The sequence below is a fragment of the Salmo salar genome, chromosome ssa20 (assembly GCF_905237065.1).
Source record: "Salmo salar chromosome ssa20, Ssal_v3.1, whole genome shotgun sequence".
NCBI classification, from domain to species: Eukaryota; Metazoa; Chordata; class Actinopteri; order Salmoniformes; family Salmonidae; genus Salmo; species Salmo salar.
The window spans coordinates 96,655,020-96,727,108 of record NC_059461.1 but is presented as its reverse complement, the minus strand read 5'-3'; the positions used below and the strand labels follow the sequence as shown (position 1 = coordinate 96,727,108).

The 72,089-nt window shown below is 43.1% G+C and overlaps 1 protein-coding gene across 12 annotated transcripts; it reads right to left on the bottom strand.

The window, feature by feature from the left end:
* Positions 1–16,248: 16,248 nt before the first annotated feature.
* Positions 16,249–47,065, bottom strand: LOC106572628 (serine/threonine-protein phosphatase 5). 12 transcript variants are annotated; one of them, XR_006761078.1, is made up of 15 exons: positions 46,680–47,065; positions 41,560–41,801; positions 37,384–37,531; positions 37,015–37,136; positions 34,986–35,051; positions 34,749–34,847; positions 34,550–34,655; positions 25,494–25,636; positions 21,161–21,248; positions 21,035–21,075; positions 20,719–20,897; positions 20,373–20,454; positions 18,423–19,773; positions 18,347–18,362; positions 16,249–18,305 (listed from the first exon to the last, which is right to left on the bottom strand). XR_006761078.1 is itself a non-coding variant. In XM_045704183.1 (13 exons), the coding sequence occupies exons 1-13, from the start codon at positions 46,783–46,785 to the stop codon at positions 19,711–19,713; spliced, it is 1,485 nt and encodes a 494-aa protein (XP_045560139.1). In that variant the 5' UTR covers positions 46,786–47,065; the 3' UTR covers positions 16,249–19,710. The 12 variants fall into 12 exon arrangements, 1 of the variants encoding a protein (XP_045560139.1); XR_006761080.1 differs by having other exon boundaries at positions 18,347–18,422; positions 18,620–19,773; XR_006761081.1 differs by having other exon boundaries at positions 18,347–18,422; positions 18,795–19,773.
* Positions 47,066–72,089: the final 25,024 nt, after the last annotated feature.

The following is a 72,089-nucleotide window of genomic DNA, read 5'->3' as shown; positions in this document are numbered from 1 at the left end:
CCATACATTCTCAACCGTGACCAAATGACACACAAAGACATGGGTGAATTTCAAATAAATGTTCTTTATTTATCAGTGAATCATGGGTTGATTTGTCCCTCAATTAGTGACCGCGCTCGGCTGGCGTTACGAGGCAAATCATGGTACCGGTAGTACCGTGCCTGCGTTTCCAGAGAATGACACATATGGTCAGCCACAGTTCCCCGGTCTGTAACCGAGCCTTGATTAAAGTTCAATGTAGCAACGCTTCGTCGAATTGTACCGAAGGTGACTTTACTTCCAATGCCAAACTCTGCAAATATCTGGCCCACATACTCACAGAGATTGCCGTACGGTTGACCGCAGGACGTGAAAAAGAAGAGTGTTGTGTCTGAGGTGATTCCACTCAGATTAGGCCTGATCTGATGGAATCGTTTAAGCCAAGTGTATTCCTGCTCAGATAGAACAACTCTGCACTCACCGAAGCTATAGTTCGTTTTGTGGCTTGAAATGCACATCTGATAACCCCCACTTTCCGGGGTTACTTCAGTAAATTCCCTCTCACTGAAGGTGGTGACTGGGGATCGTCGAGTGCCATTAAAGATGGCCAACCGGCTGGACATGAGAGCCGCAAACCTACGTCTATCAGCGCAGGTGGCTCGGACCTCCAGCCTACTGAGAACCGAAGGAATAGCTTGATTACTTAGCTCAACAAACCGGCTTAACTCTGCAGCGCTGAGCACCTCGTCCCTGCACCGTTTGTGGAATTTTGCCCTGTGTGTTGCCTGGCTCTGCCGCGAATCCCTGTCCATCTTTCCCACGCAGAGTAACAACTTTCGAATTCCACTGGCTTTAGCCTGCAGACCTTTTGGCCGGAACTGAATAAGATAATTCAGGAAACTTCGAACATCAGCTCGGTACATTTTTAACGTGGATGGTGCCAAACAACGGTCTTCACATTCACCATACCACTCATACACACGTCTGTAGTTATCCAGAGAACACAGTCCTTCATCGGCCTTGCCCTCTGACATATAGCGGAGGAATTGTCGTACTCTGGATAGACTGGTGCGACTATTGTCAATTCGTTTAACTGAAGGGTTTTTACCAATAGCAAAGTGTTCATATTCAGTCAAAATTCCATTCCTCCAACCTTCAATTCTGGAGGACACACCGCCGCCTTCATCACTCTCGCTCTCCGTGGAAGTCACCATGACGCAGCCTTGCTCCCTCGGTTCCGAGCATGGTTCACCACCGATCTGACTGGTTGACTGCACCGGCGCAGTCGCCGCCGCCTGCTCACTCTCGTCCCACAGCTGCTGATCCACCACCGCGGACTGCTCACCCTTGTCTACCAGCTGCTGCTCCACGGACAACTCACTTTCAACACACTGGAAATACCCAGGGTTCTCCCAGGGCTCCAGCTGCGGTGCAACACCGTTGTTAGGCTGCATACACTGCCATGATTCGGGCTGCTGTCTCTCAGTTGAACGCCGGCTAGATTGCATAGCACGCTTCCATTCTGTAGTAGCAGGCTTAAGTGCATGGACAGACTTGAAATGTCGGTCTATCCGCACGATATTCCGCTTGGAACAAAGCCCACAATCACGTTTTAGTCTGCTGTTCATAGCTTCTCTCTCCTGCGTGCGTGTATGTCTCTTTGTTTGCTCCACCAAACAACAACCTAACCCTAATACTCCCTTATAATCCTAACCTTAACCTTTTGTATCCCTTTATGTAACCTTTATATCCCCTTAGCTCTAACCTTAACCTTATACCCCTTATCTAACCCTAACCCTTATACCTGCTTATCTAACCCTAACCTTGATACCCCCTTACCTACCCAAACCTTTACATCCCCTTATCTAACCCTCAGTTTACCCTTTATATTTCTTTATTAAACCTTTACATCCCCTTAGTTCTAACCTTAACCCTTATACCTTCTTATCTAACCCTAACCCTTATACCCCCTTATCTAACTTTCATACCCCCTCATCTAATCCTAACCCTTATACCCTCTTGACCCTTATATCACCCCGTTTGGCCCTAACTCTTGGAGCTGGTGTGCCGAACTTCAACCCCTGTATGTCTATGACCATCCTAATTTCAGGCTGGTGGTCTTGACCTTGGGTTTTGGCTTCTATCCCTTAGGGATTGCATCTTGGGTTGCAAACCTAGGTTTTATCTTCCGGGTAATCTGTTTATAAATATTTTTTCTTTTCCTTCTTCCCCCCCCCTCTTTTTTCTTTTTTCCCTCCCCTGTTCTTAATTAAGGTATTTTATACTAGGTTTTTACCATTTATTTAAAGTTTTGCCTGTGCCAGTGCATATCAGATTCGTCTGTTTTTTTTCAAACCTAACCTAGCCCGCGCCTGGCATTTTATACATTATTTTGGTATTTAAAAACTTCTTAGACCTGATTATTTCAGTGTGTTTGTTGTCTTAATTCGTTTGGAGTAGCCCACAACGACTGAACACTTACCCCAATTGGGACTGTTGATTGGAGGAGAATGAGCAGATGGATGGAGGACCAAGTAATTGACATGTTTTGGGAAGGATGGTCCCGCCCCCTTAAAGCTTCCCAGACTAACACAGGTGTCAGTGACTGCTCATTAACTGGTTTGTTGAGCAGGGCACAATGATGGAACATTAACCCTGATTAGGACTGTGGATTGGAGGAGAATGGGAAGATTGACGCAGGACTGGGCAAAACACATGTCTTGGGAGGTATGGATCCGCCCTCTCAGCTCCCTATATCAACACAGATGTAAGCGTTTACTCATTACCTCTGATGAAAGCGATCTAGCTGAAACGTCAGGTCTTTGTTTGTTTCTTGTTTTTAACTTTTTGAGGGTTCCCTTATTGGGTTCTTAAAGCCGTTTTAATTCCTTTTTGGACTGAAGGATTCTTTTAGAATTGTTTTGGAACCCTTTTTAAACCCCCCCCTTTTTTTGGTTGACTGACTGTTTGAATGCAATTTTAACTCCATTGATTTTAGCATACGAAAGCATCTTGGACTAAACTCACTCAAGAGGAAGCTCCAACGAGAACAGGAGGCTTGGAAAGAGACTAAGGTGAAAGAGTTTTTTTTCTTACCTCTAAATATGGCTGCTTTAAATGGAGAGAATCGTTCCGGTCAGTGAACCATTACCAAAGAATTCTTTGGTAGGAAAATATTGAGGGACCTTCATGATTTTAAAATGTTTTTATGTTTTGTCTTTTAAAATGTTGTGATTTGTATTTTTTTCCCCCCCTTTTCTTCCCCCCCCCCCCCTTTTGTTTTGCTTTTGCTTTGTTTTTAACCTTTAAAAACGATTGTGGTATGGTAGAGACTTAGTTGGGGGAATATAGTGTATTATAGTTTTTTTCCCCCCCTCCCCTTCCTTTCTGGGTAGGAGAAAACGATGTTTCCCAGGAGAAATCGGTCTGAGCCCTTGGTAAAGCCGATGGCCCTGGGGGGGAATATACCTACTTTAGGCTCAGATGGCCCCAAAACCTCCCTGGATCTTAAACTAACGAAACAGTATTTCAAATTGTTGCAGGCCATTCACCATGCAGAGATTCTAGCAGAATTACAGATTAAAAGGTCTTTCCCGCCTGGCATGATGAAGCAGGTGGTGAGACTTACGGCTTTTATCAAACCTTCCTCACCCAATCCCACCGTTTTGGAGCTGGTAAGAGAGAATACGGACCACTGGATGGACACTAATATGTGCATCTTAGTGGACCACTATGATTCAGTTCTGGCAGCAGGGCTACAGGAGGTGGGGAGATTTGATATTAACTGCTTTGATCGAGCTGTTGCTTGGGCAAGGGTAAGATATAGACGTAAGTTTACCGAGTCCTCAGTGGCAACATTACAGGCTATGCTCCCAAAGGCAAATGCTAGCGAGGTAGTAGGCCCAGGCAAATTGACTATGGAGGCCTTTCCGCCCTTGTCGGGTGTCCTGTCTCCAGCCCCCAGTAATGTGGTAGGAGTGGGAAATGGTAGTGGAGCAAGTGGCTTAGTTAAGGGTGGGGTAAAAAATAGACTAAAGAGGAGAAACTCTAGGATGCCCCCAAGTATACCAGCCTTAGAGCTGGATTTAGGTCCCCGGGGGGGGAAAACCATCTCGGTTATGGCTGAAACATATTCCCCTAAACCCCAAGTATTGGCGGGAGATCAATTGTCAATAGGGCTGGCTCCAGGGGGGGTGGAGATTGGGAAACACACACAGGTGAGGCAGGCTCTTGTTAATGGCCCTGAGAGGGTATTATATAGCAATGTTGTGGTAAAATGTAGTAATACTATTGCCTCTTTGTCTGACTCTGGCCAGGAGGGACCTGGAGTTGGAGGGGAGCGGGACCCGTGTGAGGTTGCGATTGGGAACCGAGAGGGGGAGGAACAGATGATGATAAGTGACGACAAAACGGAATTTTTCCTGAATACGTCCTTGTCTGAGCCCCCAGGGCGGTCCCAATTTACCGCCGCTCCGGTTTCCCCGCTGCCACTCTCCTCGGGGACTTCTCCTCTTGGCCGAGGTAAGAGTAAAATAGTGGGACTCATATCGGCCGCAGCCTACCCAGGGGTTTCTTCCTCTTCCTCCTCCATCCCAGTGATTAATTTACCTGTTAGGAGGCCGGGATCAATTAGCCTTGAGCCAGTTAGACACCCAAATTCTACCAGGAAAATTTTGGAATGGGAACTTACAATTAGAAAACCAATTGTTATAATTGGAGACTCCAATATTTCACGGATACCTGGGTTTACCGATTCTAGAGTGCAAGCAGATAGCTTCCCTGGCGCTACGTTCCACCATCTAAAAGGAGTAGTAGAAAAACTAGAACAACATCCAACAGTGGAGAAGGTGGTGTTATCAGGAGGGCTAAACAACTGCCTGTTGAAACAGCTGGCGTTGACCTCCTGGAAGCAACTACAACAACTGCTGAAAGTGGCAGAAAGTAAATTTCCTAATGCTACACTCTATGTGCCTATTATTAACTACTCAGATAGATTGGAAAAACAGCAACAGTCACTCTTGGATCAACTTAATCGAAAGATTTTAGAGCAATGTAATTACTTACCTGAGATCAGTAAACTTAGGTTTCACACATTGCCACGGGACCCAGTAGATTGGACACCGGAAACAGGAAATACCATCTTAAACTTTTGGTTGGATAATTTAAACATGTAAGGGGAGAACAGTGCTTTGATACAGCTCCATATTCAAATATTACTAATCTCTCACACTCATATATGCTTTCTGAGATAGAAAGAAATGTATTGGAACGGGGATTGTCTTTTATCCCCACTCCCGGAATTTTAGACCGGATGGAGCTTCGTAGGGACCTACACACATATCATAGAAGGCTGAAATTGTTGGATCATTTTAATTATGATACTGACATTCCTTTTGTACCGTTTACAGATCCCTCAGTTTGGGAACCCAGAATACAATCAATATCTCAATCCATCCAAACATTGATTAGGAAGGATCTCGAGGCATTTAGGTGCTTCCGACCTGGGCAGGTAACTGGGGGCAATATGACGGTATTGGAGTCAGAAACCATCAAATTGTTGGGGTCAAACCGGAATATAGTTATTAAGCCGGCAGATAAAGGATCACAGATTGTAATCATGGATAGAGTACAGTACTTATTGGAGGCTAATAGACAACTGAATAACCCAAAAAATTATGTCGCATTAGATCACTCTATTCAATCTGAGACCAAAAACATGATTAAGATGATATTGTTGGAATTGCTTGAAAAAAAGTGTATTATTCCAAAGCAATATACCTATCTTCTGGGCCCAGATGTACCAAGACCGCGACAATTCTATCTCCTCCCAAAAATCCATAAACCTTTGGAAGAGTGGTCGGTGCCATTTCAGATCCCGAGTGGACGCCCAATTGTTAGTGACTGTGGATCGGAATCATACCGAATTGCTGAATATATTGATTATTTCATCAATCCACTATCACAGAAGCATGCTTCCTATGTAAAAGACACATGATTTTGTTGGTAAACTTAAAGGTCTTGAACTACCATTGGGGGCGTTCTTATTTTCAATAGACATCAACTCACTATATACAAATATTGATACCCCTTTGGGACTGCGGGCAGTTAAACGGGCCTTTGATAGGTTTCCTGACCCTCAGCGCCTGGATAAAGAAATCTTAGAGTTGCTGGAGTTGAGTTTATTGAGGAATGATTTTAATTTTAATGATAAGTTTTACCTTCAGATCCATGGAACGGCCATGGGGAAGAAGTTTGCTCCAGCCTTTGCCAACCTATATATGTGTTTTTGGGAAGAGACAGTGTTTGTGAAGTGTCAGACCCTTCCCTCTTTGTATCTTAGGTATTTGGATGACATCTTTGGGATTTGGGTGAATTCTATGAGGGAGTTTGAGTGTTTCTTGGAATCCCTAAATACACATCATCCTGCAATTACAATATCCCACAATATACAAAGAGAAAAACTAGAGTTTTTAGACACTCAGGTTTTCTTTGTACCTTCGGAGGGGCAGACTAAATCATTGGCTACTAAAGTCTTCTTTAAGGAGACAGATAGGCATGCTTTGCTACATAAGGCAAGTTATCATCCAAAACATACCTTTAGAGGGATAATTAAATCCCAGTTGATCCGGTTCAACAGAATTTGTACATTGGGTGAGCATGTGGAGGAGGCAACAACCATTCTCCTTGGAGCTTTGGGGCCACGGGGATATTCAAAACGTTTCCTTAGGGAGATAAAAGCAGAGGTAGGAAAATTATTTGGAAGGGAAGAGGGTTACAACAAAACAGCAGAAACACATAATCTGATACCATTTGTTGCTACATACTCTGGGAGTCTGGGTGGACTTAGCAGGATGTTGAGGTCTAACTTCCGGGAAGCGCAACAAGCGGTGGAGGGGCTGTTGAATTGTAGAATAATCTCAGCATATAGGAAAAATAAAAACCTTGGGGATAAATTAGTCCACTCTGCCTTCCGGCAGAAAGAGGTACCTAACAAATTGGAAAAATACCTGGAGAGACCAAAATATATTACTAATGCCTTCTCGGGTTTGGGGTTTCCTATAAGACAGAGAATCGAATTGTCAACGACAAACTTGATTTATGTAATCAAGTGCAAATTGTGCCAAAAAATGTATATAGGGGAAACCAAGAATGCACTACAGGCTAGACTAAAACAACACCTATACAATATGGCAAAAGGTAATAAGAGCACGGGGTTGTATTTACATTTTAGCCTTCATGCCAGTGATAATTTGAAAATCTTTGGTCTGGAGACAAACGGGGGCTGGTCTAGGAAACAACGACAGGGGATGGAAAGAATTTGGATTGGGCGCCTCCAAACAATAGATCCCAAGTTTAAAGCACTTGCATATTTAGTGGGGTATGTTTGTTTATCTATTTATTTATTTATTTATTTATCAAAGCACTTATTTTTATATGTACGTCTTCTTTTTTTTATTGTTTATTTATGATTTACGTTTATTTTTATATGTTTTTTTAACATTTATGATGATATTTATTGTATGTACATTAATTTTCTGCATCTTTTAGTGTGGCGTGGTTTTATTTGACTTTCTTTGGTATATATTTTTTGAGCACTTATCTTAATTCAATAGCACTTATTTTTACACTCAGTGTGGGACGTCGATCCGTCTATTGTGGTCTTGCCTTTGTGTAGTAGCACTTATTATTGCCCTGTATCGGTACTTTTTATTTGTGTGTTTGTCGGGCGGTTCCCCACTCCTGAAATTCTACTCCTCGAAATCCTGATTCCCTATCCTAGACCCTTATATTCAACCCTAATTCTAAAATCCTAATTATCTACCCTAATTTATAGATCCTCATGCCTAACCTTAACCCCTAGACCCTAGATCTAAACCTGATTCTTGGATTGATCCTAACTTTAACCCCAACCCCTGGTTATTAGGTCCCAACCCTTATTTTTCCATTTTCACCTCAATCTCTGCACCTTTCTTACCTAACCCCTACCCGAACCCTCATATCCCTTTATCTAATCCTCATACCCCTCTAGTTCTGATCTTAACCTTTATATCCCCTTATCTAACCCTAACCTTTACACCTGCTTACCTAATCCTAACCTTGATACCCCGTTATCTAACCCTAACCCTTATACTCCCTTATAATCCTAACCTTAACCTTTTGTATCCCTTTATGTAACCTTTATATCCCCTTAGCTCTAACCTTAACCTTATACCCCTTATCTAACCCTAACCCTTATACCTGCTTATCTAACCCTAACCTTGATACCCCCTTACCTACCCTAACCTTTACATCCCCTTATCTAACCCTCAGTTTACCCTTTATATTTCTTTATTAAACCTTTACATCCCCTTAGTTCTAACCTTAACCCTTATACCCTTTTATCTAACCTTAACCTTTATACCTTCTTATCTAACCCTAACCCTTATACCCCCTTATCTAACTTTCATACCCCCTCATCTAATTCTAACCCTTATACCCTCTTGACCCTTATATCACCCCGTTTGGCCCTAACTCTTGGAGCTGGTGTGCCGAACTTCAACCCCTGTATGTCTATGACCATCCTAATTTCAGGCTGGTGGTCTTGACCTTGGGTTTTGGCTTCTATCCCTTAGGGATTGCATCTTGGGTTGCAAACCTAGGTTTTATCTTCCGGGTAATCTGTTTATAAATATTTTTCTTTTCCTTCTCCCCCCCTCTTTTTTTCTTTTTCCCTCCCCTGTTCTTAATTAAGGTATTTTATACTAGGTTTTTACCATTTATTTAAAGTTTTGCCTGTGCCAGTGCATATCAGATTCGTCTGTTTTTTTTCAAACCTAACCTAACCCTAACCCTAACCTTCCTAGAACAACAAACTTGGACATTGACCCCCTCCGGAACCACAATCCTGTTTCCTCCTCTTGTTCCCCTTCCGAGCAGCAGACAATTCTCATCCCCCTAGTTACTACATTCTCACATAGGATCAGACCGTTACATCAGGCGTTCAAACACCATTTTTCCATCACCCAACAGGCACACACCCCCCTCCAGCCGTATAGAAGAATCTCAGCATTTAGGAGGAACAAGAGTCTCCAAGACATCCTCATCCAAGCTAAATACAGTACCAAGCCCCCACAACCACCCAAACCCTACACGGCCCACTTCAGACAAAGAAAATTCATTTCAAACTCATACAGCAAGACCTCCACTCCAGTTTTAGACTCCATTTCACTCTACACTCCAAATGTCATATATATAATCACGTGCACATTTATCAAAAAACACTACATTGGGGAAACCCAGTATACAATAGAAAATAGACTTAAACAACATCTATACAATATCAAACGGGCCCATCTACATACAGAACTAGTCACTAATTTCCAGGATCACCCCGTCACCTACCTTTAATATATCAGGATTACAGTCGTGTTCTGGGTGGACCAGTGGGCGGCGAAAGGCAGTGGAACGTAGGTGGATAAGAGACCTACAAACAATTACACCCAGCGGTCTGAATGAGCGGTTTTAACGGATCAGATAGGATCCATGGAAAGGGACAGCACTTGTTTACAGGGTTCTCAAGGAGCTGGAAGAAGGATGCACCATAAAACAAAAAACACAATAAATAAAGTTTGTGTGGTTTTTCTTATATTCAACAGGTGCATGCTTATTTATAATAGTTTTATTCCTTTTGTTTGTATGTATTTGAATTTGTTTTTACAACTCAGCACTTGACCATATAGCACTTTTATAGATAAATGGGCTTATAACTGTGCATATGTACTAATAAAGCATCTATCCCCTGATCCCTTGTATATTTTAACACCTTAGTCCCTTCATGGTCCTAGATAACCACTCAGACTATCATTTTTAGAAGCAATATTAACCTACTTACGTTTTGTAAAGGTTTTTAGGAGTCAATCTAGTGGATTTTAACAGTAGAATTTATTCAGATTGGAGGGGTACACAGCAATAGGCCTGCGCACCACAAGACAAATCAGTCTCTTTTTAACCCTGCTTCAATTTAAAACCCAACCTTACCCCTAACCCCTAACCCTAACCCCTACCCTAACCTTAACCATCCCTTAACCCGACGGACGGACGGTTCTAAGCCCAACCAACGCAACCCAGGGCACTTCTACCAGTGGGCAACCATGAGGTCTACAACTTTGGCCGGGTGCGCCCGGACCCCTCTGGCCAGCGCGTCAATGCTGTGGAGTGCACCCATTCCCTTTCCCCCCCTTCGGCTTCCACGTGTCAGAGATGGAAGTGGATCAACCGACTCAAAACTAGAAACCAAACCAATAGCCCGTCACCGTGGCATTGCTGGCCGCTGGGTCTGGACGCATCAAGCCATTGACCTTCTACCCTGGAATTTTATCCGGGATGTTATTACAATTTTATAACTTTTTTATCTTTTTAGATAATTTAATCTGGCCTTTTTATAGGGGTGTATTTTCATCCTTATTTAGGAATGATGGGTTGGTGAAAAAGGTTCAAATTAGTTATTAGGTTTATCATATAAAACATATCTTAGGCAACTTAAAATTCACTCCATATGGACTCCTCAGGATATCACTTCTGGAATCTTCAAAAACCTCTACTTTTTTAACCTGGAAATCTACTACAACGGACGACACTTCTAGATCCACTCACTCTCAAGCTTTCACCACTCCCAATTTTTTGGAAACAGATCCTTATTTTTCACCAAGGATCCATGATTCAACCACCATATACTGTTTTCTCAACGGATTTTGGAAGAAAATATCACTGGATACAGCGCAAAAAGTTTTTCCGGATCCGTACTTCCTATTCCTCAATGTGGACTTCAACACAGCAAAATGGGACACTCAACCGCAATTACGGGAAACCAAATTCAACTGAACGCGACAAATACCAACCCCGCTAAAATACATCGACAAAGTCGATAAAAAACATCCTTTTTAAATATAATAAAGGGAACACCTCTCTGGGACGCCAACCTACAATTACCTCTGCAAAAAAGAAATCAGGACCAAGATCTTAGCATCACTAAAGAAAAAATGCCATGCACACAAACTCTCTCTGCACATCGCACCCTACTGTAATGCGACCTCGAAGTGACGCTACTCCAATAGCGGAGGGAAAATAGTCCAACTATATTAGAAAGACCCATAACCAGACGAGTTGGATAACATACACCTCAAACTATAAATCCATTATATACCAACAGATGTCCACCTTACCACCCACCCCCTCTGGTACAACAGTATTCAACATTAGGGATTGGAGCCGAATATCCCTAAACCAGAGAAGACCATTCCTACGTTTACATACCAGTCAATAACACAGCAGGGATAAAACACACCATTATCACAGGAGGACCTAATAACCTTCCACACATCACAGGACCTTCTGGAATGGATTATTCTAACCCTTGGGACTTCTAGTCTTATCCAAAATTCACCTTGAACTCCCCGGATACCCACAACGAAAACAGTACCCCAAAATGTAAGAGGCTACCACCCTAGATAATTCCCCATAGGAATCAATGGAGGAGGTTTCTACCAACACAAACGGGCTACAGGCCCTACACCTTGAAAAAAAACGGAGCAATCCCATTGGATGACAAGGGCCATACCTCTCACATGTACAGTGCATGCACGCCTCAGGGACCAATAGGATTCGACCAAACCTGGTGACCACACCCCCCTCCTCTCCTATAAAAGAAGAGCATCCCTCAATATCAGCACCATTCGGTCGAAAAACTTTTTTGAAGACGCTTCTACTGGAAGAACAGGCAACTTGGATCTTTCAACCTTCAGCGAATACACCATACTCTGGACCACCACCTTTCAACATACCACCAGGCTCCAGCCCCATTCTACACCCAGAACTTGGACAACTCCAACCTACTTTAGGAACTTCCAGACCACAGAGCCTCCACCTCCACGACACTCACCCTCATACACACATACACACAAACGATTTTTTTTGTCAAAAGAAACGTTTTTTTACCGTACTACGACCTAGTGCATATTTTTGGCACAGTTTTACTTTTTATCTCCCTGCTACCTGAAGAAGCCGAGTAAGGCAGAAACGCGTCGTGGCTGGGATACCTCTAGATCCGTTGTGTAGCTGTAAGGAAGGCAGGATCCACATGGACGTCGGAGGTATCTCCTTTTGGCTACTTATTTTACTTTGTACTTTTCTCTCCCCTTACTTTGAGTTTTACACAGGGACACACAGCATGGAAAATCCACGACATAGCTGGGACTCTAAGGTCCACCTCGTACCACGAAACAGGCCCAGAAGTTTCGACGGGGCAGAAAGATTAATTTAAGCCCTCTACATCTTTTAAGAGGAGACGCATAGAGGGGCCGGCAGAAAAAAGTTTCGACCGGTAACCGAGTCTCACTGCGGATACGTCGCATCCATTACGCTCATAGCCATATTTCCAGGCTACAACACACCTAGAAACCCATCCCACACCGGATGAATCTTACCCCTACCTGGACCAAAATTTTTACCAACACCACCTAAGGAAAAATATTTCCCCAACAAAACGAAACCTTTCCAAGAAAGCGGCAAACCCCCACCATACCCGGGGACCCAGAGACCCGGCCATACCCCGACCAGGGTGGCACAGGGAGGGCTCCTTTTGGGGAAACAAACCCTCCTAACCTACCCCCACATCATACCCTGACCAGGGTGATTGAGGGAGGGGAGCAGAGGTAGAGTGTTAAGGTGGCCTCTGAACTTTCATTTCCATCCCATACCCAGACCAGGGTGGTATGGAATGAAAATCAGCAGGAGCAGGTTACAACTCCCCAACCATCTACTTCCATATACTCTTCAAAGTCAACAAAATTATAACAATCATTATGACCTACAACTCATCAAGCTGCCGGGTGGCGACCAGAATTAAGAAGAGGCTACTCTCATAGCAACTACTTCCTCTCCACACACCCATCCTGACCTTCAAAATGAAATACCAACCTGAGGGGTTCCTAGGTACGCAGCCGTCTCCAAAGCCCTCACAAAGAACCAAAGAATCTCAACGGGTGACAAATATTTCACCAACTTAAAGAGACTGATGAGACTGAGCAATACCATTACAACACCCCAACATCATCTAAAAATTGGATGGAAGAAATAAAAGAAGACCTCCCCAGTTGGCAACAGGACCCCACAGCAAATGTAGGCAACCACCTCTAAAGCTCCAACAAGAAACCAAAGAATCTCACCGGGACCTACAGGCCTAGGGGGGTCCTCCTAAAAATGTCTAAACAACAAAGCCTCCTGGAAACACACTACACCTACAGAACCCATACTCCACACCTCATAAAAAAATCTCTCTACTTGGGGTTACCATGACCATGGACCCCTGGATGAATAGGATAATATAAATATTGACCTATAACATCCTCTCACCAACCTACCATCTTCAGAAAACATTTTTGTAAACTTCTTTTTGGACATACCCACCTACACCCCCAACGGACGAGAAGTATTTTTTCTCCAACAACTCTGGGGACCCTGACCTTGGGGACGCACAACTCTGGGGACCCCGCAGCGATTGCTCTTCTAAGCAAAATAGGCCCTTCCACTCCCCGAAGGAAATCGCAGGGTAAAGTGGATAGACTGGACTCCTTCGGGACCTCTCCGAGACCCGTTGTGCAGACCGACAGGCCAACAATCTCAACCCCGCCAAATGAGGGCTCACGTACCGCGCTGGACGACTACCTACCCCAGTTTAGAATTGGATTGGTAGTATGTCCAGTAGCGCGTGTTTACTTCGTGTGGGTAGAGTTCTTTTAAGTTAACCTCTATGGGCTAGGTGGGACGCTAGCGTGCCACCCGTGGTGCACTCCATCAACAGCAGGTGCATTTCAAGAGCGGCAAATTTGAATCCAAATAAATGTCAAAATTCAAATTTTTCAAACATACAACTATTTTACACCCTTTGAAAGATAAACATCTCCTTAATCTAACCACGTTTTACGATTTCAAAAAGGTTTTACGGCGAAAGCATAAATTTAGAGTATGTTAGGACAGTACATTTACAAGAGTTGTGTGTAATGTTTTGTCAATTCAAAGACAGGGTCACCAAAACCATAAAACCAGCTAAAATGATGCACTAACCTTTTACAATCTCCATCAGATGACACTCCTAGGACATTATGTTAGACAATGCATGCATTTTTAGTTCTATCAAGTTCATATTTATATCCAAAAACAGCGTTTTACTATGGCATTGATGTTGAGGAAATCGTTTCCCTCCAATAACCGGCAGTCAAGTCAGCGTCACAAATTAAATAATTAAAATTAGAAAACATTGGTAAAATATTATATTGTCATTTAAAGATTTATATCTCTTGAACGCAATCAACTTGCCAGATTTAAAAATAACCTTACTGGGAAATCACACTTTGCAATAATCTGAGCACTGCGCCCAGAAAAATACGCGTTGCGATACAGACTAGACGTCATGCTGGGGAGATCTAAAATCGAAAATACTATGTAAATAATCCATTACCTTTGATTCTCTTCATCAGATGTCACTTCCAGGTATCACAGGTCCATAACGAATGTAGTTTTGTTCAAAAAAGCTCATCATTTATGTCCAAAAATCTCCGTCTTGTTAGCACATGATCTAAGCCAGCCGGACTTCTCGTCATGAACGAGGGGAAAAAATATATTTACGTTCGTTCAAACATGTCAAACGTTGTATAGCATAAATCATTAGGGCCTTTTTTAACCAGAACATGAATAATATTCAAGGTGGACGAATGCATACTCTTTTATAACGTATTGGAACGAGGGTACCCAACATGAACTCGCGCGCCAGGTGTCTAATGGGACATCATCGTTCCATGGCTCTTGTTCGGTCAGATCTCCCTCCAGAAGACTCAAAACACTTTGTAAAGGCTGGTGACATCTAGTGGAAGCAATAGGAAGTGCCAAAATATTCCTCAGCCCCTGTGTTTTTCAATGGGATAGGTTTAAAGGCAATACAACACATCAGGTATCCACTTCCTGTCAGAAAATGTCTCAGGGTTTTGCCTGCCAAATGAGTTCTGTTATACTCACAGACACCATTCAAACAGTTTTAGAAAATTTAGGGTGTTTTCTATCCATATGTAATAAGTATATGCATATTCTAGTTACTGGGTAGGAGTGGTAACCAGATTAAATCGGGTATGTTTTTTTATCCAGCCGTGTCAATACTGCCCCCTAGCCCTATTAAGGTAAAATGGTGCTTTGGGAGGTGGGCGGTGCCGCTGGAATTATCCCCGGGCCGGGAGATCCCTGGGGTGCCCAGATGATGTCTGGCGGAGCGTTTCATCCCACAGAACAATTTTTCACTGGGGGAGACCTCGCCCCGCCGTACTCCGCCTGGACAACCGAAACACTTTTTGACCTTTCTGACTACGAAGGATCAGATGGGGAGTAACTCCTAGGTTGAACTATGCTTTCCACTTCCGTTGACAAACAGACCTTGAAAAGACTCACTAACCTTAACCCTTACCCTAACCACTCTAACCCTAAACCTAACCTTAACCACTCTAACCCCTACCCTAACCTTAACCCTAACCATCCCTTAACCCGACGGACGGTTCTAAGCCCAACCAACACAACCCAGGGCACTTCTACCAGTGGGCAACAATGGGGTCTACAACTTTGGCCGGGTGCGCCCGGACCCCTCTGGCCAGCGCTTCAATGCTGTGGAGTGCACCCATTCCCCCCCCTTCGGCTTCCACGTGTCAGAGATGGAAGTGGATCAACCGACTCAAAACTAGAAACCTAACCCTAACCCCTACCATGGTAATAACCTATACTGTTGGTTCATGTCTAAACAGACCAGGGTAATAACCTATAATGTTGGTATATGTCTAAACAGACCATAATAACCTATAATGTTGGTATATGTCTAAACAGACAATAATAACCTATAATGTTGGTATATGTCTAAACAGACCAAAATAATAACCTATACTGTTGGTTCATGTCTAAACAGACCATAATAATAAGCTATAATGTTGGTATATGTCTAAACAGACCATAATAATAACCTATACTGTTGGTATATGCCTAAACAGACCAGGGTAATAACCTATACTGTTGGTATATGTCTAAACACCCAATGGACAGGTAATAAAGTATACATGGCTACATGAGCAAATATATTGGTAATTACTTTAAAGTGGGTCAGTTTCTTGACTCAAAACAGAATCATTGTTTCCCTCTAGTGTCCGGATGCAGACCCTGTGTACTGACATTTCAACAACAAAAATATTTCATTCAAAATCATTGGACTTAAAGTTTTTTATTGAATCACTTTTTTCCCCCAAACATGTACACAGAATGTATTTTAAATGATACAGTATATATATATACACACACATACATACACTTCAGTGTATAGAATGATCTAAAAAGTTGAGGGGACACGGCAGCTGGACGTCTGAGCCATACATCTGCAAATGGGCAAAGTCACTGGTAGACTAACAGTGGAGCGGATTGGAGCATCACACCAGTGCTTGGCCTTGTAGCAAAGCAGGTCGGGAGAGAAGAGGGGTTGTGCAGGAGCTACCAGGATACTGACTGGCTGAGCTGAAGAGTTAACATGGAGAGCAGCAACAGGTAGAGAAAAGGGGAGAGAAGAGGTGCAGCAGTGCAAAAATAACAACAGAACAAGGATCAGCTTTGTTGAATGTGAAGACCAACATACATGTAGAGCATGTGTCTAAACCATCTGACTAGTAGGAATTAACAGCACCGTGCAGAGTGAGACGAGCCAAATAACCAGGTTCATGTTTTCTCCTGAAGATGGAATCATAGCTACATTTTCTACTGTAAAAAACAAGACTTTAATAAAACTATGTACCAATACTGTAGTACATACTGCTCTCACTCCCAACCAGACACTATAAACTGAACAGTATAGATATACTGCTCTCACTCCCAACCAGACATTATAAACTGAACAGTATAGATATACTGCTCTCACTCCCAACCAGAGACTATAAACTGAACAGTATAGATATACTGCTCTCACTCCCAACCAGACACTATAAACTGAACAGTATAGATATACTGCTCTCACTTCCCCAGACACTATAAACTGAACAGTATAGATATACTGCTCTCACTTCCCCAGACACTATAAACTGAACAGTATAGATATACTGCTCTCACTCCCAACCAGACATTATAAACTGAACAGTATAGATATACTGCTCTCACTTCCCCAGACACTATAAACTGAACAGTATAGATATACTGCTCTCACTCCCCCAGAGACTATAAACTGAACAGTATAGATACACTGCTCTCACTCCCCCAGACACTATAAACTGAACAGTATAGATACACTGCTCTCACTTCCCCAGACACTATAAACTGAACAGTATAGATATACTGCTCTCACTCCCCCAGACAATATAAACTGAACAGTATAGATATACTGCTCTCACTCCCAACCAGACATTATAAACTGAACAGTATAGATATACTGCTCTCACTCCCAACCAGACATTATAAACTGAACAGTATAGATATACTGCTCTCACTCCCAACCAGACATTATAAACTGAACAGTATAGATATACTGCTCTCACTCCCCCAGACACTATAAACTGAACAGTATAGATATACTGCTCTCACTCCCAACCAGACACTATAAACTGAACAGTATAGATATACTGCTCTCACTCCCCCAGAGACTATAAACTGAACAGTATAGATATACTGCTCTCACTCCCCCAGAGACTATAAACTGAACAGTATAGATATACTGCTCTCACTCCCCCAGAGACTATAAACTGAACAGTATAGATATACTGCTCTCACTCCCCCAGAGACTATAAACTGAACAGTATAGATATACTGCTCTCACTCCCCCAGACACTATAAACTGAACAGTATAGATATACTGCTCTCACTCCCCCAGAGACTATAAACTGAACAGTAGGTCAACCAACAGTATGTTTTACAGTAGCAGAACAGTTTTACTGCTGTGACAGTGCGGATCATTCCAGTTCTTTGGTCCAAACCAGCTCCATACAGTATCAAAACTGTACCATGGAGTCTGCTGAGGGGAGGAGAGCTCATCATGATGGCTGGAACGGCATCAACCACGTTACCCTAATCAACCATTATGATACAGTATGATTAGGGTCAGAGTCAGTATTGAGCCATCCTCCCCACATACAGTATGGTTAAGGTTAGGTACAGTATGATTAACCAGTCTAATCACTACAAACCCAGCAGCTCCAAAATGGATGCTTCAACACCATCCTGGCAGGGGTGGTTGGTTATCAATAGCCAGGAATTGGCCACGACCCTACCATGTTGTCTCTTCCTACCTACCATGTTGTCTCTTCATACCTACCATGTCTCTTCCTACCTTCAATACCATGACCCTACCATGTTGTCTCTTCCTACCTTAAATACCACGACCCTACCATGTTGTCTCTTCCTACCTACCATGTTGTCTCTTCCTACCTTCAATACCATTACCCTACCATTTCTCTTCCTACCTTAAATACCATGACCCTACCATTTCTCTTCCTACCTTAAATACCATTACCCTACCATTTCTCTTCCTACCTTAAATACCATTACCCTACCATTTCTCTTCCTACCTTAAATACCATTACCCTACCATTTCTCTTCCTACCTTCAATACCATGACCCTACCATTTCTCTTCCTACCTTAAATACCATTACCCTACCATTTCTCTTCCTACCTTAAATACCATTACCCTACCATTTCTCTTCCTACCTTAAATACCATTACCCTACCATTTCTCTTCCTACCTTAAATACCATTACCCTACCATGTCTCTTCCTACCTTCAATACCATGACCCTACCATGTTGTCTACTCTGAAAGAAACAGGAGGGATTATCGGAAGTGGACACAATTCACTTCCCATTTCTTCCCCTTAACAATGACCCTTTGATTTCTGCAGAGCAGTAAGGTGACAGTCATATGGTGAAAGCTCCATCACTACAGTGCTGATCTACAAAGATCAAAGAGTTTGGGCCAAGGGGAAGGGAGCTGCTCAGGACTGGCTGGGTGAGAGAGATCCCATGGAGCACCGTATGGACCAGTAGATAAGGGCATGTTGTTGTGGAAGGGCTGGAGGGAGTGGTGGCTGTTGTTGTGGAAGGGCTGGAGGGAGTGGTGGCTGTTGTTGTGGAAGGGCTGGAGGGAGTGGTGGCTGTTGTTGTGGAAGGGCTGGAGGGAGTGGTGGCTGTTGTTGTGGAAGGGCTGGAGGGAGTGGTGGCTGTTGTTGTGGAAGGGCTGGAGGGAGTGGTGGCTGTTGTTGTGGAAGGGCTGGAGGGAGTGGTGGCTGTTGTTGTGGAAGGGCTGGAGGGAGTGGTGGCTGTTGTTGTGGAAGGGCTGGAGGGAGTGGTGGCTGTTGTTGTGGAAGGGCTGGAGGGAGTGGTGGCTGTTGTTGTGGAAGGGCTGGAGGGAGTGGTGGCTGTTGTTGTGGAAGGGCTGGAGGGAGTGGTGGCTGTTGTTGTGGAAGGGCTGGAGGGAGTGGTGGCTGTTGTTGTGGAAGGGCTGGAGGGAGTGGTGGCTGTTGTTGTGGAAGGGCTGGAGGGAGTGGTGGCTGTTGTTGTGGAAGGGCTGGAGGGAGTGGTGGCTGTTGTTGTGGAAGGGCTGGAGGGAGTGGTGGCTGTTGTTGTGGAAGGGCTGGAGGGAGTGGTGGCTGTTGTTGGCCAGGGTCAGGGGTCAGACTGAGTGACTTGGGCTTGGCCTCTACATCATCCCCATCTGCATCAGGGAGTTGGCGTACGCCATGGGCTTCACATTCGGATGAGGCTGTGGAGGGGAGAGAGACCGAGACAGAGACAGAGAGAGAGACAGAGACAGAGAGCGCGAGAGAGAGGTTCATGAGAGTAAGGAGATGTACTGACCACAGCAGTGAACTGGGTTAGTATGGACTGGCTCACAGTAAGGACATATCATTATATAATAGATGTACTGACCACAGCAGTGAACTGGGTTAGTATGGACTGGCTCACAGTAAGGACATATCATTATATAATAGATGTACTGACCACAGCAGTGAACTGGGTTAGTATGGACTGGCTCACAGTAAGGACATATCATTATATAATAGATGTACTGACCACAGCAGTGAACTGGGTTAGTATGGACTGGCTCACAGTAAGGACATATCATTATATAATAGATGTACTGACCACAGCAGTGAACTGGGTTAGTATGGACTGGCTCACAGTAAGGACATATCATTATATAATAGATGTACTGACCACAGCAGTGAACTGGGTTAGTATGGACTGGCTCACAGTAAGGACATATCATTATATAATAGATGTACTGACCACAGCAGTGAACTGGGTTAGTATGGACTGGCTCACAGTAAGGACATATCATTATATAATAGATGTACTGACCACAGCAGTGAATTGGTGAAACTGTGGTTTGAGGTCTGATCCACTGAGATGGATGTACGCCCCTTTGTTACACATCTGATCACTTTGGTGGTGGTGGGGGTTGGGGGGGACGAGAGGGAAGGAGAGAGTGGAAGGGTGAGAGGTGAATGGGAGGGAGAGAGAGAGGAAGGGAGGGGAAGAGAGGAAGAGAGAGGAGGAAGAGAATACTGTTACTGTCATCTTAAACTAAGGCTTTAGAGGGGGGTGACATTTGAAAGTCTTACAATACATGTTATTATTTTAAATATGGCAATGCAGATGGAATCACTAAAGTTGGATTGAATAGTGAGTCTGTTGCCATAGTTACCAGTAGTTGGGCGCTGAGAAGACTGTGATGCACTTCCCTGAGTGTGTGACCTCATAACCCTCTGCCTTGACCTCGTGACTGCGGACGATATAATCCAGATTGTTCTGGTCTAGGAACCGCTCGGTGACGTCAGGCCCAAACTGACAGCTCACACCTCGCTTAGAGACACACCGGCCATTCTGAGACAGATGGAGGGGAGGAGAGAAAATATTCAGGATTATCATTTAAGTAGATAACTGTACTGCATGATGTCATCTATTTGAAGCAGATTATTGTTGATGACAGTGTATTTCGAGTGTGGTGCTGGACACCAAACCTGTGGCTGTGGATCTGACCAGAGAAGATCACACATAGGACCTGAAGAAAACAACAAACAAGCTTATTCCTAGGTACAGGACAATAAAGATATTGATAAAGATATTGATTCATTGATTGATTTTACCAGAGTCTGGGGGCTGTCTGTTCCTGTCGATCTTCCTCAGATCATCCAACGTCACGCCGTCCTCACTGAAGAGCCCCCCGTGCATCACCTGGCACAGACAACACAACTATAGAACCTACCATGTCCAGGTATACCACTGGAAGCCTAACAGGGAACCTACCATGTCCAGGTGTACCACTGGAAGCCTAACAGGGAACCTACCATGTCCAGGTGTACCACTGGAAGCCTAACAGGGAACCTACCATGTCCAGGTGTACCACTGGAAGCCTAACAGGGAACCTACCATGTCCAGGTGTACCACTGGAAGCCTAACAGGGAACCTACCATGTCCAGGTGTACCATTGGAAGCCTAACAGGGAACCTACCATGTCCAGGTATACCACTGGAAGCCTAACAGGGAACCTACCATGTCCAGGTGTACCACTGGAAGCCTAACAGGGAACCTACCATGTCCAGGTGTACCACTGGAAGCCTAACAGGGAACCTACCATGTCCAGGTATACCACTGGAAGCCTAACAGGGAACCTACCATGTCCAGGTATACCACTGGAAGCCTAACAGGGAACCTACCATGTCCAGGTATACCACTGGAAGCCTAACAGGGAACCTACCATGTCCAGTTGTACCACTGGAAGCCTAACAGGGAACCTACCATGTCCAGGTGTACCACTGGAAGCCTAACAGGGAACCTACCATGTCCAGGTGTACCACTGGAAGCCTAACAGGGAACCTACCATGTCCAGGTGTACCACTGGAAGCCTAACAGGGAACCTACCATGTCCAGTTGTACCACTGGAAGCCTAACAGGGAACCTACCATGTCCAGTTGTACCACTGGAAGCCTAACAGGGAACCTACCATGTCCAGGTGTACCACTGGAAGCCTAACAGGGAACCTACCATGTCCAGGTATACCACTGGAAGCCTAACAGGGAACCTACCATGTCCAGGTATACCACTGGAAGCCTAACAGGGAACCTACCATGTCCAGGTGTACCACTGGAAGCCTAACAGGGAACCTACCATGTCCAGGTGTACCACTGGAAGCCTAACAGGGAACCTACCATGTCCAGGTGTACCACTGGAAGCCTAACAGGGAACCTACCATGTCCAGTTGTACCACTGGAAGCCTAACAGGGAACCTACCATGTCCAGTTGTACCATTGGAAGCCTAACAGGGAACCTACCATGTCTAGTTGTACCACTGGAAGCCTAACAGGGAACCTACCATGTCCAGTTGTACCATTGGAAGCCTAACAGGGAACCTACCATGTCCAGTTGTACCACTGGAAGCCTAACAGGGAACCTACCATGTCCTGTTGTACCACTGGAAGCCTAACAGGGAACCTACCATGTCCAGTTGTACCACTGGAAGCCTAACAGGGAACCTACCATGTCCAGTTGTACCACTGGAAGCCTAACAGGGAACCTACCATGTCCAGTTGTACCACTGGAAGCCTAACAGGGAACCTACCATGTCCAGTTGTACCACTGGAAGCCTAACAGGGAACCTACCATGTCCAGGTGTACCACTGGAAGCCTAACAGGGAACCTACCATGTCCAGTTGTACCACTGGAAGCCTAACAGGGAACCTACCATGTCCAGTTGTACCACTGGAAGCCTAACAGGGAACCTTCCATGACTGTTGTTGTTGTTACACTGTGCCAGAGATCAGGTGTCGGAGGTTAGAGGTCAAGGTTACCTACCAGGGGAGAATCTCAACTGCATACTCCTCACCTCCTTTTCAATAGAGAGGTTCAGAGGGACCACTGGCTTTCTCATCTAATGGGTTTTGAGGAGGAGGCGAGTAGAGAGGATGCGAGGAGTATGCAATTGAGATTCTTCCCAGGACTTGTGAGAAAACAACTGCTTCAAAGGGGGTGTGACAGTTATCAAAACTTCTGTGAAGGACTCCTATCCTCGATGAGGGGAGGACTTCTGCCCTTCGCCTACTAACAAATTGACACTCTTCTTGACTATTGGACTACTATTTGTTTCCGGGTCACGGAGGAGAGACGGACGGACCTTTGCCCAAATGAGAAAAGGCCCAGGACTTTGCCATTGATGCATTGTGCCAAAGGTTAGGGGTCAGAGGTTAAAGGTCAGGGTAATGCTGCTTTCACAACATCTCGTAAATACCAGCATACGACTGGGAAAAATCCACTTGAACGGCCCTCCAACTGGTGATTACTAGTGAGAAACTCCTATCATCCAACAAGTTTACTACTTGCAGCTCTTCGATGTCATTTGTCAACAAAAAAGACAGCAAGCATGGTGGCATCTTCAGCAGTTGTTTATGGTAAGAACAAAATACAGATGGTTGATACATTTATTGTTATTTCTTTCTTCTGATTTAGAAAGCAGCTTGAGATATACTTATGGTTAAAGCTAAATTGTAATTATTTGGCCTCTATGGCCTATTTAATGCCTTACCTCCCTACTCTTCTACATTTGCACACACTGTACATAGATTGTTCTATTGTGTTATTGACTGTCCGTTTGTTTATGTGTAACTCTGTGTTGTTTTTGTCGCACTGCTCTGCTTTATCTTGGCCAGGTTGCAGTTGTAAATGAGAACTTGTTCTCAACTGGCCTACCTGGTTAAATAAAGGTGAAATTAATTAATGAATTGTAAAAAACAAGCAAAACAATCACAAGCCTTCATGTTTGACAGTATTTCCCCGGGCTCCCGAGTGGCGCAGCGGTCTAAGGCACTGCATCTCAGTGCAAGAGGCGTCACTACAGTCCCTGGTTAGAATCCAGGCTGTATCACATCCTCCCGTGATTGGGAGTCCCATAGGGCGGCGCACAATTGTCCCAGTGTCGTCCGGGTTAGGCCATCATTGTAAATAAGAATTTGTTCTTAACTGACTTGCCTAGTTAAATAAAGGTTAAATAAAAAAATAAAATGAGGGTTGTCAACCTTGGCTCTATGGCAATAAAGTACCCATAAAAACACTGAAATACCATGGTATCGGCCCCTTTTTAAAATGTTGTTTTTAAAAAGATGTCAAAAGGAGACAGCTAAAAAGGAGCGCTATCGTAAGCTTGCCTGCTATGGGAGGGACGAGAGGAATCATGACAAAATATATTTTGGAGCCAAATCTGTTTATTTGCGCAAGTGGCCTCACTGGCTGTGCGTTGAGTGATGGGTTGTAAATCATCAAGGGCCCGGCTGCAGAGCACACAACTCTGCTGTCCCCAGAACTGGATCATTATTCAATGATATGCATTTTTATCTAATCTTCCTCTCTTATTAGGCCTAGGCATCTGTATGTTGTAGGTAGGTTGTAGCCTACATTGTTAATAATGGAAATAGGCCTACTATACACGTTGTTCCTTCATAAGCTTTGCTCAGCTTTAAGTTCTTTGGACAAATCATTCCAGATGTCTTCATATTGTTTGCTCAATTTCACTTCTTGTTACCTGTAATATTTGTAATTCAAAATAAAGCTGTGAGAGAGGCTTGCCAAAAGACTGACTTTCAGAATTGTTCCTATTTGAAAGCGGCAACTTTAGGAAAATACCTTTAACTTGTCTTAATGCTTTTGATAGGCCATTTAAAATTAGCACGATTTGGCTTTTGGCCGTTTGGTTAGGGTTAGGGTGGAGGAGGAGGGATGCATGATTAACTGTAAGGTTTGTTCAAACTACTCGTTCGATTTTTCTATCTTGCTATTGTTTGTTGTACCCCTCATTATTACCTTAGGCCTATCATGTTTTTAGGTTATTCAAAAACAACTTCAACTAAAGAGCCCAAAAGTCTATTAGAAAAATTGTTTGCCGGCATGCATAAAAACTTCCCTCATATTCATATCAAATGGAGAGAAAATACAAAATGTAGCGTTTAAAATAATAACACATCAGCAAAAAAAAATAAATGTATCTGTCCGAGATCATCCGACATCATAGAAAAAGACTTCTGACTGGGCATTCTGCTCTGCTTTAGGGAACAGTTTAGCTCCGCCTACATTGTTCTCCGGAATTCTGTAAAAGACTTACGCCATATTTATTCAAATAGGTTATGCAGGTTATAGCAAAGGAATAAGCCACTTGACATGGCCCTGCTGTGGGCTGCCTGGCCAGCTCTTTAATGTGCGGTGCCAGACAAGTTGAAATACGCTATACACCGTCTGTCACATCACGATATCGGACAGTCATCTTCGATATCCGATATCGTAATATGGCCCAACCCTATTTCCCAGTTGAAAACGTGAATGTACCAACTCGTATTTCCGACATTCCCACTTGGTTATGAACGCAGCATCACCTACCAGGACTTGCCGTTGATGCACTGGGCTAGAGATTAGGGGTCACAGGTCAGGGTTACCTACCAGGACTTTGCCATTGATGCACTGGGCTAGAGGCAGCCACTGGAAGACCTCACTGAAGAGCGTGAACATCTGAGCGGTGTACTTGGCCTTCACCTCCCCCTCAAAACCATACATCTGGTTCATGTTGTCAGTCTCGTGGTTACCTAGTTACACAGGAACATATGGACATTAGTTAAAAATACAATTTACCCTTCTCTAAGCCCCGCCCCAGAATTTTGGGCAAAATTAAAAATGGCAATGCTCTGATGGATACCAACTGTCGTCGAGTCCGACACCTCAGACAAGCTCACATTTCAAACCCTTGGAAGCACAGGAGGGCAAAAACAGAGTTTTCATCCCAAAATAAATGGTTTAAAAATGGCTAAATAATTGAACAGTGCATATAGTTAAATACATAAAATACAGCCTGTTGAAGCGTTTTTTTTTATCCTAAATGATACTGTTGAATTGTTTGTTAGCTAGCTGGTCAGCTAGCTCTCACTGAAAACAATGCCAGTGCTAGTAGCTAGCTAGCCATAGTTAATATAACTTGTTTTTCTCCAAATGCATGTTAGCTAGCTAAATTGGCTTTATTAGGAATAGAACTTTCATCTGCTGTCGACATGGACAAACAATTTAAGAGAAGCTCCAAAATGAGTTAGTCGTTTGACTGCAGTGCATTGAGCCATCCAGTGGCTAGCCACACTACAAACTTAATTTGACCAGGTTCCCGTGAAGTAATTGTAATGACAGTCCACCACAACATACCCAAGAGTCTCCTGATCGGCAAGGGGTAATCTGTGTTTCATTTCATTGTGTATTAAAAACACCATTTGAGATCATTGTGAGGGGTTTTCTCCAGTGGTTTGAAAGGGGAATTGGGTTTCCTGGGAAAATGTTGACCAAGGTTGCAACAGTAACCAAGGGGGGCAGGGCTTAGGGAAGGGTCAATTACACATGGGAATAGAAGACTGGACACTGACATACAACACTTTTTATCAACTTTAATGTAAGAGCAGGTAGAATGAGTCAGGGAGCAGTATACTGACCACTGAGGAGGTAGGAGGAGTCAGGGAGCAGCATACTGACCACTGAGCAGGTAGAAGGAGTCAGGGAGCAGCAAGGTAGGAGTCAGGGAGAAGCAAGGTAGAAGGAGTCAGGGAGCAGCAAGGTAGAGGAGTCAGGGAGCAGCATACTGACCACTGAGGAGGTAGAAGGAGTCAGGGAGCAGCAAGTTAGGAGTCAGGGAGAAGCAAGGTAGAAGGAGTCAGGGAGCAGCAAGGTAGAGGAGTCAGGGAGCAGCATACTGACCACTGAGGAGGTAGAAGGAGTCAGGGAGCAGCAAGGTAGGAGTCAGGGAGAAGCAAGGTAGAAGGAGTCAGGGAGCAGCAAGGTAGAAGGAGTCAGGGAGCAGCATACTGACCACTGAGCAGGTAGAAGGAGTCAGGGAGCAGCATACTGACCACTGAGGAGGTAGGAGGAGTCAGGGAGCAGCATACTGACCACTGAGCAGGTAGAAGGAGTCAGGGAGCAGCAAGGTAGGAGTCAGGGAGAAGCAAGGTAGAAGGAGTCAGGGAGCAGCAAGGTAGAAGGAGTCAGGGAGCAGCATACTGACCACTGAGGAGGTAGAAGGATTCAGGGAGCAGCATACTGACCACTGAGCAGGTAGAAGGAATCAGGGAGCAGCAAGGTAGAAGGAGTCAGGGAGCAGCACACTGACCACTGAGCAGGTAGAAGGAGTCAGGGAGCAGCATACTGACCACTGAGCAGGTAGAAGGAATCAGGGAGACAGGTATAAGGAGTCAGGGAGCAGCACACTGACCACTGAGCAGGTAGAAGGAATCAGGGAGCAGCATACTGACCACTGAGGAGGTAGAAGGGATCAGGGAGCAGCATACTGACCACTGAGCAGGTAGAAGGAGTCAGGGAGCAGCATACTGACCACTGAGGAGGTAGAAGGAATCAGGGAGCAGCATACTGACCACCGAGGAGGTAGAAGGAATCAGGGAGGAGCACCCTTTAATGGTTCAAACAGCCGACCAATCAGCCTGTTACAATTGCTTAGTAAACTTTTGGAAATAATTGTGTTTGATCAAATAAAGTTATTTTACAGAAAACAAAATAATAACACTTTCAGCATGCTTATAGGGAAGGGCACTCCACATGCTCGGCACTGACACAAATGACTGATGATTGGGTGAAAGAAATGTATAGAAGATAGGGGAGCTGTTCTGTTAGACTTCAGTGCAGTTTTTGAGGTCATTGATCATAAGCTATTGCTGAATTTTGTTTTTAGGTGTTATGGATTGCGAGTTACCCATCTAATAGAACACTGAGGGTTTTGTTTAATGGAAGCCTCTCTCATGGAAATTTGAGTGTGGTGTACCGCAGGGCAGCTGGTTAGGGCCATTATTTTTTTTTCTATTTTTATTAATGACCTTCCACTGACCTTGAATAAAGCCTGTGTGTTTATGTACGCTGATGACTCAACAGTATACACGTTGGCTGCAACAGTCAAATAAACAGACACTTAACATAGAGCTCCAGTCCATTTTAGAATGGGTACCTAGCAATAGGCCAGATGTGTAGCAAACTCACCAGAAGTGGTATTAATAAAGCCTCACTTGAAAAAGCCAAACCTTGACACAGAAAATATTAAAAAAAATAATAAATAATACATCCGCCTGTATCGAATCTCCCATTACTCTGAACTTTTTTTTGAAAAAGCTGTTGAGCAGCAACTCACTGCCTTCCTGAAGACAAACAATGTATAAAAACGCTTCAGTCTGGTTTTAGACCCATTATAGCACTGAGACTGCACTCGTGAAGGTGGTCAATTACCTTTTAATGGCATCAGATCAAAGCTCTGCATCTGTCCTCGTGCTCCCAGACCTTAGTGCTGCTTAGTGATACCATCCATCAACACATTCTTTTGGAGATATTGGAAACCCAAATTGGTCTACACGGACAAGATCTGGCCTGGTTTAGATCTTATCTATCGGAAGGTCGCAGTTGTAAATGAGAACTTGTTCTCAACTGGCCTAACTGGTTAAAGAAAAGGTGAAAAAAAAGATGTTTGCCTCTGATGAGCCTCTGAGAAATTAACTTTAAATTTCGGTGTTCCTCAAGGTTCCGTTTTAGGACCACTATTGTTTTCACTATATATTTTACCTCTTAGTGATGTCATTCGGAAACATAATATTAACTTTCACTGCTGTGCGGACGCCCTGTTCCCCTCTCTCCACTGGGATTCTCTGCCTCTAACCCTATTATGGGGGCTGAGTCACTGGCTTACTGGTGTTCTTCCATGCCGTCCCTAGGAGGGGTGCGTCACTTGAGTGGGTTGAGTCACTGACGTGATCTTCCTGTCCGGGTTGGCGCCCCCCCTTGGGTTGTGCCGGGGCGGATATCTTCATGTGCTATACTCGGCCTTGTCTCAGGGTAGTAAGTTGGAGGTTGAAGATATCCCTCTAGTGGTGTGGGGGCTGTGCTTTGGCAAAGTGGGTGGGGTTATATTTATATCCTGCCTGGTTGGCACTGTCCAAGGGTATCGTCGAACAGGGCCACAGTGTCTCCCGACACCTCCTGTCTCAGCCTCCAGTATTTATGCTGCAATAGTTTATGTGTCGGGGGGCTAGGGTCAGTCTGTTATATCTGGAGTATTTTTCCTGTCTTATCCAGTGTCCTGTGTGAATTTAAGTATGCTCCTGCTAATTCTCTCTCTCGCTCTCTTTCAGAGGACCTGAGCCCTAGGACCATGCCTCAGGACTACCTGGCCTGATGACTCCTCGCTGTCCCCAGTCCACCTGGTCGTGCTGCTGCTCCAGTTTCAACTGTCCTGCGTGCAGCTATGGAACCCTGACCTGGTACTTTGTCCTGGATCTGCTGTTTTCGACTCACTCTCTCTACCGCACCTGCTGTCTCTAACTCTGAATGATCATCTATGAAAAGCCAACTGACATTTACTCCTGAGGTGCTGACCTGTTGCACCCTATACAACCACTGTGATTATTATTATTTGACCCTGCTGGTCCTCTATGAACATTTGAACATCTTGGCCATGTACTGTTATAATCTCCACCCGGCACAGCCAGAAGAGGACTGGCCACCCCTCAGAGCCTGGTTCCTCTCTAGGTTTCCTCCTAGGTTCCAGCCTTTCATGGGAGTTTTTCCTAGCCACCGTGCTTCTACACCTGCATTGCTTGCCGTTTGGGGATTTAGGCTGGGTTTCTGTATAGCACTTTGTGACATCGGCTGATGTAAAAAGGGCTTTATAAATACATTTGATTGGTGCTAAATATCTCAAACGAAAAGTATAATGTTTGGGACAAATCACTCGCGCAACGCTAAACCTCGTTTAGATCTATTATTGAATAATGTGGTGATTGATCAAGTTGAGGAGACTATACTGCTGGGTGTAATCCTAGATAGCAAGCTGTCATTGTCAAAACATATAGACTCAATGGTGGCTAAAATGGGAAAGAAGGACATAGGTAAATTGCAGTTGGTCCAGAATAAAGCAGCACCTATCACACTTAGATGCACACAGAGGGAAAGTAACATGCATGTCAGTCTCTGCTGGCTTTAAAGTTGAGGACAGATTGACTGCATCACTATTGGTCTTTGTGCGAGGTATTGATGTATCTAAAGGTACCGAACTGTCTGTTCACGCAATTGGCACATACAGTACCAGTCAAAGGTTTGGACACACCTACTCATTCAAGGGTTCTTCTTTATTTGTACTATTTTCTATATTGTAGAATAATAGTGAAGACATCAAAACTATGAAATAACACATGGAATCATGTAGTAACTAAAAAAAAAGTTAAACAAATCAAAATATATTTTAGATTCTTCAAAGATGCCACCCTTTGCCTTGATGACAGCGTCGCACACTCTTGGCATTCTCTCAACCAGCTTCATGAGGAATGCTTTTCCAACAGTCTTGAAGGAGTTTCCACATATGCTGAGCACTTGTTGGCTGCTTTTCCTTCACTTTGCTTTCCAACTCATCCCAAACCATCTCAAATGGGTTGAGGTCGGGTGATTGTGGATTCCAGGTCATCTGATAAAGCACTCCATCACTCTCTTGGTCAAATAGCGCTTACACAGCTTAGAGGTGTGTCTGGTCACTGTCCTGTTGAAAAACAAATTATAGTCCCACTAAGCGCAAACCTGATGGGATGATGTATCGCTGCAGAATGCTGTGGTAGCCATGCTGGTTAAGAGAGCCTTGAATAAAAAAAAATTGTATTTTTTTTTTTTAAATCACTGACAGTGTCACCACAAAACACCCCCACACCATCACACCTCCTCCATGCTTCACGGTGGGAACCACACATGCAGAGATCATCTGTTCACCTACTCTCACAAACACACGCAGGTTGGAACCAAAAATCTCTAATTTGGACTCATCAAACCAAAGGACAGATTTCCACTGGTCTCGTGTTTCTTGGCCCAAGCAAGTCTCTTCTAATTGGGGTCCTTTAGTAGTGGTTTCTTTGCAGCAACTCGACCATGAAGGCCTGATTCACGCAGTCTTCTCCGAACAGTTGAAGTTGAGATGTGTCCGTTACTTGAACTCTATGAAGCATTTATTTTGGCTGCAATTTCTGAGGCTGGTAACTCTAAAGAACTTATCCTCTGCAGCAGAGGTAATTCTGTGTCTTCCTTTCCTATGGCGGTCCTCATGAGAGCCAGTTTCATCATAGCGCTTGATGGTTTTTGCGACTGAACTTGAAGAAACGTTCAAAGTTCTTGAAATTGTCCAGATTAACTGACCTTAACGTAATGATGGACTGTCGTTTCTCTTTGCTTATTTGAGCTGTTCTTGCCATAATATGTACTTGGTATTTTACCAAATAGGGATATCTTCTGTATACCACCCCTACCTTGTCACAACACAACTGATTGGCTCAAACACATTAAGAAGGAAAGAAATTGCACAAATTAACTTTTTGAAACTGGTTGAGAGAATGCCAAGAGTGTGCAAAGCTGTCATCAAGGCAAAGAGTGGCAACTTTGAAGAATCTAAATGAATAGGTGTGTCCAAACTTTTGACTGGTACTGTAGTTTTGACACTAATCGGTACAACAAGACATACAACCAGATGTCTCTTCACAGTCCCCAGGTTCAGAACAGAGGCTGGGAAATGCACCATTTTTAAATAGAGCCATGAATATATGGAACTCTGCCAGCCCAGGTAACGCAAGCTAGCAATAAAAACAGATAAAAAAAAACTGATAAAAGAACACCTTACGGCACAAAGGGGACTTTAGAGAGACAGCCATTTTATATTCACTATCGTTCAAAAGTTTGGGGTCACTTTGCTTTTCTTTCAAAAACAAGGACATTTAAAAAATGTTGTCCATTAAAATAACATCAAATTGATCAAAAATAACAGTGCTGACATTGTTAATGTTATAAATGACTATTGCAGCTGGAAACGGCAGATTTTTTATGGAATATCTACATAGGCGTAGAGGCCCATTATCAGCAACCATCACTCCTGTGTTCCAATGGCATGTTGTGTTAGCAAATCCAAGTTTATCATTTTAAAAAGGCTAATTGATCATTAGAAAACCCTTTTGCAATTATGTTAGCATTGAAAACTGTTGTTCTAATTAAATCATATCACCTCCACCCTACCTGACACCCTAGACCCACTCCAATTTGCTTACCGACCCAATAGGTCCACAGACGACGCAATCTCCATCACACTGCCCTAACCCATCTGGACAAGAGGAATACATATGTAAGAATGCTGTTCATCGATTACAGCTCAGCATTTAACACCATAGTACCCTCCAAACTCGTCATTAAGCTCGAGACCCTGGGTCTTGACCCCACCCTGTGCAACTGGGTCCTGGACTTCCTGACGGGCAGCCCCCAGGTGGTGAGGGTAGGTAACAACATCTCCAACCCGCTGATCCTCAACACTGGGTCCCCACAAGGGTGCGTTCTCAGCCCTCTTCTGTACTCCCTGTTCACCCACGACTGCGTGGCCATGCACACCTTCAACTCAATCATCAAGTTTGCAGACGACACTACAGTGGTAGGCTTGATTACCAACAACGACGAGACGGCCTACAGGGAGGAGGTGAGGGCGCTCGGAGTGTGGTGTCAGGAAAATAACCTCGCACTCAATGTCAACAAAACAAGAGATTATCGTGGACTTCAGGAAACAGCAGAGGGAGCAGCCCCCCATCTACATTGACGGGACAGTAGTGGAGAGGGTGGAGAGTTAAGTTCCTCGGCGTACACATCACGGACAAACTGAAATGGTCCACACACACAGACAGCGTGGCGCCTCTTCAACCTCAGGAGGCTGAAGAAATTCGGCTTGTCACCAAAAACACACAAACTTTTACAGATGCACAACCGAGAGCATCCTGTCGGGCTGTATCACCGCCTGGTACGGCAGCTGCTCCGCCCATAACCGGAAGGCTCTCCAGAGGGTGGTGAGGTCTGCCCAACACATCACCGGGGGCAAACTACCTGCCCTCCAGGACACCTACACCACCCGATGTCACAGGAAGGCCAAAAAGATCATCAAGGACAGCAACCACCCGAGCCACTGCCTGTTCACCCCGCTATCATCCAGAAGGCGAGGTCAATACAGGTGCATCAAAGCTGGGACCGAGAGACTGAAAAACAGCTTCTATCTCAAGGCCATCAGACTGTTAAACAGCCATCACTAACATTGAGTGGCTGCTGCCAACATACTGACTCAACTCAAGCCACTTTAATATTGATAAATAAATTGATGTAATCAATTTCACTTGCCACTTTATATTAGATAATGTTTACATAACCTACATTATTCATCTCATATGTATATACTGTACACCATACCATCTACTGCATCTTGCCATCTTGATGTAATTAGATGTATCATTAGCCACTAAACAATGCCACTTCATATAATGTTTTCATAACCTACATTACTCATCTCATATGTATATACTGTACTCCATACCATCTATTACATCTTGCCTATGCCGTTCGGCCATCACTCATTTATATATTTTTATGTACATATTCGTATTCATTCCTTTACACTTGTGTGTACAAGGTAGTTGTTGTGGAATTGGTAGATTACTTGTTAGATATTACTGCATAGTCGGAACTAGAAGCACAAGCATTTCGCTACACTCGCATTAACACCTGCTAACCATGTGTATGTGACAAATAAAATTTGAAGAAGCAATAAAACTGTCCTTCTTTAGACTAGTTGAGTATCTGGAGCATCAGCATTTGTGGGTTCGATTTCAGGCTGAAAATGGCCAGGAACAAAGAACTTTCTTCTGAAACTCATCAGTCTATTCTTGTTCTGAGAAATGAAGGCTATTTCATGCGATAAATTGCCAAGGAACTGAAGATCTCACACAATGCTGTGTACTACTCCCTTCACAGAACAGAACAAACTGGCTCAAACCAGAATAGAAAGAGGAGTGAGAGGCCCCGATGTACAACTGAGCGAGAGGACAAGTACATTAGAGTGTCTAGTTTGAGAAACAGACGCCTCACAAGTCCTCAACTGGCAGCTTCATTAATTAGTACCCGCAAAACACCAGTCTCAACGTCAACAGTGAAGAGGCGACTCCAGGATGCTGGCCTTCTAGGCAGAGTTCCTCTGTCCAGTGTCTGTGTTCTTTTGCCCATCTTAATCTTTTCTTTTTTATTGGCCAGTCTGAGATATGGCTTTTTCTTTGCAACTCTGCATAGAAGGCCAGCATCCCGGAGTCACCCTCTTCATTGTTGTGGTTTTGCAGGTACTATTTAATGAAGCTGCCAGTCGAATTTACTTTTCTTTCAAAAACAAGTGACACCAAACTTTTGAACAGTAGTGTATATTGTATTGTAATTTACACTGTACCATGTATTAGACCTAGATATTGTGTGTACTGATATGTAGGCTGTGTGTGACATTTTAAATGTATGTATTTCAGTCCTTGACTAATAATGTTCTGTACTATGTATTATGTCATGCTTCATGTGGACCCCTGGTAGAGTAGCTGATGCTTTTGCAGCGGCTAATGGGGATCCTAATGAATACCAAAAATCAAAATACTGACCTCTGAGGAGGTAGAAGGAGTCAGGGAGGAGCAGCTTGAAGCCAAACAGAGTCAGGATTACCTCTAGGGAGAACGAACCACGGTCCACAAAGTCTCCATTAAATAGCTGTGTTTTATTGTTAAGTGTTATAATGTACATTTCAATGAATACTAACACACACAGTTTTACTGCACATGTCACTGTGACTGAACAGGATACATAGGGGTTGGTCTCAGAGGGTAAGCCGTTCAGCTCAAAGATGTTTATAAGATCGTAGAACTGTCCATGTGTGTCACCACAAATGGTTATCTTTTCTGTCTGTTGGGGAGAAAACAGAGGACAGGTTTAGACACAGGGACAGTTCATCTGCTGAAGGGATAATCATCTTGACAATTGGAGGACAGGAGAGGAGGCAGAGCAATACCAGGAAGTCAACATATATCATGGATGTCTCACCTCTTTTAATGTGATCTCAATTAGACTGGGTAGTTTGGATAAGAGTTCTTTGACTTGGATCAGAATCTGAAAGGATACATTTTATTAGGAAACACAAATACAGGATTACATGTTTTATAGAAGGATTTTTATTTCATAAGGTTTAGGGCAATGCGTAAGTTTAGTAAACTAGGGGCCTCCCGAGTGGCGCAGTGGTATAAGGCACTGCATCGACAGTGCTTGAGGTGTCACTACAGACACGGGTTTGATCCCAGACTGTGTCACAGCCAGCTGTCAACGGGAGACCCATGAGGCGGCGTACAATTGGCCTCAGTCTACACACAATACCCCATAAAGACAAAGCAAAAACACTTTTTAGGAATTTTAGAAAATGTATACAAAAAAATACGGAAATATTACATTTTAATAAGTATTCAGACCCTTTTTTCAGTACTTTGTTTTAGCACCTTTGGCAGCGATTACAGCCTCGAGTCTTCTTGGGTATGACGCTACAAGCTTGGAACACTTGTATTCTCTGCAGATCCTCTCAAGCTCTGTCAGGTTGGAAGGGGAGTGTTGCTGCACAGCTATTTTCACGTCTCTCCAGAGACGTTCGATCGGGTTCAAGTCCGGGCTCTGGCTGGGCCATTCAGAGACTTTTCCCGAAGCCAATCCTGCTTTCTCTTGGCTGTGTGCTTAGGGTTGTTGTCCTGTTGGAAGGTGAACCTTGGCCCCAGTCTGAGGTCCAGAGAGGTATGGAGCAGGTTTTCATCAAGGATCTCTCTGTACTTTGCTCCGTTCATCTTTCCCTCGATCCTGACTAGTCTCCACGTCCCTGCCGCTGAAAAACATCCCCACAGCATGATGCTGCCACCACCATGCTTCACCGTAGAGATGGTGCCAGGTTTCCTCCAGAAGCGACGCTTGGCATTCAGGCTAAAGAGTTCAATTTTGGTTTCAACAGACCAGAGAATCTTGTTTCTCATGATCTGAGAGTTCTTTAGGTGCCTTTTGGAAAACTCCAAGTGGTTTGTCGTGCCTTTCACTGAGGAGTGGCTTCCATCTGGCCACTCTACCATAAAAGCCTGATTGGTGGAGTGCTGCAGAGATGGTTGTCCTTCTGGAAGGTTCTCCCATCTCTAGAGCTCTGTCAGAGTGACCATCGGGGTCCTTGGTCACCTCCCTGAACAAAGTCCTTCTCCCTCGATTGCCCAGTTAGGACGGGCGGCCAGCTCTAGGAAGAGTATTTGGTGGTTCCAAACTTCATCCATTTAAGAATGATGGAGGCCACTGGGTTCTTGGGGACAGAAATGTTTTGGTACCTTTCCCCAGATCTGTGCCTTGACACAAACCTGTCTTGAAGCTCTATGGACAATTCCTTCGACCTCGTGGCTTGGTTTTTGCGCTGACATGCACTATCAACTTTGGGACCTTATATAGACAGGTGTGTGCCTTTCCAAATCATGTCCAATCAATTGAATTTACCAAAGGTGGACCCCAATCAAGTTGTAGAAACATCTCAAGTATGATCAATGGAAACAGGATGGACCTGGGCTCCATTTCAAGTCTCATACCAAAGGGTATGAATCATTCTGAAAAATGTTTTCGCTTTGTCATTATGGGGTATTGTGTGTAGATTGATGAGGAAAAACATTTATCTAATACATTTTAGAATACGGCTGTAACGTAACAAAATGTGGAAAAGGGGAAGGTCTCTGAATACTTTCCAAATGCACTCTATATTATTTAGCAAATGTAAAGACAACATTAAAATTAACAAGTCTGACAATATTAGCCCATCACTTGTGAATGATGTATTTCTCCTGTCTTATCTGGTGTCCTGTGATCTTAACTGTATATCTCTCTCTCATTTTTTATTAATTTGGAAACATTTCTAAAAACATAATTCCACTTTGACATTATGGGGACTTGTGTGTAGGTAAGTGACACAAAATCTCAATTGAATCAATTTTAAATTCAGGCTATAACACAACAAAATGTGGAAAAGGTCAAGGGGTGAGAATACTTTCTGAAGGTACTGTATGTGTACCTGATAAGCACACTTTCTGTGCAGTTTCTTCTGGTCTTTGAAGCACTCCATCATCTCTTTCATGAACCTCATTGTCACCTTCCCTTCTTCCAGCTTCGGTCCTGTGTACTGGTCCTCAATCACTGCATGGTGGCACAATCAATCAAACCATCAAATGTATATAGCCAATTTTAAAGCAACATTTGTCACTAAGAGCTTTACAGTAACTTAGCCTCGAAGGGTCGATTAAGCACCATGTATACAGGCAGTAGCCCATTATTTCTAGACATTAAAATGACTGGTGGATAATATATAGTTTTACAAGAGTTACGACAACAAATATTTTACAAAAGTAATTAATCATAAAATATGAGATAAGAAACCACTCACTCATGTTTTCAATGTCTAGGGAGTCTACGACTGATCTCTTCATCTCGTCGCTAGCAATGGCTCTCTCGAAGGCTTTCTGTTTCACGATCTTGTTGCACTCCTGGTACTTCATCTTAGCGTCCTTATCGTTGGGCCGCACACGCACTACCTAACCCCACACCAACAGTCAGACACACAGGGACAGGGTGAGGAGCAGAATTAGTCAGTCTCTCACACAGCAGCATAACACCCTGCATCCCACTGCTGGCTTGCTTCTGAAGCTAAGCAGGGTTGGTCCTGGATGGGAAACCAGATGCTGCTGGAAGTGGTGTTGGAGGGCCAGTAGAAGGCACCCATTCCTCTGGTCTAAAAGAATATCCCAATGCCCCAGGGCAGCAATTGGGGACATTGCCCTGTGTAGGGTGCCATCTTTCGGATGGGACATTAAACGGGTGTCCTGAGTCTCTGTGGTCACTAAAGATCCATGGCACTTTTCATAAGAGTAGGGGTGTTAAACCCGGTGTCCTGGCTAAACTCCTAATCTGAACCTCATACCATCATGGTCACCTAATCATCCACAGCTTATAATTGGCTCATTCATCCCCCCCCTCCCCATAGCTATTCCCCACATCGTTGCTATAAATGAAAATGGGTTCCCAGTCAACTTACCTGGTAAAAATAAGGGTAAAAGCACTACTACATAAAAGGGCAGTCTCACACATAAACAGTATAACATAAGGTCAGTCTCATATAGACAGTATTACATAAAGGTTAGTCTCACATAAGACAGTATAACATAAGGTCAGTCTCATATAGACAGTATTACATAAAGGTTAGTCTCACATAAACACTATGACAGTATAACATAAAGGTCAGTCACACATAAACAGTATTACATAAAGGTTAGTCTCATACAAACACTATGACAGTATTACATAAAGGTCAGTCTCATATAGACAGTATTACATAAAGGTTAGTCTCACATAAACACTATGACAGTATAACATAAGGTCAGTCTCATATAGACAGTATTACATAAAGGTTAGTCTCACATAAACACTATGACAGTATAACATAAGGTCAGTCTCATATAGACAGTATTACATAAAGGTTAGTCTCACATAAACACTATGACAGTATAACATAAGGTCAGTCTCATATAGACAGTATTACATAAAGGTTAGTCTCACATAAACACTATGACAGTATAACATAAGGTCAGTCTCATATAGACAGTATTACATAAAGGTTAGTCTCACATAAACACTATGACAGTATAACATAAGGTCAGTCTCATATAGACAGTATTACATAAAGGTTAGTCTCACATAAACACTATGACAGTATAACATAAGGTCAGTCTCATATAGACAGTATTACATAAAGGTTAGTCTCACATAAACACTATGACAGTATAACATAAAGGTCAGTCTCACATAGACAGTATAACATAAAGGTTAGTCTCACATAAACACTATGACAGTATAACATAAGGTCAGTCTCATATAGACAGTATTACATAAAGGTTAGTCTCACATAAACACTATGACAGTATAACATAAGGTCAGTCTCATATAGACAGTATTACATAAAGGTCAGTCTCACATAAACACTATGACAGTATTAAAGGTCAGTCTCACACATAAACAGTATTACATAAAGGTTAGTCTCATACACTAGACAGTATTACATAAGGTTAGTCTCATACAGACAGTATTACATAAAGGTTAGTCTCATACAGAGAGTATTACATAAAGGTCAGTCTCATACAGACAGTATTACATAAAGGTCAGTCTCATACAGACAGTATTACATAAAGGTCAGTCTCATACACAGTATTACATAAAGTCATAAACACTATGACAGTATTACATAAAGGTTAGTCTCATACAGACAGTATTACATAAAGGTCAGTCTCATACAGACAGTATTACATAAAGGTCAGTCTCATACACAGTATTACATAAAGTCATAACCACTATGACAGTATTACATAAAGGTTAGTCTCATTAACACTATGACAGTATTACATAAAGGTCAGTCTCATAACCACTATGACAGTATTAAAGGTTAGTCTCATAACCACTATGACAGTATTACATAAAGGTCAGTCTCATAACCACTATGACAGTATTACATAAAGGTCAGTCTCATAACCACTATGACAGTATTACATAAAGGTCAGTCTCATAACCACTATGACAGTATTACATAAAGGTCAGTCTCATAACCACTATGACAGTATTACATAAAGGTCAGTCTCATAACCACTATGACAGTATTACATAAAGGTCAGTCTCACATAACCACTATGACAGTATTACATAAAGGTCAGTCTCATAACCACTATGACAGTATTACATAAAGGTCAGTCTCATTAACACTATGACAGTATTAAAGGTCAGTCTCATAACCACTATGACAGTATTACATAAAGGTTAGTCTCATAACCACTATGACAGTATTACATAAAGGTCAGTCTCATTAACACTATGACAGTATTAAAGGTCAGTCTCATAACCACTATGACAGTATTACATAAAGGTTAGTCTCATAACCACTATGACAGTATTACATAAAGGTCAGTCTCACATAACCACTATGACAGTATTACATAAAGGTCAGTCTCATAAACCACTATGACAGTATTACATAAAGGTCAGTCTCACAACCACTATGACAGTATTACATAAAGGTCAGTCTCATAACCACTATGACAGTATTACATAAAGGTCAGTCTCATAAACCACTATGACAGTATTAAAGGTTAGTCTCATAACCACTATGACAGTATTACATAAAGGTCAGTCTCACATAAACCACTATGGCAGTATTACATAAAGGTCAGTCTCATAACCACTATGACAGTATTACATAAAGGTCAGTCTCACAACCACTATGACAGTATTACATAAAGGTCAGTCTCATAACCACTATGACAGTATTACATAAAGGTCAGTCTCATAACCACTATGACAGTATTACATAAAGGTCAGTCTCATAACCACTATGACAGTATTACATAAAGGTCAGTCTCACATAACCACTATGACAGTATTACATAAAGGTCAGTCTCATAACCACTATGACAGTATACATAAAGGTTAGTCTCATAACCACTATGACAGTATTACATAAAGGTCAGTCTCATTAACAATGACAGTATAAAGGTCAGCTCATAACCACTATGACAGTATTAAAGGTTAGTCTCATAACCACTATGACAGTATTACATAAAGGTCAGTCTCACATAACCACTATGACAGTATTACATAAAGGTCAGTCTCATAAACCACTATGACAGTATTACATAAAGGTCAGTCTCACAACCACTATGACAGTATTACATAAAGGTCAGTCTCATAACCACTATGACAGTATTACATAAAGGTCAGTCTCATAAACCACTATGACAGTATTAAAGGTTAGTCTCATAACCACTATGACAGTATTACATAAAGGTCAGTCTCACATAAACCACTATGGCAGTATTACATAAAGGTCAGTCTCATAACCACTATGACAGTATTACATAAAGGTCAGTCTCACAACCACTATGACAGTAGTACATAAAGGTCAGTCTCATAAACCACTATGACAGTATTAAAGGTTAGTCTCATAACCACTATGACAGTATTACATAAAGGTCAGTCTCACATAACCACTATGACAGTATTACATAAAGGTCAGTCTCATAACCACTATGACAGTATTACATAAAGGTCAGTCTCAATAACCACTATGACAGTATTACATAAAGGTCAGTCTCATAACCACTATGACAGTATTACATAAAGGTCAGTCTCATAAACCACTATGACAGTATTAAAGGTTAGTCTCTCATAACCACTATGACAGTATTAAAGGTCAGTCTCATTAACCACTATGGCAGTATTAAAGGTCAGTCTCATTAACACTATGGCAGTATTAAAGGTCAGTCTCATTAACACTATGACAGTATTACATAAAGTCTCTAATACTACATCAATACGCTGCTCGTCCTAGCACGCGCAGTTCAAAAACACTGCTATAACTCTGACGAATGTGTTTACATGTCCTAATAATTCAGTTTAATATCTCATTATTAGTGTGCAGGTAAACATACTCAATAATGTCATCTTGAAGTAGTACCTTTAAGCCTCCTCTCCTGAGTCTAACTTTAACTCTACTGTCTCGTCTAACCTTGTCCTGTCTTACCGTCTCGTAGTCTTTGAGTGCAGCCTTGAACTTTCCCAGGGCCATGTTGGACGTGGCTCGGCGGTAGTAACCCTTGATGTAGTTCTGGTCAATCTCCAGACACTTGGTGGCGTCGGCCAGGGCGTAGCCATAGCACTCTGTCCGCAGGTACGCCAGGCTGCGGTTGGAGAAGTAGATGGCGCTGGACGGGTTGAGCTCCAACGCCTCCGTGTAGTATTTGATCGCATTCTCATAGTCTCTCTCTAGAAAACAACATCACATTCATTCTCATAGTCTCTCTCTAGAAAACAACATCACATTCATTCTCATAGTCTCTCTCTAGAAAACAACATCACATTCATTCTCATAGTCTCTCTCTAGAAAACAACATCACATTCATTCTCATACTCTTTCTCTAGAAAAGGGTTCAAAGGTTGCATTGTAATGTATACCACTGCGAGACACATACCCACAGTAGGAAGTAGGGATGCACAATATATCGGTGAACATATCGGAATCGGGTGATATTAGCTCAAAATGGCCAACATCGGTATCGGCCCGATGTCTAGTTTAATGCCCATGTGAAAAACCAATGTCAAAGCATACATGCATACCTAAACTCAGCAAAAAAAGAAACTTCAAAGATAATCCAAATAACTTCAGATCTTCATTGTAAAGGGTTTAAACACTGTTTCCCATGCTTGTTCAATGAACCATAAACAATTAATGAACATGCACCTGTGGAACGGTCGTTAAGACACTAACAGCTTACAGACGGTAGGCAATTAAGGTCACAGTTATGAAAACTTAGGACACTAAAAAGAGGCCTTTCTACTGACTCTGAAAAACACCAAAAGAAAGATGCCCAGGGTCCCTGAACATCTGCGTGAACGTGCCTTAGGCATGATGCAAGGAGGCATGAGGACTGCAGATGTGGCCAGGGCAATAAATTGCAATGTCCGTACTGTGAGACGCCTAAGACAGCGCTACAGGGAGACAGGACGGACAGCTGATCGTCCTCGCAGTGGCAGACTACGTGTAACAGCACCTGCACAGGATCGGTACATCCGAACATCACAACTGCGGGACAGGTACAGGATAGCAACAACAGCTGCCCGAGTTACACCAGGAACGCACAATCCCTCCATCAGTGCTCAGACTGTCCACCATAGGCTGAGAGAGGCTGAACTGAGGGCTTGTAGGCCTGTTGTAAGGCAGGTCTTCACCAGACATCACCGGCAACAAGGTAGCCTATGGGAACAAACCCACCGTCGCTGGACCAGACAGGACTGGCAAAAAGTGGTCTTCACTGACGAGTAGCGGTTTTGTCTCACCAGGGGTGATGGTCGGATACGCATTTATCGTTGAAAGAATGAGCGTTACACCGAGGCCTGTACTCTGGAGCGGGATCGATTTGGAAGTGGAGGGTCCGTCGTGGTCTGGGGCGGTGTGTCACAGCATCATCGGACTGAGCTTGTTGTCATTGCAGGCAATCTCAATGCTGTGCGTTACAGGGAAGACCTCCTCCTCCCTCATGTGGTACCTCATGTGGTACATGTCCGGGAACTTGCAGGTGCCTTAGTTGAAGAGTGGGGTAACATCTCACAGCAAGAGATGGCAAATCTGGTGCAGTCCATGAGGAGGAGATGCACTGCAGTACTTAATGCAGATGGATGCCACACCAGATAGACTTACTTTTGATTTTGACCCACCCTTTGTTCAGGGACACATTACTCCACTTCTGTTAGCCACATGTCTGTGGAACTTGTTCAGTTTATGTCTCAGTTGTCGAATCTTGTTATGGTCATACAAATATTTACACATGTTAAGTTTGCTGAAAATAAACGCAGTTGACAGTGAGAGGACGTTTCTTTTTTGCTGAGTTTAAATAACGTAGGTACATGACGTAATTACGCCATGTAAGATTTTGCACTACACGTGCAACACAGCATTCCTAACCTAGCCCACAATGTCTGCTGTGTGGATCGAGCAGTCAAGTCGAGCAGTCATTTGAAAGAGTAAGAAAATTTAAGCAAGACAACTCAAAAGGCGAAATCCATTAACGCCAAGATCATGGAATTCATTGCCCTTGACAATCAACGAGAGGTCAACCGATTAGCCGGAATGGCCGATTAATTAGGGCCGATTTCAGGTTTATATAAGAATCGGTAATCGGCATTTTTGGACACCAATCGTGGCCGATTACGCTGAACTCCACGAGGAGACTGCGTGGCAGGCTGACTACCTGTTACGCGAGTGCAGCAAGAAGCCAAGGTAAGTTGCACGCTAGCATTAAACTTATCTTATAAAAAACTATCAATCTTAACATAATCACAAGTTAACTACACATGGTTGATGATATTACTAGTTTATCTAGCTTTTCCTGCTTTGCATATAATCGATGCGGTGCCAGTTAATTTCTCATCGAATCACTGCCTACTTCGCCAAACGGGTGATGATTTAACGAGCACATTCGCGAAAATATCACTGTCGTTGCACCAATGTGTACCTAACCATAAACATCAATGCCTTTCCTTATAATCAATACTCAAGTACAGTGATTTCCCTCATTAAAATGCAAATCATTTTATAACATTTTTGACATGTGTTTTTCTGGATTTTTTGTTGTTATTCTATTTCTCACTGTTCAAATAAACCTACCATTAAAATTATAGACTGATCATTTCTTTGTCAGTGGGCAAACGTACAAAATCAGCAGGGGTCAAAAATACTTTCCCCCCCTCACTGTATACATTTTTAAACATGCATATTTAGTTAATATGGCCTGCTAACATGAATTTCTTTTAACTAGGGAAACTGTGTCACTTCTCTTGCGTTCCGTGCAAGCAGAGTCAGGGTATATGCAGCAGTTTGGGCCGCCTGGCTCGTTGCAAACTGTGTGACGACCATTTATTCCTAACAAAGACCGTAATTAATTTGCCAGAATTTTACGTAATTATGACATAACATTGAAGGTTGTGCAATGTAACAGCAATATTTAGACTTAGGATGCCACCCGTTAGATAAAATACGGAACGGTTCCGTATTTCACTGAAAGAATAAACGTTTTGTTTTCGAAATGATAGTTTCCGGAATTGACCATATTAATGACCTAAGGCTCGTATTTCTGTGTTATTATGTTATAATTAAGTCTATGATTTGATAGAGCAGTCTGACTGAGCGGTGGTAGGCTGCAGCAGGCTCGTAAGTATTCATTCAAACAGCACTTTCATTAGTTTGCCAGCAGCTCGTCGCTGTGCTTCAAGCATTGAGCTGTTTATGACTTCAAGCCTATCAACTCCCGAGATTAGGCTGGTGTAACCGATGTGAAATGGCTAGCTAGTTAGCGGGGTGTGCGCTAATAGCGTTTCAAACGTCACTCGCTCTGAGACTTGGAGTAGTTGTTCCCCTTGCTCTGCATGGGTAACGCTGCTTCGAGGGTGGCTGTTGTCGATGTGTTCCTGGTTCGAGCCCAGGTAGGAGCGAGGAGAGGGACGGAAACTATACTGTTACACTGGCAATACTAAAGTACCTATAAGAACATCAAATAGCCAAAGGTATATGAAATACAAATCGTATAGAGAGAAACAGTCCTATAATTCCTATAATAACTACAACCTAAAACGTCTTACCAGGGAATATTGAAGACTCATGTTAAAAGGAACCACCAGCTTTCATATGTTCCCATGTTCAGAGCAAGGCACTTAAACGTTAGCTTTCTTACATGGCACAAATTGCACTTTTACTTTCTTCTCCAATACTTTGTTTTGCATTATTTAAACCAAATTGAACATGTTTCATTATTTATTTGAGGCTAAATTGATTTTATTGATGTATTAAGTTAAAATAAGTGTTAATTCAGTATTGTTGTAATTGTCATTATTACAAATAAATAAATTAAAAATAAAATATTGGCAGATTAATCGGTATCGGCTTTTTTTGGTCCTCCAATAATCGGTAACGGCGTTGAAAAATCATAATCGGTCGACCTCTACTGTGTACTGTAGCGTACCAGTGTAGTATAGCAGGGGTACTGTAGTGTAGCAGGGTAATGTAGTGCACCTGTGTACTGTAGCAGGGTACTCTAGCATACCAGTGTAGTAAAGCAGGACACTGTACTGTTTCAGGGTACCATAACAGGGAACTGTAGTGTACCAGTGTACTGTAGTGGACCAGCTTGTCTAGCTTTACATATTTTCTCATCTATTTACCAATAAACTTAGATGGTTGATATGACAAATGTGCAGACACTTGCATATCAAGTTATGGCCATGTAGCTAGTTAGCTATTTCAATCAGTGCACTTTAATGTTTTGGAAACTCTGATTTGCCTTTAACATAAACCATGATCTAGCCATTCACTTCGACCTATTGACGTGGTATCCCGAGTTACTCTGAACACACTGCAAGAGAACAGCGTTACTTGTATTACTTAATTTGCTAGATAAATACCAGAGCTTATCCTCCTGTTAGCTACAGAAGTAAAGGCAGCGAGCTAGCCAACGTTAGCCGATCATTATGCGGGAGATAAGCTATGTGCCAAGCTACCACTAGTAACCATTTGTTGTGATTTAAGCTATTACGTGCAAAGTTAATGATTTCTCGGGTGAGACAGGTTTTGTTTTCAAACGGGCAAAGATATTTTGACGGGTGTCAAATTCCAAAATGAAAACCAAAACAGTGCTAGCTACAGTAGCTAACGTTGGGAATGAATGACTTGATATGTGTGCACGCGCCAGTGTGATAAAAGTTTCTGATACAACACATACCGTTAGCTAGAAAATTCTGGTTGGTGTCATCAAGATAAACTACGATATACTGGATGATCATATCATTTCACACAATTATAAATATTACATGGAATATGAATGGATCGTGTTTTTTTACAAGACCCGAGCTGACGACAACGCCACCACACAACTCTGAGGTACTTTTTCACAAGCGTTGGCTAGCATAGCATACCGCAACTGTCCATTAAAATCAATGCGCCGTTCGGCTAGTTAGCTACTTAACGTTAGCATAGCAACCGTCTCATGTGTGCTAGAAAAATCCACTGTTGTTGTCCATATGAAGGGCACTGGATTTGGATCATTACAGACTTTGTCCATATTGAAAGATAGGATTTCAACCATGTAAAGTTACCTTTAAAGTAAGTATTCGCTTTCTCCTTGAATTTCTCTGCATTTGTATCTTCCTCCGCCATCTTCTCCCTTCTACCCCTTGCGGACGTTGCCGTATCGTTCGCCATTGACAGTATAGTCGCAAAGGGCGTACGCTGCAGTCCTATGGTCTCAAACTGTACACAGAGTTTCTAAACCCAGAGGTGCTACACCACGAGACTTCCGGGAACGCTAACGAAACAGACCAGGTTGGGGTTTGACAAGTAAAAATGATTCCTTGGTTGTTAATTTTCTCAAAATCTTAAGGCACAACCTAGATTCGAGTCAATGCAGCCAAGTAGTTGAACATGTTATTATTACATCATCGTGAGTGACAAACTGACACGTTTTAATTTTCGTCAAAAACAACTATCGAACGAGTGCCTTTGATTTTTGACGGTTTGCTCATGCGCAGTTTGTTGCGAGACGACCGGGCGACGTATCTACGCATGAATTTCGCTAGCCAACGTCACCATAAAAACGCCTACAAATGTGATCAGGGGATTCTATTGGAGAAGCAGTTTAAGCTTATCTTCATACTGTACTGTCTTTTTTTGCTATACTTTTCCAATGAGGCCAGATCCGGGGTCAGTTTTCAATCGCTTCCCTAAAGTGTGAACTGACTGGGGTACCAGAGTTGTCCTAATTTAAAAAATAAAATAACAATAATTATCTAAATTATTGAGACTAGGTTTTCCCAGAAATAAGCAGATTTTTTGGGATGTTATTTTTTAAAGAAGTGAAACTGAAAGAATGTGTAGTCTACAATGACGTAACAGATTGGAATTTGCCAAATGTTACATCCACTGTAGCTGCCTGTCATTTCATGATAATTCAGAATAAAACAACAGCCTTTACTGTTTTGTATATATTACCTATACTAGCTCATTATTAGGCCATACAGAATTATCACAGAGGCTGCAAGTAACAGGGGGAAACAGTGCGAATCAACCTCCAGGGGGCAGAGATCTGCAGAAGATAAACCTGGACAGATTGTAACGTGTGGAGGTTAGCTATAGGTTTAGAGAGGGTGGAGCAGGTAAAGAAGATACACCTGACCAGATTGTAGTGTGTGGATATGCCCCTTACCCCATGTCCTACCCCTTGCCCCATCCATGACCCCTCTACCTCATTTTACATTTTAGTAGACACTCTTATACAGAGCGATTTACAGTAGAGTGCATACATTTTATTACATTTTTTTTTAAAGTACTGGTCCCCCATGGGAATCGAACCCACAACCCTGGCGTTGCAAGCGCCATGCTCTACCAACTGAGCTACAGTGAGACCGTACCTCCTACCCCATGTTCTACCCCTTACCCCCTCTACGCCTGCCCATTACCCCCGTCTACCTCCTGTCTTATGTCCTGACCCCTCTACCCCATGTCCCTTACCCCCTCTCCATTACCCCTCTACCCCCTGTCCCTTACCCCCCCTCTACCCCCTGTCCTGCCCCATGTCCTACCACTTACCCCTTCTACACCTTGTCCTACTTCTTACCCCCTCTACCCCTGCCCCATGTCCTGACCGCTCTACTCTGTGCACTGTACATTTTAAGAATTACATATTTGTACAGAAAATGCAATGTTTACTTGCTTTTTGCCATTTCAAAATAGAAGGTAAAATATAGTCAAATTACAGAGATGATTATTTAAAAATAATAACAATTTGGTGTGTGCTTGTATTTGTACCCGCGTCTATTCATATGCATGTGTGAAAACAGATATACCCAAATTTGATTACAATTATATTGTATGTGAGAAAAATGTGAATTTACGTTTGGTACACAAGAAGCACATCATGACCAAACTAAAATGTGCATGATTGCGGCTATTAAAATGTTCACTTAGCGAGCAGTTTTGATAAACAAACATTCTTTCAATTTTTTTACTCAAACTGCAAAATATTGTCAAACTTACTTTTGGTACTTCTTAGTTTTTGTTATCCACAACCTACAAATGTGGATATTAGTTATTAGCCAATTTAGCTATATCGCTAATAACAGTAGCTAGCAATTTATTTTTTATTTTACCTTTATTTAACCAGGTAGGCCAGTTGAGAACAAGCTCTCATTTACGACTGCGTCCTGGCCAAGATAAAGCAAAGCAGTGCGACAAAAACATAGAGTTACACAAACAAACGTACAGTCAATAACACAATAGAAAAATCTTTGTACAGTGTGTGCAAATGACGGAACATTAGTGGTGGTTCAAAGCTCCAATGGTCATTTTGATTTTGGCACCGTAGGACCAATTTTATGTTTGAATTTTTTACACAAGTGCAATTTACAACAATAAGCAAAATAGTATTATCACAATTATTTCACATAAAAAAAATGCCTGATCAGGACTTGCACACAAAATATCCAAATGCCTGAGCAGGACTTACATACAAAATAAATAAAATAAAAGTGGGGCGACAGTGCATTACTGTAAAATAAAACAAAATAAAACAGTGCATTACAGTGTATCACAACATGAACAAAGGTTCCAAAAACCCCCAAATACATCCTTTTAGGAACAGCAATGCTTTGCAGCCATACTTGTGAACTTTTGTTTAAAACATGGTTTATACCCTGTGGTCTAAAATAGCTAAGGCTGATAGCTTTTCCCATAGGCCAACCTGAAATATTTATCCACGATGCTGGGGCCAACCAGCTGAGCAGATAATTATATCCGGTAACAAAATGCTGTCTATCCAACACTTTTTCACTAAAGCATTCTTACCATAAGTCCACTGGCACGTTCTGAAAATGTATTTAACTACTACATCGCTAACCCTAACCAGAAGTCCGATGGCACATTCTTAAACTTTAATTAACTGCATCACTAACCCTAACCAGAAGTCCGATGGCACATTCTGAAACTTTAATTAACTGCATCACTAACCCTAACCAGAAGTCCACCAGCATGTTCTTAAACTTTAATTAACTGCATCACTAACCATAACCAGAAGTCCACCAGCATGTTCTGAAACTTTAATGAACTGCATCACATGCACAAATGTGTCTTGACAATTAGCTTACAGTGTTAGATGCCTAGTTTCTGAAAATGTTCCCCACTTGTGGCATAAGTTCAAATCCCCCATGGAGTGATCCTTTTTCATTGGACATGTGGACTATCCTTCTCAACACAATACGTCTCATCATCCCCTTCAATCAATCAAATGTATTTAGAAAGCCATTTTTACATCAGCAGATGTCACAAAGCGCTATACAGAATCCCTGCCTAGAGCCCCAAACAGCAAGCAATGCAGATGTAGAAGCACCTGGCCATTTAGCCGAGATCATTCTTCAAGATGTTCATAGATGATCAGCAGGGTCAAATAATAATCACAGTGGTTATATAAGGTGCAACAGGTCAGCACCTCAGGAGTAAATGTCAGTTGGATTTTCATAGCTGAGCATTCAGAGGTCGAGACAGCAGGTGCAGTAAAGCAAGAGAAAGAGAGCGAGAGGGAGAGCGGGTGAGGGTTAGAGAGGGTCAAAACAGCAGGTCCGTGACACGGTAGCACGATCGGTGAACAGGTCAGGGTTCCATAGCCACATACCCCCTGTCCCATGTCCTTAACCCTCTTAACCACATTCCTGTAAAGTTGAGACGGTCTCTTGTTAAATACCCCCGGTCTTCACCCCTCTACCCCCTGTCCTGACCCCTCTACCCCTCTACCCCTCTACCCCTGTCCTCACCCCTCTACCCCCTGTCCTCACCGCTCTGACCCCTCTACCCCTGTTCTCACCCCTCTACCCCCGGTCCTCACCCCTCTACCCCCTGTCCTCACCCCTCTACCCCCTGTCCTCACCCCTCTACCCCCTGTCCTCACCCCTCTACCGAAAATACAGAAATGCCAACGGGGATGTGTTGTCTATATTCAGAACCACATTCCTGTAAAGCTTAGAGACGATCTCTTGTTAAATACCCCAAACCTGACTCCTCTACCCGTCCCATGTCCTGACCCCTCTACCGCCTGTTCTCTGTCCTGACCCCTTTACCCCCAGCCCTGCCCCCTTTACCCCAGACCTGAACCCTCTACCCCCTGTCCTGACCCCTCTCCTCTGTGCTGAACCCTCTACCCCCTGTCCTGACCCCTCTCCTCTGTGCTGAACCCTCTACCCCCTGTCCTGACCCCTCTCCTCTGTGCTGAACCCTCTACCCCCTGTCCTGACCCCTCTCCTCTGTGCTGAACCCTCTACCCCCTGTCCTGACCCCTCTCCTCTGTGCTGAACCCTCTACCCCCTGTCCTGACCCCTCTCCTCTGTGCTGAACCCTCTACCCCCTGTCCTGACCCCTCTCCTCTGTGCTGAACCCTCTACCCCCTGTCCTGACCCCTCTCCTCTGTGCTGAACCCTCTACCCCCTGTCCTGACCCCTCTCCTCTGTGCTGAACCCTCTACCCCCTGTCCTGACCCCTCTCCTCTGTGCTGAACCCTCTACCCCCTGTCCTGACCCCTCTCCTCTGTGCTGAACCCTCTACCCCCTGTCCTGACCCCTCTCCTCTGTGCTGAACCATCTACCCCCTGTCCTGACCCCTCTCCTCTGTGCTGAACCCTCTACCCCCTGTCCTGACCCCCTCTCCTCTGTGCTGAACCCTCTACCCCCTGTCCTGACCCCTCTCCTCTGTGCTGAACCCTCTACCCCCTGTCCTGACCCCTCTCCTCTGTGCTGAACCCTCTACCCCCTGTCCTGACCCCTCTCCTCTGTGCTGAACCCTCTACCCCCTGTCCTGACCCCTCTCCTCTGTGCTGAACCCTCTACCCCCTGTCCTGACCCCTCTCCTCTGTGCTGAACCCTCTACCCCCTGTCCTGACCCCTCTCCTCTGTGCTGAACCCTCTACCCCTGTCCTGACCCCTCTCCTCTGTGCTGAACCCTCTACCCCCTGTCCTGACCCCTCTCCTCTGTGCTGAACCCTCTACCCCCTGTCCTGACCCCTCTCCTCTGTGCTGAACCCTCTACCCCCAGACCTGACCCCTCTACCCCGTCCCATGTCCTGACCCCTCTGCCCCCTGTCCTAACTCCTCTACCTTCTGCCCCTCTACCTCCTGTTCTCTGACCTGACCCCTCTACCCCCTGTCCTAGCCCCTCCACCCACTGTCCTGGTCCCTCCACCCACTGTCCTGGTCCCTCCACCCCTGCGCCATGTCCTGACCCATCTATCAATCAAATGTATTTATAAAGCCCTTCTTACATCAGCTGATGTCACAAAGTGCTGTCCAGAAACCCAGCCTAAAACCCCAAACAGCAAGCAATGCAGGTGTAGAAGCACGTGGCTATTTTTTTTTATTATAACAGAACATGGCCAAGATGTTGAAATGTTCATAGATGACCAGCAGGGTCAAATAATAACCACAGTAGTTGTAGATGGTGCAACAGGTCAGCACCTCAGGAGAAAATGTCAGTTGGCTTTTCATAGCTGATCATTCAGAGTATCTCTACCACTCCTGTTGTCTCTAGAGGGTTGATGTCACACCCTGACCTTAGAGAGCCGTGTTATTTCTCTATTTGGTTAGGTCAGGGTGTGGGGTGGGGTGGGCATTCTATGTCATGTATTTCTTTGTTTTGGCCGAGTATGGTTCCTAATCAGAGACAGCTGTTTATCGTTGTCTCTGATTGGGAATCATACTTAGGCAGCCTTTTCCCACCTGTGTTTGTGGGTAGTTGTTTTCTGTTTTGTAGTCTTACCTGACAGAACTGTGGACTTTTTGTGTCGTTATTTTTGTTTGAGTGGTTTCATTGAGTAATAAAACTCATGAACACTTACCACGCTGCGTTGGTCCACTCCTTCCGACGAAGCCCATGACAGTTGAAAACAGCAGGTCTGGGACAAGTTAGCACGTCCGGTGAACAGGTCAGGGTTCCATAGCCACAGGCAGAAAAGTTGAAACTAGAGCAGCAGCACGACCAGGTGGACTGGGGACAGCAAGGAGTAATCAGGCCAGGTAGTCCTGAGGCATGGTCCTAGGGCTCAGGTCCTCCGAGAGAGAGAGAGAGAGAGAGAGAGAGAAAAGAGAGAGAGAATTAGAGGGAGCATACTTAAATTCACACAGGACACTGGATGAGACAGGAGAAATACTCCAAATATAACAGACTGACCCTAGTCCCCAGACACAAACTATTGCAGCATAAATACTGGAGGCTGAGACAGGAGGGGTCGGGAGACACTGTGGCCCAGTCCAACGATAGCCCCGGACAGGGCCAAACAGGCAGGATTTAACCCCACCCACTTTGTGAGAGCAGAGCCCCCACACCACTAGAGGGATACCTTCAACCACCAACTTACTATCCTGAGACTAGACCGAGTATAGCCCACGAAGATCTCACCCACAGCACGAACCCAAGGGGGGGCGCCAACCCGGACAGGAAGATCACGTCAGTGACTCAACCCACTCAAATTGGGCACCCCTCTGTCGTGTCTTTGGCTATGCCGGATTAAGTGATATGACATGCTATTCTATAAAAATAATTTCTCTGTAATTAATATTACCTGATTAAGCTAATCAAGTAAATGTAATTAACTAGAAAGTCGGGGCACCACGAAAGAATGTTTACAGAGCTGTTATCTTCCGAACAAACTCTTAAAGACCTGGTAATCTTTTACATCAGTAGCAGTAAATATTTAATCCTCACCTTATTCAGTCTCATCTGAAAGTTGTAAATGCTTGGTTATCTTCACGAACCCTGGCTAACAAGTTGAATCAGCAATACAACATTTTGTTTAATTATTTATTTACTAAATACCTAAATAATCACACAGAATTACATCTACACAGAATGGATCATACATTGATTACAAATTACGTCAGAAAGTGTCACAGTATCTAACGAAGGTGGCGCCCCTCCTCGGTCGGGCGGCGCTCGGCGCTCGTCGTCGCCGGCCTATTAGCTGCCACCGATCGTTGTTTCTGTGTCTTTTGGTTTTGTCTGTCTATCTCGCACCTGTTTTGTGTTTGTCATTAGTGGGGGGTTATTTAGTGTGTATTTTCAGTTGGGGTTCTCGTGCGGGATTGTTTATTGTCCACTCAGGACAGTTGTGATTGTAAACTGTTATTGTCTATTATATTGCCGGGCTGCGCCCCGTGCGCTTTTTTTTCCAGTGCGCTTATTTTGGGAAGGTGTTTTCCCCTGGCAGACTTCGCCACGCGCCTGGTGCCCTACGGCTATTGCGTGTTACTATTATTATTAAAACATAGTTGCTCCGGCCCTCTGTCTCCTGCTCCTGATTCCACATCTCCACTGGTCCTAGACGGTCGTGACAGAAAGGAAAACGTCCCTGGGGGATGGAACAGATATGATGGCTGGTTACACAAAGAAAGGGGGCTGGGTTTTGAGTGAAAAAGCGGGAAGACTGAGGAACAAAAATATTTTGTGTCTCTATCGGGCCATAGGCAGCTATGCTATCGTAAATACAGTATCTTATGCATTCTAAATAACCGCACATTTGAAAAAGGAAAATGCAATAAATATTTACTCTGAGCTGCGCTTCGGTAGATTGGTCGTAGATAGAAGGCCGGGTTGTCCAGCATGGATCTCTGGTCCTCTGAAGAATGTCTAGTGGTGAACTGGAGCGTGGTAGAATGGATACTCTGTCCGTTCTCTCCTAGCCACGTTTACAGCTGCAGTTGCTAACGCAATGGCTAGGAGGTATCACTTCTTTAGTGAATAACAGTTCAAAATTCATACCAAGTTGCCATACTTTAAGCTCATGCTATATTCTGGCTAGTATAGTCGAAATTCATCCTTTCGGCGTGTTGATCGTCATCTTCACGTTGCCATTCGATGCTAATTTCGTTAGGTTCTTGTCGTTCAACCAGAGCTCACGCTGAGGTTGGCTTAGTTCTGTTGGTGAGCTTGTCCTTTTAACATGAGGACCGCCATCCTCTCGTCCTTGGAACAGAAAGTTGAATTTCCATCAACGGGTTTATATAGTGGTGAAAGAAGGGCGTGTTTCATAGTTTACAACCAATGTCTGTTCACTTGGGCGGGGCCTTTGAGTGAGCAGAGTTTCTCCACGACAAACTGTTCTCTCATTTAAGAAGCTAAAATTACATTTAATCTTTTCACAAATAGTTTCATATTTAAACATTTAAATTGCACAACAATTCCATGTGAATCTGATAACTAGAATGTGTCGACTTTCCAAGATACAGTTTATGTCATCCTGTCATTAGTATGAATGGTGTCTGTGAGTATAACAGAACTCATATGGCATACCACAACCTGAGAAGATTCCATGCAGGAAGTGCCCTGTCTGACAATTTGTTGTCCTTCTGTTGCATCTCTATCAAAAATACAGCATCTGTGCTGTAACGTGACACTTTCTAAGGCTTCCATTGGCTCTCTAAAGCTGCCAGAAAGTGGAATGGGGTGTCTGCTGTCTCTGGGCAAAGTACAGCAGCAGAGTTTGTAAGTGGTCAGCCTGGGGACAGTGAGACTGGAGATGCGCGTTAACGAGACTTCTCTATTTTTTTCTTTCAGTCTTTGAATGAATACAACATTGCCCGGTTGGAATATTATCACTATTTTACGAGAAAAGTAGCATAAAAATTTATTTTAAACAGCATTTGACATGCTTCTAAGTACGGTAATGGAATATTTCGAAATGCGCTCGCGCGTTACCCTTCGGATAGTGACCTGAACACATGAACAAAAAGGTATTTGGATATAACTATGGATAATTTGGAAGCAAAACAACATTTGTTGTTGAAGTAGAATTCCTGGGAGTGCATTCTGATGAAGAACAGCAAAGGTAATCCAATTTTTCTAATAGTAATTCTGAGTCTAGGTGACCCTGAAGTTGGCGGATGTCAAAATAGCTAGCCGTGATGGCCGGGCTATCTACTCAGAATATTGCAAAATGTGCTTTCGCCGAAAAGTTATTTTAAAATCTGACATAGCGATTGCATAAAGGAGTTCTGTATCTATAATTCTTAAAATAGTTGTTATGTATTTTGTCAACGTTTATCATGAGTAATTTAGTAAATTCACCGGAAGTTTTCGGTGGGTATGCTAGTTCTGAACATCACATGCTAATGTAAAAAGCTGGTTTTTGATATAAATATGAACTTGATTGAACAAAACATGCATGTATTGTATAACATAATGTCCTAGGAGTGTCATCTGATGAAGATCATCAAAGGTTAGTGCTGCATTTAGCTGTGTTTTGGGTATTTGTGATGCATGCTAGTTGCTTGGAAATGGCTGTGTGTTTTTTTTGTGTCTATGTACTCTCCTAACATGATCTAATGTTTGGCTTTCGCTGTAAAGCCTTTTGGAAATCAGATAACGTGGTTCGATTCAGGAGAAGTGTATCTATAAAATGGTGTAAAATAGTCCTATGTATGAGAACTTTGAATTATGACATTTTGTGGTTTTAAATTTGGCGCTCTGATTTTTCACTGGCCGTTGAATAGTGTGGGACGATTTCGTCCCACCTCACCTAGAGAGGTTAGCTAATCAGGTAGAACAATTAGAATGCCAGAGGTTAGAGAGACCAGAACAGGTAGACATAGAAGTTGAAGATATACTAACAGACACATGAGAAGACTGTTTGTTAACCAAACCCATATGTCCAAGATTTTGTGTCCAACATGTGAATTACAGGAGAAGGTGATTCACTCAATCCAACCAGAAGACTGGGTGTGGATCCAGTCCCTGAGGAGAAAAAACTGGAAGCAGCCCCGTTGTGAAGGCCCATACCAGGTTCTGTTAAACCACTGCCTTCGCCATTAGAAAAGCTGAGAGAGTCACTTGGGTCCACGTTATCCACTGCAAGAAGGGTGATGCGCGGGCGCATTTCGTGACAAAAAAATTCAAAATATTCCATTACCGTACTTCGAAGCATGTCAAACGCTGTTTAAAATCAATTTTTATGCGATTTTTCTCGTAAAATAGCGATAATATTCCAACCGGGCGACGTTGTATTCATTCAAACACTGAAAGAAAAACATGGAGTCATCTCGTGCAAGCGCGCACCAGTGTCATTGTTCTCAGCATGACCACTCACAAAAACTCCTGCTGTTTTTCGCCCAGAGACTGGAGAGCTCTCATTCCACTTTCTGGCGCCTTCTGTGAGCCAATGAAAGCCTTAGAAAATGTCATGTTACAGCAGAGATGCTGTATTTTTGATAGAGATGCCCTAGAAGGAGAACAAATTGTCAGACAGGGCAATTCCTGTATTGAATCTTCTCAGGTTTTGGCCTGCCATATGAGTTCTGTTATACTCACAGACACCATTCAAACAGTTTTAGAAACTTTAGAGTGTTTTCTATCAAAATCTACTAATTATATGCATATTCTCGTTTCTGGGTAGGAGTAGTAACCAGATTAAATCGGGTATGTTTTTTTATCCGGCCGTGAAAATACTGCCCCCTATCCCAAACAGGTTCAGAACATTGATAAATTAATTCCCGTAACAGTTACAGATACAGGTATCCTGTGTGTATTTGTTTTCTCTCCTTCTGCCCTAGTCACAGGTGGCAGTCATCAGTCGCCAATCAGTCGCCAATCTGAAGACACACCTGCTCTTTTTCCCGTACCCAATCACATCCCCTTTCCCTTGGTTTAAAAGAAACCCAATCAGTTGTCTCTTGAGCTATCTCTCTTTTGTTTTTGCGCCTACATCTCACATTGTCCGTTATCATGTGACTATGTATTGCTGTGGTGTATGGCTGTTTGTTTGTTGGTGGGAAAAGGGGATACCAAGCCAAGTTGCCCATGGGCATACATTACCTGTAGGAAAACTTTGTCTAAGTACCCTAGTTAGAACTGGGCGGACCACCTACTGTATTTTATTGGTTAGTTAGCTAGCTGTTCTTGAAGCAGGTTAGACTAGCTTTTTTTTTTTTTGCATATTTATTAGTTCTTTCCTTGGGTCCAGCTCAGCCCCCCCACCCCCATTACCGTGTTTGAAAAATAAACCTAAAGTGTTTGACGGTAGGTTTCGGTTGTCTGTTTTTTTTTGTTCTCACTGTTCCTTTTCACATTTATGATTTTATTTGTATTTTTTTATTTCACCTTTATTTAACCAGGTAGGCTAGTTGAGAACAAGTTCTCATTTGCAACTGCGACCTGGCCAAGATAAAGCATAGCAATTTGACACATACAACAACACAGAGTTACACATGGAATAAACAAACATACAGTCAATAATACAGTAGAACAAAAGAAAACAAAAAGTCTATATACAGTGAGTGCAAATGAGGTAAGTTAAGGCAATAAATAGGCCATGGTGGCGAAGTAATTACAATATAGCAATTAAACACTGGAATGGTCGATGTGCAGAAGATGAATGTGCAAGTAGATACTGGAGTGCAAAGGAGGAAGATAAATAAATAAATACAGTATGGGGATGAGGTAGATGGATGGGCTGTTTACAGATGGGCTATGTACAGGTGCAGTGATCTGTGAGCTGCTCTGACAGCTGGTTCTTAAAGCTAGTGAGGGAGAGATGAGTCTCCAGCTTCAGAGATTTTTGCAGTTCGTTCCAGTCATTGGCAGCAGAGAACTGGAAGGAAAGATGACCAAAGGAGGAATTGGTGAGATATACCTTCTGGAGCGCGTGTTACGAGTGGGTGCTGCTATGGTGACCAGTGAGCTGAGATAAGGCAGGGCTTTACCTAGCAGAGACTTGTAGATAACCTGTAGCCAGTGGGTTTGGTGACGAGTATGAAGCGAGGGCCAACCAACGAGAGCGTACAGGTCGCAATGGTGGGTAGTGTATAGGGCTTTGGTGACAAAACGGATGGCACTGTGATAGACTGCATCCAGTTTGTGGAGTAGAGTGTTGAAGGCTATTTTATAGATGACATCACCGAAGTCAAGGATCGGTAGGATGGTCAGATTTACGAGGGTATGTTTGGCAGCATGAGTGAAGGATGCTTTGTTGCGATATAGGAAGCCGATTCTAGATTTAATTTTGGATTGAAGATGCGAGTCTGGAAGGAGAGTTTACAGTCTAACCAGAAACCCAGGTATTTGTTGTTGTCCACATATTCTAAATCAGAGCCATCCAGAGTAGTGATGCTGGACGGGCGAGCAGGTGCTTGCAGTGATCGATTGAATAGCATACATTTAGTTTTACTTGCGTTTAACCTCTTGGCGTTCCCCTAGGATAGGGGGCGCTAAAGCGATTTTTGAAAAAAATTCGTGCCCATTTTAAACGGCCTCCTACTCAAACTCAGAAGCTAGGATATGCATATAATTAATAATTGTGGATAGAAAACACCCTAAAGTTTCTAAAACTGTTTGAATGGTGTCTGTGAGTATAACAGAACTCATATGGCAGTCAAAACCCCGAGACAGATCGAAACAGGAAGTGGAATTCTGAATTGCGAACTCAACTTCATCACGTTGCCTATTAATCACACGGTGAGCTATGGTTCATTGAGCACTTCCTATTGCTTCCACTAGATGTCCCCAGTCTTTACAAAGTGGTTTGAGTCTCCTACTGTTAAAACTGAATGAATGAGACGCTGTGGAACGTGGTCACACGGAGAGGGCCATCACCATTATGACGCCGACGCCCCTGGTTACCCTCCCCTTTCGAAACGTTTTGAAACACAATGCAATCGTCCCCCTCGAATCTTATTGGCTCTCTTGTTGAAAAACGCCCTGAAGATTTATGTTATACAACGTTTGACATGTTTGAACGAACCTAAATGGGAAAAAAATGCATTTTCTCGAAATGGCTGTCCTGTGGCCGACGGAAGTTTTGGAGCAGCCTTCAGACGCGCTAACAAGAACAAGCTCTTGGAACATAAAGGAGTATTTTTTTCGAACGAAAATACATTTGTTGTGGACCTGGGATCCCTGGAAGTGCTTTCTGATGAAGACAACCAAAGGTAAGAGATTATTGACAATAGTATACAAGACTAGATGTGATATGCGATTGTTCCAAGATGGCGCTGACCTGTAACGTTAGCCTATTTTTCAGAGTATCGCATCCCCTTTCATCGCAAAGTATGATTACCCAGTAAAGTTAATTTTAAATCTGGCATTACAGGTGCTTTCAAGAGATATTCATCTATAAATATTAGAATGACAATATTACATTTTAAAAATGTTTTCGAATAGTAATTTAGTAAGTGTAGCTCTGTTTCATCGGATGCATTTGAGGGAAAATAGTTAGTCAACGTTACGCACCAATGTAAAATGCTGTTTTTATATATAAATATGAACTTTATCGAACAAAAAAATGCATGTATTGTGTAACATGATGTCCTAGGTGTGTCATCTGATGAAGATTGTCAAAGGTTAGTGCTGCATTTAGCTGTTTTTTGGTTATTTGTGATGCATGTGGTTGGTCGGAAAATGGCTATGTGGCTACTTTTACGATATACTCCTCTAACATAATCTAATGTTTTGCTTTTGCTGTAAAGCCTTTTTGAAATCGGACAACGTGGTTCAATTCAGGAGAGGTGTATCTATAAAACGATATAATTTGAAAAAATAAAATAAAATAAAAAATTATTACATTTTGTTATGCTAATGGCGATATGATTTTTCGCTGGATGTCGCCGCACAGGGGTTAAGAGCAGTTGGAGGCCACGGAAGGAGAGTTGTATGGCATTGAAGCTCGTCTGGAAGTTAGTTAACACAGTGTCCAAAGAAGGGCCAGAAGTATACAGAATGGTGTCGTCTGCATAGAGGTGGATCAGAGAATCACCAGCAGCAAGAGCAACATCATTGATGTATACAGAGAAGAGAGTCGGCCCGAGAATTGAACCCTGTGGCACACCCATAGAGACTGCCAGAAGTCCGGACAACAGGCCCTCCGATTTGACATACTGAACTCTATCAGAGAAGTAGTTGGTAAACCAGACGAGGCAATCATTTCAGAAACCAAGGCTGTCGAGTCTGCCAATAAGAATGTGGTGATTGACAGAGTCGAAAGCCTTAAAGGTCGATGAATACGGCTGCACAGTAATATCTCTTATCGATGGCGGTTATGATGTTGATTAGGACCTTGAGCGTGGCTGAGGTGCACCCATGACCAGCTCTGAAACCAGATTGCATAGCGAGCGGAGAAGGTACGGTGGGATTCGAAATGGTCGGTAATCTGTTTGTTAACTTGGCTTTCGAAGACCTTAGAAAGACAGGGTAGGATAGATATAGGTTTGTAGCAGTTTGGGTCTAGAGTGTCACCCCCTTTGAAGAGGGGGATGACCGCGGCAGATTTCCAATCTTTGGGATTCTCAGACAATATGAAAGAGAGGTTGAACAGGCTAAAAATAGGGGTTGCAACAATTTCGGCAGATAATTTTAGAAAGAGAGGGTCCAGATTGTCTAGCCCGGCAGATTTGTAGGGGTCCAGATTTTGCAGCTCTTTCAGAACATCAGCTATCTGGATTTGGGTGAAGGAGAAATGGTGGGGGCTTTGGCGGGTTGCTGTGGAGGGTGCCGGGCAGTTGACCGGGGTAGGGGTAGCCAGGTGGAAAGCATGGCCGGCCGTAGAGATATGCTTATTGAAATTCTCAATTATAGTGGATTTATCAGTGGTAACAGTGTTTCCTAGCCTCAGAGCAGTGGGCAGCTGGGAGGACGTGCTCTTATTCTCCATGGACTTTACAGTGTCCCAGAACTTTTTTGATTTTGTACTACAGGATGCAAATTTCTGTTTGAAAAAGCTAGCCTTAGCTTTCCTAACTTCCTGTGTATATTTGTTCCTAACTTCCCTGAAAAGTTGCATATCACGGGGTCTATTCGATGCTAATGCAGAACGCCATAGGATGTTTTTGTGCTGGTCAAGGGCAGACAGGTCTGGAGGGATGAGGTCAATATCATTCCAGGATACCCAGGCCAGATCGATTAGAAAGGCCTGATCGCAGAAGTGTTTTAGGGAGCGTTTGACAGTGATGAGGGGTGGTCGTTTGATTGCAGACCCATTACGGATGCAGGCAATGAGGCTGAGATCTTGGTTGAAAACAGCAGAGGTGTATTTGGAGGGCGAGTTAGTTAGGATGAAATCTATGAGGGTGCCCGTGTTTACGGATTTGGGGTTGTACCTGGTAGGTTCATTGATAATTTGTGTGAGATTGAGGGCATCAAGCTTAGATTGTAAAGTGGCCGGGGTGTTAAGCATGTCCCAGTTTAGGTCACCTAGTAGCACGAGCTCAGAAGATAGCTGGGGGGCAATCAATTCACATATGGTGTTGAGGGCACAGCTGGGGGCAGAGGGTGGTCTATAGCAAGCGGCAACAGTGAGAGACTTGTTTCTGGAAAGGTGCATTTTTAGAAGTAGAAGCTCGAATTGTTTGGGTACAGACCTGAATAGTAAGACAGAACTCTGCAGGCTATCTCTGCAGTAGATTGCAACACCGCCCCCTTTGGCAGTTCTATCTTGGCGGAAAATGTTATAGTTAGGGATGGAAATTTCAGGGTTTTTGGTGATTTTCCGAAGCCAGGATTCAGACACGGCTAAGACATTCGGGTTGGCAGAGTGTGCTAAAGCAGTGAGTAAAACAAATTTAGGGAGTAGGCTTCTAATGTTAACATGCATGAAACCAAGGCTTTTACGGTTACAGAAGTCACCAAATTAGAGCACCTGGGGAGTGGGAGTGGAGCTAGGCACTGCAGGACCTGGATTAACCTCTACATCACCAGAGGAACAGAGGAGAAGTAGGATAAGGGTACGGCTAAAGGCTATATGAACTGGCCGTCTAGCACTTTTGGAACAGAGAGTAAAAGGAGCAGGTTTCTGGGCACAATAGCATAGATTCAAGGCATAGTGTACAGACAATGGTATGGTAGGATGTGAGTACATTGGAGGTAAACCTAGCCATTGAGTAATGATGAGAGAGCTATATTCTCTAGAGACGTTTAAACCAGGTGATGTCATCGCGTATGTAGGAGGTGGAACAACATGGTTGGTTAAGGCATATTGAGCAGGGCTAGAGGCTATACAGTGAAATAAGACAGTTATCACTAACCAGGACAGTACTGGACAAGGCATATTGATATTAGAGAGAAGCATGCGTAGCCAAGTGATCATATGGGTCCAGTGAGTGGTTGTGCTGGCTGCGGACACATGGATTCAGACAGTTAGCAGGCCGGGGCTAATAAGCTAGCAGTTAGCAGGCCGGGGCTAACAAGCTAGCAGTTAGCAGACCGGGGCTAGCAAGCTAGCAGTTAGCAGACCGGGGTTAGCAAGTTAGCAGAAGGGCCTTTGGGGGAGGTCGCGATGGAGGTAAGTCTGTTTTTGCCTCTTCGTGCGGTGACGTCGGTAGACCAGTCATGGATTAGTAGGTTTCCAAGTAGTTCTAGGTAGCCAACAGGCCGCGGTTAGCAGAATGGGCCTTCAGCGGACATCGTGCCTGAGGGGCCTGTTGGAATCCTCAGGCAGATTATGTCGGTATTCCAGTCGTAGAGGATCGGCGGGGTTCTGTGCCCCGTACCGGCAGTAGAAGGGGTCCGGATATTGTAGCCCAGGAGTGGGCTTCGTTGGTAGCCCAGGAACCCTAGCCGGGCTAGCTTCAGGCTAATTGGTGCTTGCTCCAGGATGGAAACGCTAGCCAGGAGTAGTCACCCGGGATTGCGGTTAGCTAGTTGCGAAGATCCAGATGAAAATGTTCAGAGTTTGCGGTAGGAATCCGGGGATATGGAGAGAAAAACTAGGTCCGTTATGCTCTGGTTTGAGTCACGTTGTACGAACTGGCGAGAGCTTTCCGAGCTAAAGGCTAGCTGATGACCGCTAGCAGTGGTTTGCTGACTGATAGCTGGTAGCTAGTTAGCTGAATAGCTTCAGTTGAGGGATTCCAGATCAGAAGTAAATAGAAATACTTTAGAAAAAAACAGATCCACGCCACATTGGGTGAGGCGGGTTGCAGGAGAGTATTTTGAAGTTGAGGTTTAGGAAAATATTTTAAAAGATATGCGAAGAAAAAGATATAAAAAGATATATACAAGGGACACGACAGGACAAAGACGTCTGACTGCTACGCCATCTATATATATAAGAATTGATCAACTCTACAAGCAACACTACACTCTATTATTATGGTGGGAGATTTTAATATGGTCTTAAATAGGAAATCACACTACAAACTATCACCCTTAAGGAAATCATGAACGTCATAGATATATTGGAATTAGTGGATATGTGGAGGCTTAAATACCCTGACCTAGTGAGATATACATGGCGGAGGCTTAATCAAGCTAGTCTTCTTGACTACTTTCTTATGCCATTCTCTCTGGCAACAAAAGTTTAATAAGTGTTGATAGGGGACAGAATGTGATCGGATCATCACATAATTGTCATATATTTATTACTCTTACAGAATTTCCACGTGGGCGAGGATATTGGAAATTGAATCAAAGCCTACTAGATGATAAATTGTTTAGAACTTGGACAGAAGAATTTATAACATAGGTACAGCAGATCCCCTTATTGTATGGGACACTTTTAAATGTGCCTTTAGAGGCCATGCAATTCAGTACTCATCTATAAAACAAAAGCAATTTAGATCGAGTCCATATTAACAAAGGAAATTGAAGGACTAACAGTACAGTTAGATAGCAATGAAAACTGTACCATAGAGGCACAGAATAAGTTAGAGGAAAAACAAAAAGAAATGGAGAAACTTATTCAAGAAAGATCCAGTGTAATGTATTATAAAAATAAAGCGAACTGGATGGAATATGGGATAAAATGCAATTCTTTTTCAATCTTCAATATAGAAATGCTACCAAATTTTTTTTATTGAAACTTGTTACAAATGATGGAGTCATGCATGATTCACTGAATTATATTGTGAAAGAGGAAGTAAAGTACTTTAAGAATATGTTTCGTTTCAATCTCCATCTCCACTAACCGAAGCTAATTGTAGAGATTTTTTTCCTTAAAATAATGTAAAATTAACATCTGTACAGAAAGACTCACGTGAAGGCCAAATTACAGAGGAGGAATTTCTTGATGCAATTAAAGCCTTTAAGTCCAGGCAAACTCCAGAGCTGGATAGCATACCAGTGGAGATATACCAAACTTTTTTTGATATATTCAGAGGACCATTATGAGCATGTTTTAACCACTCCTATATAAAATGGTAAACTTTTCGGGCATGCAACAAGAATGTCTGATATCATTATTACTGAAACAGGACCCAAGTGGTATATATAAAGATCCAGTCCATTTAAACAAGTACACTTCAGTGTTGTGATGTAAAAATCGTAGCAAAATGCTTGGTGCATAGAATTAAAAAAGTATTGTCAGATATTATTCATCCTAATCAGACAGGTGTTTTACATGGACGACACATTGGAGATAATATAAGACAAGTACTGGAAACAATAGAATACTATGAAATATCGGGGACACCAGGCCTGGTTTTCATAGCTGATTTTGAAAAGGCTTTTGATAAAGTATGACTGGAGTTTATATATAAATGCCTAGAATATTTCAATTTTGGGGAATCTCTTATAAAATGGGTTAAAGTTATGTATAGTAACCCTAGGTGTAAAATAGTAAACAACGGTTACATCTCAGAAAGTTTTCAACTATCTAGAGGAGTAAAACAAGGTTGTCCACTATCGGCATATCTAATTATTGCCATCGAAATATTAGCTGTTAAAATTAGATCAAACAATAATATTAAGGGATTAGAAATCTGTGGCTTAAAAACGAGTGTGTCATTGTACGCTGATGAGTCATGTTTTCTTTTAAAACCATAATTAGAATCTCTCCATGGCCTCATAGAGGATCTAGATACTTTTGCTATCCTCTCTGGATTAAAACCAAATTATGATAAGTGTATTACGTATTGGATCACTAAAAAATGCAAATTTTACATTACCGTGTAGTTTACCAATGAAATGGTCTGGACGATGTGGACATTCTTGGTATACAAATCCCAAAAGAAAGAAATTATCTCACTCCAATAAATGTTTATAGAAAGTTAGCAAAAATAGATAAGATCTTGCTACCATGGAAAGGAAAATACCTGTCTATTTGTGGAAAAATCATCCTGATTAACTCTTTAGTCATATCACAGTTTACCTATTTGCTTATGGTTTTGCCTACACCTCGTGACCTGCTTTTTAAATTATATGAACAAAAAATATTCTATTTAATTAGGAATGGCAAGCCAGACAAAATTAAAATGGCCTATTTATATAACGAATATGAAATTGGAGGGCAGAAATTGTTAAATATTAAAGCATTAGACCCCTCACTAAAGGCATCAGTCATACAAAAGTTATACTTAAATCCAAACTGCTTCTCTAGTAAATTGGTAGGAATGTCTCATCCTATGTTCAAGAATGGCCTTTTTCCCTTTATTCAGATTACACCTGCTCACTTTTGGTTGTTTGAAAAGGAAATAATCTCCCAGATATTTTTTCTTTTTTTTAAACAAGCCTCAGAAAGTTGATTGCAATTTCAGTTTAAACCACCTGAAAAGACAGAACAAATAATACAACAAATATTGTGGTTAAACTCAAATATACTAATTGATAAAAATCCCAAAAAATAATCTAAGAGATGTTTTAAAAAAAGGTATAATTTTAGTGAATATCATAAGTGGAGTGATGTCACACATGCAGCTAACACAGTCATATGGAAATGTCTGCTCTACCCAAAACGACAACCAACTAATTGCAGCGTTACCACAAAAATGGAAGAGGCAAGTAGAAGGGGAAAAAAGTAAGGAACTTGTATGTCGGCCCTGCATTAAAGAACATAAATGGTTAAAGAAAAGTGTGATAAATAAAAACATATACCAATTTCATTTAAGGACTAAAAAACGGACAGATGTGCCATATAAATTGCAAAGTAGTTGGGAAGAGATTTTTGATGTACCCATTCCATGGCACATGGTTTATGAATTAATACACAAAACAACGCCGGATTCAAAACTTCACATTTTTCAATTTAAATTACTATACAAAATTCTTGCAACCAATAGAATGTTATATATGGGGGAAACAATCTTCCCAGCTCTGCAGATTTTGCTGTGAGGAGGCATAGTCATTAGATCATTTATTTTGGTATTGTCCATATGTTGCTCGTTTTTGGTCACAGGTCCAGGAATGGCTGAAGAATTGCAACATTTCCCTAGAACTAACGCTGCAGATAGCAATACTGGGTGATTTGAAAAGCCATAGTCAATCAATCAATAAAATAATTATTTTAGCAAAAATGTTTATTTTTAATTTACAATCTGTAGAAGCTATGAGAAAAGAAAGGTTCAGTACTTTTGTGAAGCATCACAGCACAGTTGAAAAATATATGGCAAATAGAAATCCAAAATGGATGATGTTGAGAGATAGATGGGAGGGGTTGAATGGAGCTGAAGGGCGGGACTAATAACAAGATAACCAATGTAAAACATACGGGGTCTGTTACATGTATATAGGTTCAGACACTGTTGTGAAATAGCACAGTTACAAATAGAAATCAAACTGGATGGACATCAGAAATAGAGGAAGGACTAAAAGCAAACAAAATATAACTATTGTAAAATACAGTGTCTGTAAACTGTGTATAAGATGTGTAAACTGAAGGTAGAAGCCTAAGTGTTATTGTTTATTAGTTTACTCCAATTGGGGGAAGGGTGGTAGGGTTTGCGGGGGAATAATAATTCAAATAATAATAATAATAATATATTTTTTTTAAGTATGTATATTTATATAGGTATGTGTATATACAATTGAAGTCGGAAGTTTACATACACTTAGGTTGGAGTAATTAAAACTCGTTTTTCACTCGTTTTTCTTGTTAACAAACTATAGTTTTGGCAAGTCAGTTAGGACATCTACTTTGTGCATGACACAAGTAATTTTTCCAATAATTGTTTACAGACAGATTATTTCATTTATAATTCACTGTATCACAAGTTGACTGTGCCTTTAAACAGCTTGGAAAATTCCAGAAAATGATTTCATTGCTTTGGAAGCTCCTGATAGGCTAATTTACATAATTTGTCAATTGGAGATGTACCTGTGGATGTATTTCAAGGCCTACCTTCCAACTCAGTGCCTCTTTGCTTCACATCGTGGGGAAAATCAAAAGAAGTCAGCCAAGACCTCAGAAAAAATATTGTAGACCTCCACAACTCTGGTTCATCCTTTGGAGCAATTTACAAATGCCTGAAGGTACCACATTCATCTGTACAAATAATAGTACGCAAGTATAAACACCATGGGACCACGCAACCGTCATACCGCTCAGGAAGGAGACGTGTTCTGTCTCCTAGAAATGAATGTACTTTGGTGCAAAAGTGCAAATCAATCCCAGAAAAACAGCAAAGGACCTTGTGAAGATGCTGGAGGAAACAGGTACAAAAGTATCTATATCCACAGTAAAACGAGTCCTATATCGACATAACCTGAAAGGCCGCTCAGCAAGGAAGAAGCCACTGCTCCAAAACCGCCATAAAAAAGTCAGACTACGGTTTGCAACTGCACATGGGGACAAAGATCATACTTTTTGAAGAAATGTCCTCTGGTCTGATGAAAAAAAAATAGAACTGTTTGGCCATAATGACCATCGTTGAGTTTGGAAGAAAAAAGGGTGAGACTTGCAAGCCGAAGAACACCATCCCAACCATGAAGCACGGGGGTGGCAGCATCATGTTGTGGGGGTGCTTTTCTGCAGGAGGGACTGGGGCACTTCACAAAATAGACGGCATTATGAGGGAGGAAAATGATGTGGATATATTGAAGCAACATCTCAAGACGTCAGTCAGGAAGTTAAAGCTTGGTCGCAAATGGGTCTTCCAAATGGACAATGACCCCAAGCATACTTCCAAAGTTGTGGCAAAATGGCTTACGGACAACAAAGTCAAGGTATTGGTGTTGCCATCACAAAGCCCTGACCTCAATCCTATAGAAAATTTGTGGGCAGAACTGAAAAAGTGTGTGCGAGCAAGGAGGCCTACAAACCTGACTCAGTTACACCAGCTTTGTCAGGATGAATGGGTCAAAATTCACCCAACTTATTGTGGGAAGCTTGTGGAAGGCTACCCAAAACATTTGACCCACGTTACACAATTTAAAGGCAATGCTACCAAATACTAATTGAGTGTATGTAAACTTCTGACCCACTGGGAAGGTGATGAAATAAATAAAAGCAGAAATAAATCATTCTCTCTACTATTATTCTGACATTTCACATTGTTAAAATAAAGTGGTGATCCTAACTGACCTAAGACAGGGAATTTTGACTTGGATTAAATGTCAGGAATTGTTAAAAACAGTTTTTAAATGTATTTGGCTAAGGTATATGTAAACTTCAGACTTCAACTGTGGTTACAAGACAGTGTTCGCACCACACCAGTTGTATATAGTTACAAGACAGTGTTCTCATCACACCAGTACTATATGGTTACAAGACAGTGTTCTCACCACACCAGTTCTATATGGTTACAGGACAGTGTTCTCACCACACCAGTTCTACATGGTTACAAGACAGTGTTCTCACCACACCAGTTCTTTGCCATCTTGTACATGTTGGCAGCCCTGGCGTAAATATCACAGGCCGCCTCCATCTTGGATGAACCTCTGCGTCAACAGAATAATAGTAACTGTGAGCCAGTGGCGCTAAACAGGTGGTATCAGGATTAGTAACACAGTGTAGGAACAGTCATATGGTATAGGCTTTGTTTCAATATTGTAAAGTATACTGCTCAAAAAAATAAAGGGAACACTTAAACAACACAATGTTACTCCAAGTCAATCACACTTCTGTGAAATCAAACTGTCCACTTAGGAAGCAACACTGATTGACAATAAATTTCACATGCTGTTGTGCAAATGGAATAGACAACAGGTGGAAATTATAGGCAATAAGCAAGACACCCCCAATAAAGGAGTGGTTCTGAAGGTGGAGACCACAGACCACTTCTCAGTTCCTATGCTTCCTGGCTGATGTTTTGGTCACTTTTGAATGCTGGCGGTGCTTTCACTCTAGTGGTAGCATGAGACGGAGTCTACAACCCATACAAGTGGCTCAGGTAGTGCAGCTCATCCAGGATGGCACATCAATGCGAGCTGTGGCAAGAAGGTTTGCTGTGTCTGTCAGTGTAGTGTCCAGAGCATGGAGGCGCTACCAGGAGACAGGCCAGTACATCAGGAGATGTGGAGGAGGCCGTAGGAGGGCAACAACCCAGCAGCAGGACCGCTACCTCTGCCTTTGTGCAAGGAGGAGCAGGAGGAGCACTGCCAGAGCCCTGCAAAATGACCTCCAGCAGGCCACAAATGTGCATGTGTCTGCTCAAACGGTCAGAAACAGACTCCATGAGGGTGGTATGAGGGCCCGACGTCAGCAGGGGGGGTTGTGCTTACAGCCCAACACCGTGCAGGACGTTTGGCATTTGCCAGAGAACACCAAGATTGGCAAATTCGCCACTGGCGCCCTGTGCTCTTCACAGATGAAAGCAGGTTCACACTGAGCACGTGACAGACGTGACAGAGTCTGGAGACGCCGTGGAGAATGTACTGCTGCATGCAACATCCTCCAGCATGACTGGTTTGGCGGTGGGTCAGTCATGGTGTGGGGTGGCATTTCTTTGGGAGGCCGCACAGCCCTCCATGTGCTCGCCAGAGGTAGCCTGACTGCCATTAGGTACTGAGATGAGATCCTCAGACCCCTTGTGAGACCATATGCTGGTGCGGTTGGCCCTGGGTTCCTCCTATTGCAAGACAATGCTAGACCTCATGTGGCTGGAGTGTGTCAGCAGTTCCTGCAAGAGGAAGGCATTGATGCTATGGACTGGCCTGCCCGTTCCCCAGACCTGAATCCAATTGAGCACATCTGGGACATCATGTCTCGCTCCATCCACCAACGCCATTTTGCACCACAGACTGTCCAGGAGTTGGCGGATGCTTTAGTCCAGGTCTGGGAGGAGATCCCTCAGGAGACCATCCGCCACCTCATCAGGAGCATGCCCAGGCATTGTAGGGAGGTCATACAGGCACGTGGAGGCCACACACACTACTGAGCCTCATTTTGACTTGTTTTAAGGACATTACATCAAAGTTGGATCAGCCTGTAGTGTGGTTTTCCACTTTAATTTTGAGTGTGACTCCAAATCCAGACCTCCATGGGTGATAAATTGGATTTCCATTGATTATTTTTGTGTGATTTTGTTGTCAGCACATTCAACTATGTAAAGAAAAAAGTATTTAATAAGATTATTTCTTTCATTCAGATCTAGGATGTGTTGTTTAAGTGTTCCCTTTATTTTTGGAGCAGTGTATATCACTGACTGTATTGGCTAAAACTACCGTTATAATATAAGTTTGAAGGTGTGCATTAGATTAGGCAACAATTATCATTTAGGCTCCTGTACCGGAGAGGCCAACCCACTTCTCCTGGGCCAGAGAGGCCAACCCACTTCTCCTGGGCCGGAGAGGCCAACCCACTTCTCCTGGACCGGAGAGGTCAACCCACTTCTCCTGGACTGGAGAGGTCAACCCACTTCTTCTGGACCGGAGAGGCCAACCCACCTCTCCTGGGCCGGAGAGGCCAACCCACTTCTCCAGTCTGTCAAATCAAATCAAAATCAAATCAAACTTTATTTGCCACATGCGCCGAATACAACAAGTGTAGACTTTACCGTGAAATGCTTACTTACAAGCCCTTAACCAACAGTGCAGTTCAAGAAGAAGAAAATATTTACCAAGTAGGCTAAAATAAAAAGTCATAATAAAAAGTAACACAATATGAATAACAATAACGAGGCTATATACAGGGGGCACCGGTACCGAGTCAGTGTGGAGGCTATATACAGGGGGCACCGGTACTGAGTCAGTGTGTAGGGGTACAGGCTATTGAGGTAATCTGTACATGTAGGTGGGGGCGAAGTGACTATGCATAGGGTAGCAGCAGTGTACAAGCGGGGGTCAATGTAAATTGTCCGGTGGCGATTTTTATGAATTGTTCAGCAGTCTAATGGCTTGGGGGTAGAACTTGTTGAGGAACCTTTTGGTCCTAGACTTGGCGCTCCGGTACCGCTTGCCGTGCAGTAGCAGAGAAAACAGTTTATAACTTGGGTGACCGGAGTCTCTGACAATTTTATGGGCTTTCCTCTGACACCACCTATTATATAGGTCCTGGATGGCAGGAAGCTTGGCCCCAGTGATGTACTGGGCCATTTGCACTACCCTCTGTAGCGCCTTACGATCATATGCCGAGCAGTTGCCATACCAGGCGGTGATGCAACCGATCAGGATGCTCTCGATGGTGCAGCTGTAGAACCTTTTGAGGATCTGGGGGCCCATGCCAAATTAAAAGGTTTTGTTTTGCCCTCTTCACGACTGTCTTGGTATGTTTGGACCATGATAGTTCATTGGTGATGTGGACACCAAGGAACTTGAAACTCTTGACCTGCTCCACTACAGCCCTGTCGATGTTAATGGGGGCCTGTTCGGCCCACCTTTTCCTGTAGTCCACGATCAGCTTCTTT

What these genes read in the sequence shown, in the direction of transcription:
- LOC106572628 (XM_045704183.1), bottom strand. Translation starts at nt 46,785, where the DNA reads ATGGCGAACGATACGGCAACGTCCGCAAGGGGTAGAAGGGAGAAGATG. An exon ending in CCTCTGAGACCAACCCCTAT is followed by an intron (nt 34,656 to 34,748) that starts GTATCCTGTTCA and finishes AATAAAACACAG; the next exon opens with CTATTTAATGGAGACTTTGT. An exon ending in CAGACAGCCCCCAGACTCTG is followed by an intron (nt 21,076 to 21,160) that starts GTAAAATCAATC and finishes TGTTTTCTTCAG; the next exon opens with GTCCTATGTGTGATCTTCTC.